The sequence below is a fragment of the Mus musculus genome, chromosome 1, assembly GCF_000001635.26.
Source record: "Mus musculus strain C57BL/6J chromosome 1, GRCm38.p6 C57BL/6J".
NCBI lineage: Eukaryota > Metazoa > Chordata > Mammalia > Rodentia > Muridae > Mus > Mus musculus.
In genome coordinates this window covers 38861611-38932721 of record NC_000067.6, presented here as the reverse complement: position 1 = coordinate 38932721, position 71111 = coordinate 38861611, and the positions used below count along the sequence as shown (strand labels likewise).

Here is a 71111-nt window from a genome sequence, read left to right as displayed (position 1 = left end):
CTTAGGATAGGGTTAAAAATCACATAAGTTGAAAATGTATTTAGCATATCCAACCTACTAGATATCCTGGCTTGGCAGCTGCACACCCTTTCCCATTGGGATCATGAGGCTGACAGGGAGTCGTGTCTACCAGTGCCCAGCATGCTGGCAGCTCAGGAAAGCATTAAAGCTCAAACTCAGTAGTTTCTATTGGGCATGGATTGCTTTCATGTGATCATAAACAAACAAAAAGGCACAAGTTTGGTATTGTCTGTAAGATAAAGTTTTCAGATTGTTTTGTCCCTTTGTGTGTGTGTGTGTGTGTGTGTGAGAGAGAGAGGGGGGGGGTAGAGAGGGGAAGGGGAGAGGGAGGGGGAGGGGAGAGGGGGAGAGGGAGAGGGAGAGGGAGAGGGAGACTGTGTCCATGGGTAGACATGTGTGGGGACACAGATGTCATGCACCTGTGTGGAAATCAAAGGACAACTTGCAGGTTCTGTCCTTCATCTATGTGGGTCCCAAGGATGGAACTCGGGTTATCAGGCTTGGCAGCAAGCATCTTTTACCTCCAAGTCATCTCGCTGACTTAAAACTTCGTTTGTGTAAACTTTGTTTGGTCCTGTCTCCTCTTAAGGTCATCCTCGCCTGACTAACACTTCAAAGAATATAAGGGTTGTGAGTGTGTCTCAGTGGTGTGGTGTTTGCCCAGCATGCATAGAACCCCGAGATGAAAAAAGAAAAAGAAAGAAAGAAAGGGAGGAAGGAAGGAAGAAAAAAAGAGAAGAGAAGAGAAGAGAAGAGAAGAGAAGAGAAGAGAAGAGAAGAGAAGAGAAAAGAAAAGATAGAGGTATGGACACACATAAATCTTATGTTAGAAAATGGTAGTGAGCAAGCCTGAAGAGCTGAATTCATCAACCATGTTTTTTTTAAAAGGCAGTGTGTAGGGGCATAAGTCTTCAGTCCCTGAACTCCTAGAGTGATTTGGGAGATGAAGACCAAAACATCCTTCAGAACTTTATGAGCCTGCCCATCTGGAACACTCAGCAAAGCTGAAAGCAATGAGAGTCCCAGTCAGATAGGCTGAAAGGCAAACTGACTAGAAATTATCCTTTGACTTCTAAACACATAGGGTCTGTCTGAGGAGACCAGAAGAGGGCTTTAGAGCCCTTGGAGTTGGATTTACATTTAGTTTTCAGCTGCCCTACATGGGTGCTGGGAACTCAGCTTGAGTTTTTTAGAGAAGCAGTGTGACCTCTGAATAACTGCGCTTGAGCAAAACTTAAAACTAGTAGATTACAAAGGAAAAGTTGTGTATTTTATCTGGGTTACATAATTAATGTGAGCAGGCAGGAGATAAATAAGTATTAGGAATTCAAAACGGCTCTAAAAATCGCATGGGGGGGGATGGATTTCACATCACAGACAAAATCGTAAATTAATTGACTATTAACATGTACACATATGCGGCTCTTTAAAAATTTAAGTAGGTTCTGCATGCATTAATGGAGTATGTCCTTTATAACATAATTAATAAAGGCAAGTTATTTAAAAAACCGCATTCCACATGCTCTGATATCAACTTCTGATTACAAACCTAAGCAAGCCATCTAAATATACAGGTCAGCAATTTGGCCTGGCCTCCAGGGGGAGGTCCTTAAAGCATGGGCTGAGATTCAAGGGTGCGGACTTTACAGCAGGGGCTGGGACTCCAAGGAGCGTCCTTACAGGATGAGCTGGGCTCCAGGGGGCGGTTCTTATGCTTATCTGGAACACATGGAGTCAAGATTGAGCGTGGGCTGGTATCGCTCGACTCATTCCTTTATTTGCATTCACAACTGAGCATACGGAGGACCGGGGATCCTTTTCTGTGTATTCTCTCACTCTTCAGGTGACTAACCCAGGGAAGATCTCATGTTTAGTTTGGAGCTTTAAGGCAGTGAGAGTTGAAGCCACCAGGTCTCTTGAGTCTTGAGTTTGAAGCCGACACAGTTGTACAACACTAGTTGTTCTGATTTCTATCCTGTCTCTATGACAAAATGCTCGACCAAAACAACTGAAAGGAAGAAAGATTCACGTTAAACTGGTTTCCTTCGTAAATGTCTGTAATATTAAAACTCAGCAGGCTTTCAAGGAATGGCTTTATTCTGCAGGATGTAAAATTTTTAACTCGAAAATCAATAATAAGTTTCTGTGTTCAAAGTACAACTTGCTAAGTCCCCTAAAGTAACTTGCTAAGGAAATTGCTAAATTACCTTTGGTCCAAAGTAAAGTAATTAAGACAGGAAAAAGAAAAATAATTTTGCCTAGTTGGGACAGACACCTATGAAGAAGTATTAACAAATCAACCAAAGAAAAGCGAGTTTAAGTTTTGTGACATGGCATTATGATTTTAAGGAAGGTGTCACTTCTAAAAAATTTTTATTGGAACAGCTTAGTTTGTGTCCAAACAAAATCCATGTGACAAAAGTAATAAAGGGTGGGTTTGGATTAGCGTCTTTACTAAAGGGCTCATGGTTCATGGAAAACCGTCTCTTGCCCTGACATCCATGTAAAGACACAGGGCTCTCCACCTTTGGAAGCATAAAGGTGCCATCTTGGATGCAGAGACCTGGCCTTACTAGGCAATGTGAGAGAAAGTATTTCCCTTCTTTATTAATTGCCTTGTCCCTGGTATTTTGTTATAGCTCCACAGACGCACTAATACATTATACACTATTCCCTCTGTAAAAGGGAGGTACGTGGGAAAGTGAGTGAATCTCAGACAGGTAGTTTAGATTCCAACAAGGCTGGTTATGATGAGGGCTTGACTACGGGGGTGGGGGTGGGGCCCAAGGAATGTAATACGAGTTGCTTTACACATGGATATTTTCTTTATAAATGTGAGTCTCTTTACACAGATATAACTTCTGTTTTAAGAGCATCTGTTGCAATTGCTGCTTCCAAGAATAATTAGCTCAAAGTATTCTCTACGCAAAAGAAGCTTATTTTAGAACAGCATATTGTAATCTCCTGCAGTCATATGTTTTGGGGTGGCAAATTCCCACCTATCTGAAGAGCAGGCATCCTCAGAGAGATTCATTTCAGAATTTGTGGGGCAAATCCCACCGGTTGGTGGAAGAAGCAGCCAGCCTTCCCATTGGCTGACACTGTCTCCGCCCACCTGAATGAGCTCTCTCTCTCTCTCTCTCTCTCTCTCTCTCTCTCTCTCTCTCTCTCTCTTTTCCCTTCCCACTTGGTGCAGCCTGTATCGTCTTCTAACCTCCTCATCTGCTTTTGTTTGGGGATTTTTCTGGCAGGTTATTTCATATGTATTGGCTGTCATATTTTAAAATGCAAATAAGCATCAGATGATTATACTGCTTTGTGTCTGTAACCACAATTAACAAAACAGTAACTATGGTTAGTAACAACCTCTCATCTTACTGCCCCGCCCCCGAATAATTTCTATGATACTCTGTGGGGGTCCTGCTTTACAGTCAGCCATGTCTCAAGCCAGGTGATGCTCCAGCTTTGCTGAGCTCCTAGTTCCCTGAGGCTAGAATACACTTTCTCTTCACATTTCACCGCCTACTTCCCATGACGCAGAAACAAAGGGAACTTAAAATATCCCCAAGTCAAAGTGATTTTTATTCATTGTTTATCATATTCTAAGTTAATCAGGCTGTATGAAACATTCTGTATTCAGGTAACATTGGAAAGAGACTGAAATATTCAAATATTTTTAATACATGGACATTTAATATCATTTAAATAAAAAACCTCTAGGATTTAGGGGTCATGTTTTTGTCCCTAAAAATAGAAAATATGCAGACCCAAACCCTCATTTGGTCTATATAATATTCTGAAACTTTATACTTGGGAATTGGCATACTATGGATGAAGAAGAAAAAAAAAAAAAAAAAAAGGAAGATGTTCCCCCTGTAAGCTCAACACATCTGGTCCACAGGTTAATTTCTACCCAAATCTCAAAACAAGCAGGTCAGTGTAGTTCTATCTTTGTTTACCCACTTTAAAATTATTTTTTACTAACAACTGTGAAAGGTCTCAATATGTATTCGTTCCTTTGATTGCTCTTTGGGTTCTTTTATTGAAAATAGTGGTTTTTTTCCACACAAATACATTCCAGTTAAGGTTTCTCCTCTCTCCATTCTGTCCGCTCTCTCCTCCCTCCCCTCCACCCCTTTCTGTCTCTTGTTAGAAAACAAACAGGCTTCTAAGAGATAAAAATATAATAAGATAAGATAATAAAAACAAATAAACTGCAACAGGACAAAAGGAAAGGAAGAGAGCCCAAGAAAAGCTCATTTGCACATCCCGTAATCCTCAAAAAACCCACAAAACTGAAAGCCATAATGTATATGCAAAGCCTATAATAGGTTAAAAGAAAAAATAATAAGAAGAAAAGATTTTAAATCTCTAGCATGATATTGTGAGACAAGGAAGCTCCAAAAAGGCCATCTGCTGCTTGGCTGCTGTCTAACCCTAACGGTGGTTTGTTTTGAAAGATCCTCACAGAATGTAAAAGAACACAGAAGCCCTGAAATTGGCAAGATAGATGTCAGTGTTAGCAGAACTAGCTTCACTGATTTAGAAAAATAGAGGTGCACAATGCTCTGGCCACTCCTTGAACCTGTGTGTCTGCCAATGTTCTGACCAGGTGTGTGCCCATTGCTGCACCTTCATTAGACTCTTTCCTTGTGCCCCTCCCATACCCATTTCTTGAGAATAGACATTGTTTAGATCTGGAAATTCCCTAATCTCCCCCTTGTCTTTCCCCCCCTGAGGGCCTATAAAAACTGGGACCCCTTTCCCCTCGAGGTCGACTCCTCTACCCCTGCGTGGGATATGAGTTGTCCCCAGAGCTCTGGCTTTCCCTGAATAAAGCCTCATGTGGTTTGCAACAAGCTCGGTCTATCGTGAGTTCTTGGGTGTCTGCTATTATCCTGAGGCCTGAGTGAGGGGCTCCTTTTGGAGTCTTTCAGTTTCCCCAGTCAGACTACTTTGGAGGAAATTAATTTTTCATTTACAAGTGGTTATCAATTGGAGATAGCTTCCGGGTTAGGGATGTCGACTTATTTCTGCCTAGGGCCCCATCTGATAAATCTGAATGTAGGTCTCTGTTTCTGTTCCCATCTAAGCAGGAGGAAGCGTCTCTGAAGATGGCTGAGCAAGATGATGATCTAGGAGTGTGGCAGAATGTCTCATTTTAATGCTACATTCCTTTCGTAGGACAGTAGTACTGGAATGTTCTGTAGGTCCCTGGGCTATCTAATCTCAGGTTCTCGGTCACCCAAGCGGCATTGTGCATAGGTTACATCTCTCCCCTCCCCACCCTCATTTGATCATCCGCTCCGGTCCCTCATCTCATCCATCCACAACTGCATATTCTATTTCCCTTCCTCAAGACATCTGTCCCTCCCAGCTAGTCCATTACTTTATACACAACCCCTGTGGTTCTATGGATTATACCTTACTTATCTTATAGCTAACAACCACATACAATCAAATACACACATTTGTCTTTCAGGGTCTGAGTTTCAGCCTCAGAATGGGTCTTTTTTTTTTTTTTATTATTCTAGTTTCATCCACTTATCTGCAAATTTCATGATTTCATTTGTTTAACAAAAGAGTAATATTCCATTGTATAGATGTACATTTTGTTTATTCCTCATCTGTTGCCAGACAGCTAGGTTTTCAATTTTCAGTTATTATGACTGGAATGAACAGCAGTGAACACAGTTGAGCAAGTGTCCTTGTGGTAGGACATTCTAGGTGTATGAATTCTTGAGTATATACCCAAGACTGGTAAAGCTAGACCTTAGTGTAGATAAAATCCCATCTTCTTGAGGAACCACCACACTGATATCTACAGTGGCTGTACAAGTCTGAACTCCCACTAGCAATGCATGAGTGTTCCCTTATTCCACATCTGCACCAACATTAGCTGGCATTTGTTTTATTGATCTTGGCCATTCTGACAAATGAAGGATTGAATCTCAAAGTAGTTTCGATGTACATTTCCCTGATGACTAAGGATGTTGAACATTTGTGCTTCTCAGTCATTTGACTTTCCTCATTTGAAAATTCTCTGCTTAGATCTGTACCTCATTTTTTAAAATGGGCTATTTGTTTTCCTGATACCCAGGGTTTTTTTTTTAATTCTTTATATATTTTGGATATTAGCTCTCTATCAGATATGGAACTGGTAAAACTATTTTCCCATTCTGTGGGCTGCCACTTTGTCTGAATGCATCCTTTACCATGCAGAAGGTTCTTTCTTTCATGAGGTCCTATTTATTGACAGTTGTTCTCACTGCCTGTGCTAATGGTCTGTTCAGAATGCTGTCTCCTGTGCCAATAAGTTCAAGGCTTCCCCCAATTTCCCTTCTATCAGGTTCAGTGTATCTGGTCTTATTTTGAGGTTCTTGATCCATTTGGATGTAAGTTTTGTGCAGCGTGCTAAATATGGATTATTTTGGACTCTTGTACATGCAGAAATCCAGATTGACCACCAAGATACTTTTTTTTCCAGTGTATATTTCTGGTTTCTTAATTTAAGAAATCAGATGTCCATAGGTGTTTGAATTTATGCCTTGATCTTCAATTTGATCCCACTGATTAATGTGTCTGTTTTTATGCCAATACCATGTGGTTGTTATTACAGTAGCTCTGTACAATTTGAGGTCAGGGATGGTGATCTCTGAAGTAGTTCTTGATTATTCAGGATTAATTTAGTAGTCCTGAATTTAGTTTGTTTGTTTGCTTGCTTCCATATGACGCTGAAAATTGTCCTTTGAAGATTTGTAAATAATTGTATTAAAATTTTGATGGGAGGTTGCATTGAATCTGTACATTGCTTTTGCTAGGATGGCCATCTTTACTATGTTAATCCCATGAAAATGGGAGATCTTTCAATGTTCTGATTTCTTCTTCACTTTATTTCTTCAGTGTCCAGAAATTCTTATCATACAAATGTTTCACTTGCTTAGTAAGAGTTAAGCCAAGATATTTTTACATTTTTTGAAGCTATTGTAAAGGTGTTATTTCCTTGGTTTCTTTCTTAGTCCATCCATTTGTTATTTGCATATAGGAAGCTACTGATTTTGTGAGTTACTTTTGCATCCAGTTACTTGACTGAAGTTGTTTTCAATTTCAACGTAGGAGTTTCCCAGTGGAATTTTTAAGATCACTTAACTGTACTGTCACCATCTGTAAGTAAAGACGCTTTGACTTCTTTCCTTCCAATTTGTATCCCCTTGATCTCCTTTGGTTGTCTTATTTCTCTAGCTAGCACTTCAAGTTCTATATTGACTGGTTTTGGAGAAGAGTGGGCAACTGTCTTAGTTATGGTGAAGAGACATCGTGACCACAGAAACTCTTATCAAAGAAAAACACTTAATTAGGGCTGGCTTACAGGTTTAGGGGTTTAGTCCATTAGCATAATGGGGGAACAGCAGCACAGGCAGATATGGTGCAGATGTGGTGCTAGAGCGAGAAGGAGCTGAGTCTTCTACATCCTGATCCACAGGAGGCAGGAGACTGAGCCACACTGGGCATAGCTTGAGTGTAGGAGACCTCAAAGCCCACCTCCACAGTGACACACTTCCTCCAACAAGGCCACACCTCCTCATAGTGCCATTCCCTGTGGGCCAGGCATTCGAATACATGAGTTTAGGGAGGTCATTTCTATTCAAACCACCACAGCAGTCTTGTCTGGTTCCAGATTTAGTGAGGTTGCTTTGAGTTTCTCTTGAGTCTATGTTTGCAATGGGATTTTTGCAAACTGTTCTTATCATGTTGATAAGATGGCCCTTATATCTCCTATCTCTCAGGGACTTTATCACGAATGGGTGTTGGATTTTGTCAAAGGCCTTTTATGAGATGTTCACGTGGGTTTTGTCTTTCAGTTTGTTTATATGGTGGATTGCATTTGTTGATTCACATATATTGAACCATCCCTACATTTCTGGGATGAGGACTACTTGATTACTGTGTACCCCCCCCCATCCCCACACACGCACCAAGTCACTGCAGGACTGGTGCATCCTTTCCCACTGAGGCCAGACAAGGCAGCCCAATTAGAGAACAGGACCCACAGGCAGGCAACAGATACAGGGACAGCCCCCACTCCAGTTGTTAGAGGACCCTCATGAAGCCCAAGCTGTTCATCTGCTACATATATCCAACCTATGCTCACTCTTTGGTTGGTGGATTAGTCTGGGAGCCCCCAAGAGTTCAGGTTAGTTGACTCTCTTGGTGTTCCTGTGGAGTTTCTACCCTCTCCAGGCCTCTCAATCTTTTCCCCAACTCTTCCATAAGACTCCCTGAGCTCCATCAAATGTTTGGCTATGGGTTTCTGCATCTCTTTCCATTGGCCCCATTGGAGCCTCTCAGAGGATAGTTATGGTAGGCTCCTGTCTGTAAGCATAACAGAATATCATTAACAGGGACTGGTTCTTGCTCATTGGATGGGTCATTGGTTGGCCATTCCCTCCATCTGTGCTCTATCTCTGTCCCTGCAAATCTTGTAGGGAGGATACACTTTAGGTCAAACATTTTGTAAGTGGGTTGCTATCCTTATCCCTCCACTAGGAGCCCTGCCTGGCTATAGAAGTGGCCACTTTAGGATCTATATTGCCAACTGCTAACAGTCTCAGCTAGAGTCACCCCATAGATATCCTGGGACCTCCCACTGTGCCAGGTCTCTGGCTTGTCCTAGAGACTGTCCCCTACCTCTGATTTCTGTTCTCTCTCTCCCTCTCTCCCTCTCTCCCTATACCTGATGTCTTCCCTTCCCAACACCTGCCCCTCTCTATCTCTTCTCCCTCTCACCCTATTCCCTCCCTTCATCCACCTCTGATATCTATTTTATTTCTCCGAGAAAGATTCAACCATTCTCCCTTGGGACTTCCTTATTGTTTGGCTTCTTTGGGTCTGTGGATTATAATGTGATTATCCTGTAATTTATGGCTAATATCCACTTGTAAGTGAGTGCATACTTTGCATGTCCTTTTGAATCTGCATTACCTCACTCAGGATGGCATTTTTTAGTTCCATCCATTTGCCTGCAAAATTCATAGTGTCCTTGTTTTTACTAGCTGAGTGGTATTCCCTTGTGCAAATGAACCACATTTTCTTTATCCATTCTTCAGTTGAAGGTCATCTAGGTTGTCTCTACATTCTGGCTATTAGGAAGAAAGCTGCTATGAACACAGAGGAGCAAGTGTCCCTGTGACATAGTGGGGTACCTTTTGGGAATATAACTGAGTGATACAGCTGGGTCTTAAGGTAGCGGGGTATCTTTTGGAGATATAGCTGGGTGATATAGCTAGGTCTTGAGGGAGAACTATTTCCAATTTTCTGAGAAAAGGCCGAATTGATTTCAGAGTGGTTGTGCAAGTTTCTCCTCCCTCCACAGTATAGAAACATCCCTTACTCTGCATCCTTCTCAGTATGTTCTGTCCCTTCAGTTTTTGCTCTTAGCCATTCTGTTGGATGTAAGGTGCAATCTCCTTTTCCTTTTGATTTACATTTCCCTGATGAAGGACATTGAACATTTAAGTCCTCTGTTGATCCTTCTGTCGAGTTCTATACCCCATTTTCTATTGAGTTGTTGGTGTTTAAGTTCTTGAATTCTTTGTATCTTTTGGATATTAGCCCTCTGTTAGATGTAGGTGAAGATCTTTTTGCAACCTGTAGGTTGTCATTTTGTCCTATTAACAGTGTCTTTTGACTTAATCTTTTCAGCTTCAAGAGGTCCCATTTACTAAGTGTTGATCATGGTGCCTGAGCCATTGGTATTCTGTTCAGGAAGTTGTCTCCTGTACCGATGAGTTCAAGGCTATTTGTCACTCTCTGTTCTATTAGATTGAGTGTATCTGGTTTTATGTTGAGGTCTTTGATTCATTTGGACTTGAGTTTTGGGCAGGGTGATAAATATGGACCATTTGCATTTTTATACATGCAGTATCCAGTTAAACAAGCACCATTTGCTGAAGATGCTCTCCCTTTTCCAATGTAAGGTTTTGGCTTCTTTGTCAAAAAAAAATCAACTATCTGTAGGTATGGGGTTATTTCTGGGTCTTAGATTAGATTCCACTAGTCAACCTGTCTGTTTCTGTACCAATACCATCCAGTTTTTATTACTATTGCTCTGTAGTACAACTTGAAGTCAAGGACAGTGATACGTCCAGAAGTTATTTTATTGTTCAAGATTGTTTTAGTTATGATCCTTCTAGTGCCTTCTGTAGGATTTGATTTGGAGAGAGATGCTGCTTAAATTAGCTTTATTTTGGAATGACTTTCTCCATCTATTGTGATTAAAAGGTGTGTATAGTAGCCTGAGCTGGCATATGTTGTCTTAGAGTTTGTAGAACACCTCCTCAGGCCCCTCTGGCTTTTAGAGTCCCCATTCAGAAGTCAGGTTTTAGTCTAATGTCTGCCTTTAAAGGTTACTTGATCTTCCCCCCTACCCCTGAAGATTTTAATACTCTTTTTGATCTGTATGTTTAACATTTTGATTATGTGATGAGGGAACTTTCTTTTCTGGTCCAGTCTATTTGGTGTTCTGCATGCTTCTTGTATCTTCCTAGGCATCTCCTTCTTTAGGAAGGTTAGTGAAATTTTCTTCTCTGGTTTTGTTGAAAGTATTTTCTGTGTCTTTGACCTGTGTTTCATCTCCTTCCTCTATTCCTATTATTCTTATTTAGTCTTTTCATTGTATCCCAGATTTTCTGAATAGTTCATGCCTGGAGTTTTTTAGCTTTAACATTTTCTTAGGCTGATGTATCCATTCCTTCTACAGTTATTTTCAATGCTTGAGCTTCTCCCTTCTACCTCTTGTATTCTGTTGGTGAGGCTTGCCTCTGAGTTTCTAAATTTTTCATTTCTTGGTTTACCTCAGCTCCGGTTATCTTTATTGATTCTCTTTCCACTTTCAGGTTTTGAGCTGTTTCATTTGTTTCCTTCCATGTCTGTTTTATAGATTTCTATAAGGGGTTTACTTGTTTCCTCTTTGAGGACCTCCAGCCTATCCAAAAAGGCTATTTCAGGGCCCTTGTTTGTGCTTCAGTGGTATTATATTTTTCAAGGTCTATATCAGTAGGGTTTCTGGGATCTAATGGGGACATATTGCCCCATGTTTAAGCTAGTGTCTATGCATCTGAATCTGGAAAGGTTGTAACTCCAGGTGCTGATATTCTGTCTTGTCTTTGTTGGGTGAGTTTTTTGTTCCTTAGTTTCTGTTGTCTTCTGCAAAGTCAACACTACATGAATGAGGGCAATTTTCTTGCCAAGGCACAACCAAACGCTGCTACAATCAACTGTATGCTTGTGGCTGAGACTGAAGAAACATCGGTAGCTGTTGCCATGGGAGAACTTTTAGAACACCAACCTCCATCCAGGGTTTCTGAGTTTGAATTGTTAAACCTTGGAACTCTTGGTAGGTGGTCTCACTCTTAAGGTACATTTCCCGTTGTCAAGTGCAAGGTCTGAAGATTCTCCTTAAAGTTGCTGATGTCTTAACAATCATGATCGTAATGTCTCCCTAACTTAGCCAAAGTCAAGTTCCCTTCCTCAGCAAACCATACACGTTTGTTATCTTTCTGGTCCGTGTTTGTACTCCCTTTCCTCTCTCCCACCTTACCACAAGCACTCACATGCATATACACATACATACATACATACATACATACATACATACATGCTTGCACACACCCACATGTATGTGCATGCATATGCACACATGCACACATGCATGCTCACACAATGTATACACACATACACACATATGCATGCTCATATACATACACATACACGTGCACTTTTACATGAGCACATGCATGCACACACATATACATGTGCACACTCAGACACATGTATGTATACACACACACACACACAGTAATTATGGGTAAATGAAGTAGTAGTTATATACCACAGCCTAAAAATACTCTGTCTTGGAATTTCTTCCACCAAACAAATAAACCCATCACTTTTGAACTTGGCTTCATCCCAGTTTTCAGGACACAAATGGGTGCAGTTAGATGCTTTGATAGAATATAACATGAACAACCTCTGGTTCAATTCTTTGTTTCTCTATGAAGCCAGTGAGCACAAGCTCTTGCTGTCAGGATTTTTTATAGGCATTCTGGTCTCCAGAGCTCCCTCCTGAATGACTCAGTAAGCCCTGCTTACAGCATCAGTACCTCACTAGTTTATAGGTCAAAACTTCTCATTCTTCCCAAAAGCCAATTTCAAAGGCCTTAGACCCTCCAGGCCAGGAAGTCACACAATGGGCACACTTCTCAGTGCCAATTATCTATTAGTTACCTTCCTCATCATTGTGACTAGACCTATCAAAAATCAATGTAAGGAAGAAGGGTATATTTTGGTCCATGGTTTGAAGGTCTACAGTACATAGTGGATGAAAAGGAAGGGCAGTCAGTGGTGGCTTTCCCATTTTGTACCCTTTATTCAATGTTGGCCTCTGAACTTGGGGTGATGCCACCCATATTTACAGCAGGTCTTCATCTTTAGTCAGTTTTCTTTTGAAGCATCCTCACAGACACACCCAACATCACATCGGTTCCTAAGCATTTCTCTTATTTTCTTTTATTTTATTTATTTATTATTACTTATTTATTTTGTATATTATTGTTATTTATTTATTTATGCACATTAGTGTTTTACCACTATGCATGTATGTGCACCCTGAGTGTGTATTGCCTATGGAGTCCAGAAGAGGGCATCAGATCCCCTGAAACTGAAGCTACAGATAGTTGTGGCCCACTATATGGGTGCTGAGAACCAATCCTGGGTTCTCTTCAAGAGCAGCCACTATTCTTAACAGCTGTGCCATCTCTCGGGATCCACTAGACATCTCTTAATCTCATTCTTAACAGCTGGGCCATCTAGACATTTCTTAATAATCTCATCAGGTTGAAAATCAAAACCCTTCATCCTAGCAGCCATCACAAAACATATAAAGCTGGACTTACAAAGCGAAGCAGTTGATCTAGGCAGATTTCTGGAGTTGCAAGGGCATGGCGCTGGCATCCGTTCAGCTCCGGCAAGAACCTCACAATGAATGTCATGCAAGGTGGAAGCATCAGGAGGAAGAGATCAGAGAGCAAAGACAGCCCAATGTTTGTCTGCTTGTCCCAACACCTCCTGGGGAACTAACGGAGCCTTTCCAATAGCAGTACCTGTATGGATCACGAAGCCTCAATTATTTTTCTTATCGTTGTTAATTTTCTGTTTTATTTTGTTGAGAGAGAGTCTCTCTACATAGCCCTGGCTGTCCTGGAGTTAACTATGTAGACCAGGTTGGCCTTGAACTCACAGAGATCTTGTCTGCCTCCCGAGTCCTGGGATTAAAGATATACACCAGCACTGCCTGCCTAAGCCTCAGGTCTGAAGGGTTCTACCACCGTCCAGTGTTAACAGCACCATAGCGGGCAAACGTGGACACGTCAGAGCGCATGTGCAAACCCATAGTCCCTCGTCTAGAAAAAGCAATCGGGCGCCTCTGAATGCCCAATATTTTATACGATTTCAGGGTTTCCGGTGCATTTTTCTTTCAGCAGTTCTTTCTATGAACAATCTCCTGTGCTGGGACAAGGGTTCTCTGAATGTAGCCTCCAGAAATCCTGCTGGTGAGACTTCTAGGCATGACTGAAAATGGTAGGTTCTCATGCCTCACCCTAGCTCTTGGATCAGTGCCTTGGTGCCGAGAGTAGCGAGCTGCTTTGTAAGCAGCATTGTCGGGGATTCTGCTGTAAGCCAGGCTTTAGAAACCTTGTCTATAGGTTTTAGACCCAGGGTTAATAATTCCAGTCCGAGCAGAGCCAGGCAATTTCTCTTGTTTGCTCAACAGCTCATTTCCTACTCCCTTTGGAGACCTGCCTTCTGTGGTGTTATCATGATCCTAGTCTCACTCTCAATTTAGGAATGTTCAGGGCTCAAATTGGCCTTTTTATTCTGGTTCTTGGAAAATCCTCACAACGTCTTATGGCAAAAGAAGTTAAATAGCGGAACAGTCCTCCGAAGCAGAGGGAAATAACGTGGGCGATCTCTGCTGTAACCTGGCCCCAGCTCCTGTCACCTGTAAGAGCTGAGCAGTTGCCACGCCACTTTAAATGTCCTCATACATCCCCACCTGGAGGATGAGACGTTTCAGGAAGGTGTTTACGACTCACGTTTGTCTTTTCTAGAAGCAGTCTGCAAATAACACCCTTGAGCACCAGTCTGTTCCGCTTCCTACACTTTCCGTCTGATGATGGACTGTGACAGTGCTCGCCGCGCGCTCACTCTTAGATCTCGCAGGTCAGGGCTGTTTGTTTGTTTGTTTGTTTGTTGTTTGTTTTCATGTCAGAGCTATACTGTACAGCCATTTAGCCTACACTCTAAGAGTATCTTCCTGGATTCCATGTTTTTGTTACCCATCCTGAAAAGGATATGCTCCCAGAATGCACTGAGGCATTCATAATACTCACTATGGAGGAAGCAGTCACTTCTCAGAATATAAAATCGAATCAGCTCATTTATTCCACTATTTTTCATATTAGTAATTTTCTTTATACATTGCTTGCACACCAGCTCATAAACTGACTTCATTTCTTATTGGCTGGAGCTATATCATTCTTGTGATATACCAGCTATACATTACCCAGCTAGAATGCCAGTCACTACCATATTTGTCAGAAACTGAAACCCCAAGTTTTAAGCCCATTTCATACCATTAATCATTTGAAGCATGTGTTTGAAAAGACTCAACTGTCTTCTGAATCTTTAAAGAATAGAGTGTGTGGTCGAATGGAAAGTAGAGATTGTGTTTTAACATCTAGCTTAAGCATTTGGGTAATTATTATTGGGTATCCAAAAATCCATCAACCAAGTGAAAAAATCTGAGGTTGCCTGTGTTTCTGGATGATTGTATTCAAGTTATCGTGTTCATGGGAAGCCCTAAGCCTGTATGGTTTTTTGATGCAGGAAGGTGGGTCCCTAACAGGCAAAAAAGGAAATTTAGGGCAACAGGGCTTGGGCCCAAGGACTGACAGAGTGGCAAGTTGCCTAGGACTTGGAATAAGTACTGAATAAACCAGCAGCCCAGAAAAGCCACTGGGTCTCGGACACACACTCTACATAATGAATGAATGAATGAATGAATGAATGAATAAGGAAATAAGACAATTTGCTTCACATATGCAAAACTGGTTCAAAAGTTGGAGATTATTCAGACAAGGCAACCCACCACACACACAGGCTAAAGGAGAACATCTATAAATTTGAGCAATCAGTATATTAAAATGTTTAACCAAACTGAATACTAATTGTGACAAAACGATTTTTATAAAAACCTCAGAATAATAGGAAAAATGGGAACTTCTCCAACATACAAACAAGCTTCTACAGCGGACTCACAGCCAACCCTCCACCAAATAATGAGAGTCAGAACAGCTTTCCTCTGGGGCCCTGGAGCACCCAAGGATACCTGTTCTTTACTGCTCTTATTTGACACAGTGTTGTAGGTTTTACCTGAGCAGAAGGGCCACAGTCAGAAATAAAAGACAAACATACAGGTTGAAGATGGAAAAACCAAACTGTTTCCACGTTCAGAGGGCATTCTTGCTTGTCTAGAAAACTTCTTTAAAGTTTACTTGAAGTTTAACTTTGTATGAATGTGTGAGTGCCTGCATGTATGCGTGTGCACCGTCCGTGCTTGGCCTCATGGAGGCCAGCAGAGAGCATCACATCCACTGGAACTGGAATTAAAGGAGGTTGTGAGCTGGGACCCAATGCAGGCCCAAGAACCACAGAAAATCTTAGCAGGCAGAACACCCATAGAATTAACAACTACATTAAACAACTACTACTTATTTCGTTATTTAATTGAATTTCTATATGCCTTCACCTTTATATTATTTCTAAACCATCATAATAATAAATAAAAACAGAGGAATCTCAAAAATAAAAATAGTTGGTGGTTTATAACAAGGCAAATGTACCCAAGATATAAAGAACATTACTAGCCACCCTATAAGACCTTCCCAAGCCCTATTTAAATAACAGTCTAAATAACCCTAACTCTATTGAAACCCTAACCTAACCTAACCCTAACCTTAAGCTAATTCTAAGCTAACCCTAACCCTAGCCTAACCCTAACCTAACCTAACCTAACCCTAACCTAACCTAACCTAACCTAACCCTAACCTAAACCTTTCATGAGATACTGATAGCCTGACTCTTAACTGTGCCACTGGGGTTTGTCCATAGCTTTCTCACAATATTCCTAGTTGAAGATTACAGTCCCAGTTCTCCATATTTAAGAAAGGAAGTTTAGATGTCACTAAGTTAAAACAAACAAACAAACAAACAAACAACAACAATAAAACCAACCTCTAGTTCCAAATTAAAATGGAAAGAATCAGGATCTACTTATGAGGGTTGGTGAGATGACTCACTGGGTAAAAGGGTTGCCACTCCAACCTGGTGACCTCTGTTTCATCCGTGAAATTTGTGTAAAATGCTGGATGCAGTGACACACATCAGAAACTACAGAACACCATGATGAGAGGGGAGTAAAAGTGGGAGAATGGCCAGAAAATTTTAGGCCAGCTACACACATGGAGAACACAGTGGAAGAGAAACCACGCCTCAAAATTGGGCGAGAACTGATTCCCAAAAGTTGTTCTGTGACAATCACATGTAGGATGAGCACATCAATAGTCAATCACACCCATGCTCACTCACGCCCGTGCTCACTCATACCCGTGCTCACTCACACCCATGCTCACTCACACCCATGCTCATTCACACACACCATGCATGTACACAATAGTAATAAATATGCATTAAAACTAAACATCAATGCCCGTCTGTACGTCTAGTTCGTTGGCTGTCTATAAGTCTAAAGCAAACTCGTATAATTCAACTGTCGCTTATTAAAGAGGGAAGCACATCTTGGAGCTACGACTCCAGTTACAAGGTGGGAAATGAAGAGAAACACGTTGCAATGTCAGACAGTGAAGGTGTTCTTAAACACTGCAAAGACTCAGAACCATCTTGGGGAAACGTCAGCAGACCTAAGAGAAGACAAGGATAAGTTCCCACCATCCATGCAGAACTGGTTTTTGTAGATGTGAAAGAGGCAAGAATGGGGGATTCAAAGAGGCTTGTACCAATGTCCCAGGAAGCCGCTGAGGCCAGGAAGTGCATAACAGGGTTGAATTCCCTGAGAGAATCCTAAGCAGGCTAGCAGACTGTGTGTGATGCTGGAAAGGTGGATGGAGACCCTGGAATATGGAAGATACCAAGAACCTGGGAGGTTTTGCTGAGGAAAGTGGCAGGAACTGAGCCAGACCACGAGAGATCTCTTGTGCTTGGGGAGAGAGAGAGAGAGAGAGAGAGAGAGAGAGAGAGAGAGAGAGAGAGAGAGAGAGAGAGAGAGAGAGAACAGAACTGGAAAGGTGGGTCCCAGAGGATGCCACCAAGAGCTGCAAATGCCCTGTGTAGCTAAAGCATTTGCTGTTGGCTCTGCTAGGGTTGGGTCTTGCCTTGGTCCAGTCTTTCATTGTTATCTTCCTGTTCCTTCCATATGGAATATTAATATAACCACTCTGTGCTATTGTATATTATAAGTAGGTAACTTCTTACAGGGGGTCACAGTTAAGAGGTTACTTTGAGTGTGAGAACAGATTTGGACTCGGACTTCTCAACAGTGTTGGAATGGTTAAGATTAAGAAGATTCTTGAAGATGAACTAAATGCATTCTGCATCATGAGACTTTGAGGACCATGGGAGAAACGTTGTTGTTTAAAAGTGATGTGTTTAGGTGTCAGGTTGACAAGGGTTTAATTGTCATGATTAATCTTCATTCTCAACTTGACTGGACTTAGAATCAATGAAGAGCCACACCTGTGGGGGTGTCCAAAGCCATCCAGAGAGACTTAACAGAGGATAGAGGATATGATGCTTATAGAGTGACAACACCTAGTGGTCTGGGGACACAGGCGAAACATAAGGAAGCCTGATGCGCTGGGATCCATCTCTCTCTGCTGCCGACCCTCCTAGACGTGAGCAAGTAAACACGTTACTGTTGCCACAGCTGAGAGCCATCAGCACCATGAGGGGCAGTGCCCTGCACTGTGAGCCAGAGTCAATCACCGCTCCTTAAAGTTACTTCCTGCCAGGTGTTGGATCACAGCAATGAGAAAATTCAGTGTACCAGTTTTCTCTCTAACCATATAAAGAAGAGGTAGTATTAATATTATAAAATCTCCAACTGCCCTATTGGGTCTTGTGAGGATTACATGATAGTATCTCTAATCTTTTGGACTTTTCTCAATACCCATTCTATCCGTGAGTAAAGACGATTTGACTTATTTGCCACTGACACCCCAATCGTGTATTCATTCAACAAGTGTGCTGTTAGCTATAAAACTTTTCCTTTTGTATTAGCTTTGGTATTAGGGAGATTTTTGTTGATAGTCTTCATTAGATTATTGAAATTCTCTTTTATGCCAGGCTAGCTAGAATTGTTACCAAGAGTGGGTTCTGACTATTGATGTTGTAGCACTATACAGAGCTGTCTTCCAAGAGTGAACATTGAATTGCAGTAAATGTCTTTTCTTTATTTACTTGAGGTGATCATATTATTCTGATTTTTACTCTTTCAATGTAAATTATGATTTAAAAAAAGAAACATTAAGCCTGTGTTGTTTCCTCCAAGGTGGTTTCCGTTTCTTCATGTTGCATTATTATTTCTATGCACTGCAGGGCTAAGTTTGCTATTTTTTTGCTAAGATTTTCCCTTGTTTTTGAGAAATTCTGATCTATAATTGCTTCTCATGTAATGTAAGGCACACACTGCTATAAATAAAGTACATTTTTGGTGGAAAGGTTTGGTAAATAGGATTAATTGCCATCCAATGAGCTTTATTGGATGGAGATTAAAACATGATGTTCCTGACAGCCATGATGGGGCCCTGAAGAGAGAGGCAGAACTTTTCCCTGCACATAAGAGCTTCTGTAGGAGAGACAGCAGTTGGGACATCATATGTCAGCATGCTAAAGGGAGATGTCCTTCGATTCTAGAAAATAAAGAAGGTTTTGTTCTTCTGGTTTTCTGGACCAGAAACAGGATTAAAAGGTCATTGATGGGGCTGGTGAGATGGCTCAGTGGGTAAGAGCACCCGCCTGCTCTTCCGAAGGTCCAGAGTTCAAATCCCAGCAACCACATGGTGGCTCACAACCATCCGTAATGAGATCTGACTCCCTCTTCTGGTGTGTCTGAAGACAGCTACAGTGTACTTACATATAATAAATAAATCTTAAAAAAAAAAAAAAAAAGGTCATTGATCTCATGTGATCTTGTCTCCATGCTAGGGGGTAGGTAAGTGTGAAGTCACAACACATGGCTGTATTGAGCCTGGGTGTGGGGAATGGCTAGGCTTAAAGCCATGAGGGAAGGGAGTCTAGAGGGCTACAGCACACTTTTCTCATCAGGAGAGCTGCAGCCCTGGGCATGGCCTGAACTCTGGGAGCTAGAGCACCTGCAACCTGGTATGCTTTGGTTTGAGAAAATGTGAGACAGCTCTGTTCTCCCCCTACCTCTCTGCCCACGTTCATCAGACCTGCTGAGCCTAAACCATACAGGTAAGCTTCCCTTCCCCCACCCATCTTCTCTGCTCACTGGGTCCTCTAGAGCAAGCCTATCTACCCAGAGCAGTCTGCTATTCCAGGGGCCTCTATTCTCCCACACCTCTCTGCCCACCTTCATTGATCTGTGGCTCCTGAACCATATAGACCTGCAGATCGGGAACGATACAGCCCAAAGATGCCCATCACAGGCCTGCCACACCAGGTGCATCGAGGTTAACGCCCCCTCCCAATACCTACTACAACAGGAACATCCAAGGACCAAAGTCACCCAGATGGCTAAAGGTCCTGGAAATCAACAAAAGCCAGGGAATGTGCCACCTTCAGAGCACAGCTATGCTACCCTACTACAGCAAGCCCTGGATATCCTAGCACAGCCGAAGCACAAGAAAATGACCTTAAATCCAATCTTATGAAGATGATAGAGGCCTTTAAAGAGGAGAGGAAAAAAATGTGATACATCTCTTCCTCCATGTAATGGAGGAACAACATTGGTTCTAAAGATGCTCAGATACACACCACAGGAAATGCACACTGGATTGTGACCCAATGTGCACAGGTGCCTGGGTCTGCATGTGTGCACAGTAAGAGCTTCTTTTCCTAGAAAAGAAGCATTATTTCCTAGTCAGGGCTATTCTTTTCAGTGATGGCAGCAAAGCATTACATTGAATTCTTCACCCAGTGTTGGGAGTAGCTTGAAAACCACAGCTTGCATGTCACAGGCATGATACAGGCACTTACTGTTGTTGTTGTTGTTGATCTATAATCTTGAATAATGCCAGGCATGTGGCATCTGATACTATGAATGAGGAATTTTGATGACTGGTGCCTTTAGCTTCATTCGTTCAAATAGAGGGCTCTGTGTAGTGTGGCCTTGAAAGGCACTCTTAACCTTGATTCGTAACGAATGAGGGCATTGTCTAGGCCCACCTTTGCTTCTTAAAATTAATAGTACAATAAATCTGCCAGCCACCAGGAGGAAGAGAAGCTGGGTGTAATTGCAATTGCCACTGCCTGCATGCATGCCCACTCATTCATGTGTGTGTGGCATCTCTCGTTCCAAGGAAATCACTTGGGTGGCACAACGACTGAACTTTACCTTGGGTTTGGACCCTTCTTTTCACTAAAAAAGGAAAGGCTTATGCACAATGCAGAACTGAAATAATGGCTTTGAGATTATCAATCAAAGCAGTGTAAGAGTGGGGAGGGAGGGGGGTAACCAGCCAACCTCATCTGTCACAGGATTTCCAAAATGAGGGCAAGTTATTACAATCCGTATAATTTGAAATAGTCTATTTTAATAAATTGGATTATAGAGTCAAAACCATCCGACAACTTTGGAAAGCATTTTGAGCATCTAGTAATGCGATCTGAAGAAGAGTTTGGGTAAATAAAATGTTTCCGTTCAAATGGGAAATCTGAATGAGATGCCACTACTCCGTTGTGGGTTTCAGAGTCTCTCAAGCAGGCAGGAGCATGCACCCAGGTTCTTAATGGCAGTCGTTTCTAAGATACTCTGTGCTGTTGCCAGAGAATCAGGGAAATCTTTAGACTGGAAACCAAGAGGGCTCAGGCCAAAACTCATAATGTGGCCCTGCCACAAATAATGATGGAACTTTGGGGATCTATGACTGTCTTCACTGAGAATAAAGAGTTTCCTGACAATTATGATATGATCTCTCTGCTTTGACCTCATATTGGCTATACTTAAATTAATATAGCATTATACAGTTGGAGATATCTGATACTGGGAGCGTCCAGGAACTCAGAGCCTTGACTGAATCAACATTCTCAAACATGGTTCTTATTGGACTTAGGTTTGTTGTTTGTTTGTTCTTAATCTTAGAGTGCTACATCTGCTTTATACAGGTAAGGTGGTTTCCTCACGGTTCTGCACAAATAGCATGTCCTTGGATGGAAAGGAAAACAGAGCATGCGTGTGGTGAGCTTCCAGCTCTCCCCTGCATTCTGAGAACAGCCCCGAGATAATGTTCAGCCATACGACCGCAGGGGCTTTCTATTTACAGTCTGTGTGTGCTTCATTATTAACAGGCCTATCTGTGAGGGTTATATTTTTCCAAGCCATAGGAACTCAATATTAGAAAAGAAATGGAACCAATTTTTCAAAGTGTCAACCCAGAAATAGTTTACTATAAGAAATGAACCCACTGTTGCATTTGAACACACACTGTGTACCGTGTGTGTGTCTGTGTGTGTGTGTGTGTGTGTGTGTGTGTGTGTGTATGAGAGAGAGAGAGAGAGAGAGAGAGAGAGAGAGAGAGAGAGAGAGAGAGAGTTTTATCTCTTTTTTCTTCTTTGTTTGGAACAGAGCTTTTCTATGTAGTGAAGGCTAGCCTGGAGCTCACAATCTTCTTGCCAGATTAAAGGTGTGTAATACTGCACCTTGCTCTAGTAATATTTCTATTTTTACTCTTCTTACAAGTTAAGGAACAGAAATGTCAGGTTCTATCCTTCCATGATTGGAAACAAAATGGTAATTATATTTTCAACCCAACTAAGAGAGGTAGTAACTCCCTAACTATGCTACATATACAAAATCTGTGTGTTCATTTCTTGTTGTTTATTTCTTTGGTTTTCTCCTTAGATGAACTTTTAAAAATTGTCCTTGTGTAATAAGCTCCTCTTCTTGCCTAAAATAAACGTATACATTTCACAGTGGCTTCGGTTTGACATTTGGCTTCTGCAGAAGTACAGACAATGTAAAGTCAGATGGGAACACAACCATCATTTAAAATAGCAAGTGTGTGTGTGTGTGTGTGTGTGTGTGTGTGTAAGACACAGAATCAGCGAGAGGGTTATCAGAATTGGCTTAAGCGACTGTGGAGGCTAAGAAGTCCTGCCACTTGCTGAGGAACTACCAAAAATGGTGGTAAGGCTTATTACAGATCCAGAGGGTAAAGAATCATAAGTCCTAATGTCCAACGAGAAGAGAAGACAGATGCCTCATAGTTCAAGAACAAAGAGAACCCACCTTCCTCCATACTCCCACCCCATCCAAGCCCTCAACATAACCGATGGATTTCTCAGCTCTGGTGAGTGTTCTCTCTCTCTCTCTCTCTCTCTCTCTCTCTCTCTCTCTCTCTCTCTCTCTCTCGTTGGTTCAAAAGCTGACCTCTTCCAGAAACTCTACTACAGAAACACACAGGACTGACAGTTTATGAGTTGTCTTGGGATCCCCCTTAGCTCAGACAACTCAACTAATAAATTTAATGATCAAAATGAAATGTTTAAATCATTATACCTACACCTATATTAGCACTCTTATTGAGCTATTAGCTCATATACCACAAAACACACCCGCTCAAAGTGGGAAATATAATGTGTTCACAATCTTGTGAATGACCATCACAGACTGTTTCCATTGTCCCCAAACGATCCCTATGCCTTTTGCTGTTAGCAGAGCAGTTCAGGCTGTTCACTGCTCAAAAGACACTGTTCTGGAGAGGAGAATAGATAGGGAGTAAGGAACACAGACTTATTTAGGGTCATTGAGGATGGAGAGGCATTTCCTCAAAGCTCCCACTTTGTTAATTCAGGGGCATGAAAGGCTTTTATGTGGAGACAAAGAGAGCTGTCCTAGTTGGCTTTCTGTTGCTGTGATAAACACTATAACCAAAGGCAACACAAGGAGGAAAAAGTTGGGGCTGGAGAGATGGCTCAGTGGTTAAGATCACTGACTGCTATTCTAGAGGTACTGAGTTCAATTCTCAGCAACCACATGGTGGCTTACAACCATGTATAATGGGACCTGATGTCCTCTTCTGGTGTGTCTGAAGATAGTTACACTGTACTCATATAAATAAAGTAAATAAATCTTTTTTTTAAAGGAAGAAAAAGTTTATTTCATCTTATACTTTCAGGTCACAGTACATCAGTGGGAAGACAGGACAGAAGAAATCAGTGAGGAAGGCTGCTTACTGACTCCCTGCCAAGCTTCTGATACAGCCAGCTTTCTCATATAGCCCAGGACCGCCTGCCTAGGAATGGTGCCGCCCATGGTGGGTTGCAAACTCCTACATCAATTAGCACTCAAAAAAAAATCCCACAAAAATGTTCACAGGCCAGTCTGATGGAGACAATTCCTCAACTGAGACTCACTCAGATAGAAGAAGTCTAGTGAGAAAATAGGCAGGAGGCCCACCTGCTCGAGTTACGAGTTATGCTTGCCTCTGGGGCCAGAGCCATCTTTGTTACCCAGGGGTTGTTTTCTGATTCTCTTCACTCTGGACAAATGACCATTGTCTCTTGTGCCCCACTCCCACCCCAGTAGCTTTTAGATAGATAAATTCATTATTTTTCTTTTTTATTTTCTTTTTTTTAAATTTTGTAATTATATTTATGCACATTTAACCCAATTTAGTGGCGAGTTCTTTAGCCTTTGCCTTTTCTAGCATGCGAGCCACAGACTTAGGACCCAGGACGCTGCCTCCCCAGTGGCGACGGATCTTGTCATATCTGTCATTATAATTGGTCCCAATAGCTTCCACCGGCTTAGCCAAAGCACCCTTGTCTTCCAAGTTAACCTGTGTGAAGGCAACAGTGGCGCATGCCTTCTTGTGGACCTGGCACCCCAGCCTGGCCTTTCCATTGATGATGCAGTAGGGCACCCCCATCTTTCAACACAGGGCAGGCAGGAAAATCACCAGCTCAATGGGGTCTACGACGTGGGCAATCACCACCAGCTGAGCCTTCTTGTTCTCCACCAAGGTGGTGACTGTATTGACTCCTGCCCGGAGGACAGGTGGTCTCTTAGTTGGGACGTCGCCTTTGCCTGCAGCTTTCTTCTCAGCACGGGCCAGTAGCCTTTGCTTCTTCTCTTGCTTTGTCTCTGACCTGTACTTGTGGGCGAGCTTAAGCGGCTGAGTAGCTATTTGCCTGTTCAGGGCCTGGGTGAACTAGTTACTGGCGGGAGGTACTTTGAGCCGCTTATAGGAGATGGCTTTTTGCCACTACAGCCTGATGTAGCAGGGCTATTTGACAAAGCATGTTAGATCTCTTTTGGGCTGAGTTCTTGGTCCTTTTCTCAAACAAAGGATTGACCACCTTTTTGGCCTTCTGTTTCTTGATGACGGTGGGGGCTGGGGCCACCTTCTTTTCTTTGGTCTTCTTTCCTTTGGGCATCTTGCTCGCCTGGTGGAGAGCCATTATTTTTCTTTTAATCAGATAACAAGAATAGCAAGTTCTTGGCCCATACTTTGATAGTATTCAAAATTCACTAGGTGTTCCCATTTCTGACAAACAAATGATAGATTACTGTGAGAACCTGCGGGGCCTATGTTTTATGTCCTTTCCCCTTTTCTGCCTCAGGTAAAGAACTCAGTCACTTAACAGGATTCATCGTGATTTTAGATTTTCTCTGAGCAAAGGGGGAAAAAAGTACAATTTCCTAAGGATAAATTGTTGAAATAAAGTTAGTCTTAAGCTGGTGATAAAAACGAAATAATCTAGCCTTGATTGCTGTGTCATTAGCAGCTCTTTGCAGTTTCTGACCCTTCCGAAGCTTTTACATCTTGTCTCTGTAGATTTTCTTCCTCTAGACATTTTATGCAGACACATAAAATATGCGGTGCTTTGTCCTTTGTGGTCGTTTTTTTCCAGTTAGCACAGTATTTAGGGTTCACATGTGCTATAGGTTCATATACGTTATACATATATAAGTGACTCATCCCTTTTAGATGCCAAAAGTTATTCCACTCTATGGATATGCTTCTTTTGAAATGCATTCATTGTTCGACGCAATGGACATTTGGATTGTTTCCTTGAGTACTATGGGTAATTTTGTGAGCACTCACCCATTTTTGCACAGACATATTGTTTTCTTCACTTGAGTATTTTGAGTATATACTGAGGATTTGTTTACTTGGTTATGGATAACTCTAATTTTAACACTGTGGAAGCAGAATAAGTTTTCTGAAGCAATTACCATTGTGCACTCTCACCAGTAATACATAAAAGCTCTTTTGTTTTTAGTGTCAATTTGCTAATAGTTTCTTCCAGTGATTTTTATAGTCAGTGGCTGTGAAATGAGAGCTCATTAAGATTTTGATGATTTTTATTTCCCTGCTATTAATGACACTGAGCATCCTCTCATGATTATTGGGTATTTATACAGCTGAACGAATGTTTATGCAGAACTTTTGCTCACATTTAAACAAGGCTATTTGCATTTTTATTATTAAACTTAAGAAATCTGTAGATAATTTAGGTATTAGTCTGTCATGGTTTGGATCTCAAATGTCCCCCAAAGGCCATGTGATAAGGACTTGGTGGTCAGTCTGAGGAGCTGTTGGAGGGGCCAACAGCCATTAGGAGGCAGATGTGCAGCTGGAGCAAGCAGGGACCATGGCTTTGGGGATCTGCCTTATTCTGGTCCTTGACGCTAACTTCCCCTCCCTCTATTACTCTTTCCCTTCTTCTTTCTCTTTTTTATTCTCTCTCTCTCTCTCTCTCTCTCTCTCTCTCTCTCTCTCTCTCTCTCTCTCTCCTCACCCATAAGATAAGATTTTTCACACTTTCTTTGTCATAATGGTTTTTTTTTCACTGACCACAGGTCCAGAAACAACAAATGACCATGGTCTGGCCCTGTGACCTCGGACTGACTCCTGATCATGGACTGACAACTCTGACTGTGGACTAACAGCTCTGATCATAGGCTGAGCCCTGCCTGTGGACAGACCCCCAACTTTATACTGGCCCCCTGACTGTGGACTGACCCCTTGACCATGGACTGACTTCTCTGACGATAGACTGACTCTTCTGACTGTGGACTGACCCCCTTGACCATGGACTGACCTCTTTGACTGTGGACTGACTCCTCTAACCATGGACTGACCCCTCTGAATGTGGGCTGACCCTGCTGAATGTGGGCTGACTCCTCTGAAGTCATTCTTCTTTTATGTGTAGTTTCCCCTGTATTTCATTATAGCTACAGAAAGATATTACATATTTCTTTATCATGTGTCTCTCTGTATAAGATAGGTAGGTAAGTATACAGACAGATAGATGATAAATAAATAGGTAGAAGATAGATAGATAGATAGATAGATAGATAGATAGATAGATAGATAGATAGGCAGACAGGCAGACAGGCAGATAGATGATAGATAAATAGGTAGATGATAGATAGATGATAGGTAAATAGATGGTAGATAAATAGGAAGATGATAGATAGATAGACAGATAGATTTGAATTTTTTCTCTTTGGTTTGTCTCTTGACCTTTTGCTATCATGTAGATATGTACACCCCAGATTTCACATGTTGGAACCTTAAGCTCCAAGTCACATATTAATAAGATTTGGAGTTAGATCCATAGGGAAGTGATTGATAGTCCTCATGAATAGATCAATGATAACCTTGGATCCATTGTGGAAGGATGGGCTCTTGAGAGGTTTTTTTTTGTTTGTTTGTTTGTTTTTTTTTTTCTTTCTTTTCTTTCTGAGACAGGGTTTCTCTGAATATCTCTGGCTGTCCTGAAACTCACTTTGTGGATCTGGCTGGCTTTGAACTCAGAAATCTGCCTGACCCTGCCTAGAGTTTTATTTTGTTGTAAGAGTAAGCTCCCATCCTCTTTACCATGACTGTGAGGCTCTTTGCTGTGTTGTGGCACAGAAAGAAGGTCCTTGCCTGATGCAAATTAGGCAGATGTGGGCACCATGCTTTTAGTATTTCCTTAGGACCTAGAACTATGATGTGAATAAGTGGCTGTTCTTTATGAATAATGTGCAGTTATAGCATCAAAGAGAGATTAAGACATGTCTTCTGGGGGAAAAAATAATACTGTAAACTTTGAATGAAATCTGTGTTATCTTTTGTGGCTTGTGCTTTCAATGCCAATCTTAAAAACCACTGTCCTATCTTAACTAAAATTCCACTATTTCAAATGACTATGCAGCCCAGGCAGGCCTTGAACTTATGACTCCAGCCTCAGTCTCCTAAGTTGCTGGGACTATAGGCCTGTACAGTCATTCACTAGCATGTCATTTTGTCATCGTTTTCCTGGGTGCCTGTGAGGACTGGTGGGTAAGAAGAAGAAATAGAGTCATTCAGGTGAAAGACAGAAGTGAAATCTATTTGCAGAAGCATAACAATTCATGTGGGAAGTGCCAAGATCTTAAGAAAAATGTTTAGAAGTAAGAAATAAATTAAGGCATATTCTAGGAGCTGAACACAAATTTAGTGTGCTCTGGGGTTGGCCTACTGTGTGTGTGTGTGTGTGTGTGTGTGTGTGTGTGTGTGAGAGAGAGAGAGAGAGAGAGAGAGACAGAGACAGAGACAGAGACAGAGAGAAAGAGAGACAGAAACAGAGAGAGACAGATAAGAGAGACAGAGATAGAGACAGACAGCTAGGGACAGAGAGAGATGAGAGAGAGAGAGAGAGAGAGAGAGAGAGAGAGAGAGAGAGAGAGCCACAGAACTCAGTATTAGGTCTCCTGGAGTTGGAGCTCAAGGCACCTAACATGGGTGCTGGGAAAAAACTGGTCTTCTGCAAGTACACATATTCAACCTCTGAGCCATCTCTCCAGCACCTAGTCCTATGTGCTTTTGGTTAAATTAGGCTATTAAGTTAGGGCAGGTGTTCTATTACGGGTATAAGTTTTGATATTGATGTTACCCTTGGCTGAAGAAACAGCAACAAAGAACAGACACGATTGCTTTCCTGTCTCAGCTAAGATAGCAATGCTCCTTCTTCCAAAAGACAAATCAAGAACAGCAGCTGTGTCTGCTGTCTAACGTGTGACATGTATCAGAAGGAGAGAACTGCCAGTCATATGACCTATTCTTCAGTGTGAATCACATGAATGGCCAGGGTCACTTAGGAGCCAGAACATCATCCAGGCACTCCAGACTTACTGTGTGGCCATCTAACTCCCACAAACATCTATTCTTATGCTCCAGGTATCCTGAGGCCAGCACACACTCCCCACTGTGATGCGTTCCATGCAGTCAGCCCAAGGTCAATGAAGCAAATAAGGAGAAGTCTTGAAAGCCAGAAACTAAGATCTTTAAAAGAAACACTCTCTTCCTACAGGTTGATTTATCCTGGGTACTTGTTACAGTAACAAAAAGCTGACTGCTGTCTGTGGACATTGCAACTGAGTCTCCTTGGCATTGCTGGGGCAGGAGAAAAAGGGAAGGGGGAGTAACAATGGCAATCTCAACACTCATACCTAGAGAACCTCTCCACCATACATGTTTAACCCGAAGCGAAGGAAGGAGAGATGATAGGATCTTAATGTCACAGATCTCTTGGAGGAGCTGGCAGGACCCTACTCACATAGGATCATGGCTTTCCACTCCGCATACATCCTCCTGGTCATCTTTGTTTCTCTAGATGCATCTGTTCGTTCATCTCACTATGAGGAAGGACCAAGGTTTGGTTCGAAAGCATGGGAGTGCATATTGGTTGGTAAGGAGTTTGTGTGTCCTCTAGCACCACCACCAAACCAGGTACCCCCAACTTTGAATTTGAAAACATGATCAAAGAGTCCAGTATAGACCTTTTATATTTATTTTTTTATAATGAAGAATTTGAGTTTCTTTTTTTGAATTTCAGTGTCTTTTGGTTTCCGAACATTATGATCTAAAGACCCATTTACAGGCTTAAAAATGTTTAAGGACACCCTAAAGCCCCTGGTAACCTCAGTTGTGGCCACATATGCTTGAGAGTATTAGAAGTCAAAGACGCAAGGCTAAAACAGCTTTTAATCCATTTTAAATGAATATACCCACTATGCTCATTATATAAAAATTCATTTAAAAATAGCTCTATTTTCACTGTATATAATTTTACAAATCTCTTTAGTAGTTAACCTAAGAGAGAACAGATGGGTTTGTACAATTCTTTCTGTATGTTGTCTGTTGCAACACACTATTTTAGGCCAGGAATATGAAGAAAGTTCATCACATAGATAAGTGGAACAAAAGAAGAAATATTTCATTATTTTTAGGGAATTTGGCCTGAGTTTTCCTTAAAATCCACACTTAGCAGGGTTAGTTCCTTAACCATTACTACAACATGGAATCCAAATGCTTATCAATGGGTATATTTGTTTCCTGTAACATTAAATCATTGATGGAGTAATCACTTATAAACTTATAAACCTAACACAACTAATTATCTGATTCCTGAGACACTCACAGGCATCCTCCAATTCAATGTGATCTTGAACTAACCACATGGGGCTAAGGATTCAGTTGCTCAGGTTAAGCGCTTAGTCTCACAAGACTGCCTTTTCTTTGACGTCAGAAACACACTTCCTCTAGTGAGGAAACTTCCCCAAGTTTCCACTACCTCTCAGAATAGCACCACCAGTTTGTCGCCCCACAACTTGAGCCTATCCTGGTCACTTCCTATTCAAGCCATAATACCACAGCCCCACGTTTGGCAGCTTGCTAAGACATCTCCTAGAACGTAGGGAAATGATTTACTAAATATAAGGTTTTATTGTAAGTCAGCAACAGCCAGTAGAGGTGGAGCCTGGGGCAAGCTTGTGTGTGTGTGTGTGTGTGTGTGTGTGTGTGTGTGGTGTGGTGTGTGTGTGTGTGTGTGTGTGTGTGTGTGTGTGGTGTGTGTGTGTGTGTGTGTGTGTGTGTGTGTGTGTGTGTGGTGTGCCAGGTTGTAAGGACAGGACACTGAGCCACTGAGCTTCCAGAACTTCCATGAGTTCTCCAGGCAACTTACTTTTCAGCCCTTAGATTTGCTCTTCTGCCTCTAGACTCGCCTCAGGAACCCAGAGGTTTTCATGGCGGTTCCATAACAGAAGCTCCGTCCGTTCACTCAATCTCCCACCCCTCTCAACCTTCTCACATGATAATGCTCACAGTCCCTGCCTCCTAGTCAGGCAGTCTTTCTGGAAAACAGCTCCACTTGAGCCCAGCTACAGTTGTTTAACTAGAACAAAAGGCACTCCCACTTCCCAGGAGGCCTTAAAGGAGGTAGGATCTTCCCTTAGAAAGCAAAGGCCAAGCAAGCATGCCTTCCTCACATGATACCATTGTTCTATCTATCATCTATCTATCTATCTATCTATCTATCTATCTAGTTATAATACTACCAGTCTCAACAGAAAAAAAAATGGAATCTTACTAAATTCACAGTGGTGGATGAAAATATTCCAGAATATTTTGTGTTTAAATATTGTGTTTAAATTAACACAAGATATTACATTTTATCACTGGCAAGGAATATCACTCATTTTCTTTGAAATGACAAACCCATCTCGTTCATTTAGGAAGCGAAGTGCCCGTTCTACCGCTCAGATTCAGTAGCCATAATTTAGGAATTACTTGGCAAATGGGATGGCGCTAAGATGCCTTTGAGGTGATCACATGATGTCCTGGGCCCAAGAGCCAGCTCCAGAAGAGGTGTTTACACAGACATGCATGGCCTCCAGACAACCTCCACCCTTTGCCTTGAGGTAGGATTCCTGTGTACTTCTCATCTGTACGGCTAGTTTTTGTCAGAGTGACAAAAATCTGGGAAAAGGGTCTCTGTGAAGAATTATTAAGCTCTGTTGGCTTGTTGGTAGGTCTATAGAGGATTGTCTTGATCATGTTAATTGGGGCGCATGGGGGGGGAGTTTTTTTGGGGAGAGAGACTTGCCCATTGGAATGCACACAGTTCTCTGGGTTTGGGTCCTGAACTCTATAAGCATAAAAAAGGGCAATGAGCCCAAGGAAGCACCCCTGACTTCATCCTCTCTCTGCTTCCAGACCACTGAGGCTGAGGAGGATGACCAGCTGACCTCGAGTTTCTCCTGCTGGGATGCATTCCGTCTCTCTGGAATGATAAGTCAACACAAAGCCGTTTTCCTTGTCTTAGTTATGTTTCTATTGCCATGATAAAACATAGTGACCAGACAACTTGTAATATATAAAGCATTTAATTGGGAACCCACAGTGCCATAGAATTAGAGTCCATGACCATCATGTCTGGGGACATGGCAGCAGGTAGGCAGGTAGGCAGTAGCTGAGAGCTGATGTCTGATCCACAAATACACAGAGAGAGAAATAACTGAGAATGATGTGGGCTTTGAAACCCCAAAGCCCACCCTCAGTGACACACCTCCTCCAAGAAAGCCACACCTCCTAATCCTTCCCGAATATTTCTACCCATCGAAACCTCTACACTCTTTTAATTCGTTGCTTTTTTTTTTTTTTTTTTGGTACAATACACTTATTTTCCATACACTGCTGAGGGTTCAACTAGACTTAATTTTATAAAAACACAGTTCAAGGTACAGACTCTCACATATAAATCAAGCAGGAGATAAAATGGCTCCACAAAAGAGAGTCTCAGCAGCTTGAGTCAGGCTCGGAACTGGTGCTGTGCTCTGAGTAGATTTCTTGCCGGTACGTCCTCGGAGCCATGGATTTCCCCAGCACTTAGCAGAACATGTTCAAGGGGTTGTCAAGGTTGTGTTCTCTTAGTGTGCTCTGCTTAGGGAGAAAGATGGTCCTGGTAACAGACAGGTCAGACCACTTGTTTGGGGATGGCCAGGCAGATGTTGGAGTGGTTGCAGGAGTGAGGAACTTCACTGTGGATGTGTGGTGAGGGAAGCCATTGGGGATCTCCAGGGATCTCCCTTCATTGAATCAGCTTCATGGATGGTTCCTGTTCATTTGAAAACAATTGTCTGAATGGCTCCTGCTGTAGCCTGTTGTTCACAGGAATTGGGAAGCGCAACAGGTGGACTTTGCAGAAGTGGGCAGCAGCTGGGTCACCTTTCAGGAGTCCATTCTGCTGGTGCTAGCAGGAGGCCCTAAGTTGCTTTATTATTATTATTATTATTATTATTATTATTATTATTATTATTTTGTCACAGCAAAAGTAATGGCTCTAAAACACCACAGACCACAGGACCTATCACGCTTCCTAGAGGACAGCCTCTCTCCTGTGAGAATATGGTGTGTAGTGGAGAACTGTCTACTGCTCTTGTTTTTAGAAGAATCTGTTAGCTAAACTATAGGACTCTTAACCCACAACAAGACAGTATGGAGATACAACTGTAGCAGGAACTGCAAGGCTGAGTGGACCATGGAGCTGAGTCATCTTATACCCAGCGGTGTCAGACAGAGGCTGTCTTTTAATGTCCTGACTCAAGTCAAACATGAGCTCAGGTCTCACTGGGATCTTTGAATGAGACAGAGCCTGCTTCTTGGTTCAGGCAGGCTTACCTCAAAGAATTAAGGACCTAGAGACTCAACAGCCACCCATGCCACTCAGAGCCAGTGGATCCCATTTAACATTGCAAAGAATGACCAGCAAGGACAGGACAGTAGAGAAAAGCTAGCAAATCTTTATTGAGGCAGACAGAGATGCAGAGAACTCACAAGGAATTTGCCAATGTGGCCTTGGCTGGATCCCCTTTTATACTCAGAAATTAAGCCTGATTGGGCAGAGCTGAGAGGCTCCTGTCTGTCTGAAGTGAATGGATGTGGAAGAGACTGGCTCAGGGTGGGGGGAAGGTAAGAGACAGGTCAAGGCTCAGGAAAAGCCTGATGGTAGGAGGCCAGCTGAGGAAGACCCACCAGAAGTTCTGGGGGAACAGAGGAGGGGTGGCAAGATGAGGGAGGGACTGAGGAGTCAGGAGGTGAGGTGGGCAAGGGCTGGCCAGCCATTGTCAGGACAAAAGTCAGTCATAATCTTCATAAATTGGGCCTTTTAAAAGTCACAGCTTCTGAGTGAAACGTACAGAAACTGGACTTCTGAATCACACAGAAGCTGTCTTCTCGGAGCCTGGCCCAGTACTCCTGGGCAGGAGAACAGCCTTGGAGATAATGGGGTCTACTCCCCATTCACTGTCTGTGTTGTGTTCCTGGGGAGGCTTCCTGTCTGCAGATGACTCCTTCTGACTGAGATAAGTTCACTGAGAAACCAACCCTGCCAGTTTGTAAAAGTTTTTCTCCAGACATTTCTTAACCAGTTCTCTCTCTCTCTCTCTCTCTCTCTCTCTCTCTCTCTCTCTGTGTGTGTGTGTGTGTGTGTGTGTGTGTGTGTGGAGAGAGAGAGAGAGAGAGAGAGAGAGAGAGAGAGAGAGAGACATTCTCTGTGTAGACCTGGTGGAAGTTGCTCTGTAGACCAGGCTGGACTAGAACTCAAGAATTTGCCTACCTCTGCCTCCCTATACTGGGATTAAAGTGAGCCACCATGCCCAGGTAACCAATCAGGGTTGTTAAGAAACTATGAATGGGGCTGGAGAGATGGCACAGCAGTTAAGAGGTGGTACCACCTTTGCAGAGGACCTGAGTTCAGTTCCTAGCACCCACACTGAGTAACTCACAATTCCCTCTTAAGTCTTGCTGGAAGGGATCCCACACTTTTCCTGACTCTGTGGGCCCTATATTCAAGTATACACACCCACACAGAGATGCAAACATAAAAATAATAAAAGTAATTTTAAAAAATCTATGGATAGAGGAAGGTGTGGTACCTAGCATTTACCATGCCCTGCATCCCTGAGGCTGAGAAAGGAGGATTGCCTCACGCTGGAGTCCAACCTGAGCTTCGGAGTGAGTTACAGGTAAGCCTGCACTCCATTGAGGCATGGTCTTTTAAAAAAGAAAAAACAAAATAAAACAGAATAGAAACAAATGCAAATAACTAAGGAAGAATAAAGATTTGTACTATACCAAAGCTCAAGCGATCTGACCTTTCCTCAGGTCAAAAAAAATTTTTTTTTTTAAAGAATGATTGTTGATCTACTTATGTGTTTCATTGTCGTTGACATTGTTGCGTTTTCCTAAGTTTTGGATTTCCTTTGCCTTCTCCAAGGTGTTTTCTGCGCGGTGCGGCTGGGTTGCTGCATCTGTACAATTTCTCCACAGGCCAATGGGGACCAGGAGGCCTGGGATGGTGGGTGCGCGGTGCGTCCTCCTGGCTTCCTGCAACGTGGACGCGCGCGCGCGTGCACAGCGGTGGCGGCGACGACGCGCAGGACCAGGCCCACACTCCCGGGCGGCAGTGGGCGGCGGTCTTGCACCCCGAAGCTCGCACGCGCCCGGCTTCCTCCTTCCGGCGTGGCTGCACCCCTGCACCCTGCAGGAGGGTAGGCGGGTAGCGGTGCGGAGGTCTGGGCAGAGCCCGCCTCCGGGGCTCCGGGGACGCCCACAGGCCCCGCGAGGCCCGAGCAGAGCGCCAGCGGCTGGGAGGAGCGCGAGCGCCGATGTACGAGGGTGAGCTGGGAACTCGGGGGTGGCGGGTCTCAATGAAGTGCTGTCCCCCACCCCTTTGCCGGGTAGACAGAAGGGTGGTGGACTCGGTTTTCCTCAGCGAGCTACCTCGGTGTGTGCTGTGGCGACTTAAAGACGTCCCTGGATGGAGAGATTCCTGGGAAGAGCCTTCATCACTTAATTATGCAACGAGGCGGCGTCCTTGTGCTGGATGCAGTGATGAATGGAATCGATGATACTTGAACCATCCATCGTCTACCTTTGCCACCCTGGGATGGAGACTTGCGTTTGTAAATGTGGGGTGGGGTGGAAAGAGGAGAATGTTTTCCCACTTGGGTCCCAGGAGCGTGCTGGGAAGGAGGACTGGAGGGAGGAACCTGTGCAGCCTTTGCGAAGGAGCGCACGGTTGAGCGCGGCTCCCGGGGCGCTAGGGGAAGGAGTTCTGCCTGCGAGCAGGTCCTGCTTGCTGGCCCATACCTTCACCAAGAGGTCTGTCAGAAGTTGGAGGTCTAGGCATCAATTACTGCACTTTCTGGCTGGAAAGATGAAACAGGTTTTCCAAAAGCTGGTGCTTTTTCGTTCTCCAAGTCTATTCAAGGCAGGAAAGGGCAGGGCAGTGAATACAAAGTAGCTCAGCCAGGCAGGTTCTGGTTAGCCACAAGGAGTTGGGTTTTTGCGCTGGTCTATTGGAACTGCCAGAGCAGGATATGTCTTGAGACATTCTTAAAGTGAGACAGCTCAGCTTCGTTCCCGCTTGCTGATCACTAGCCACGACTTCATCTTTTCTAAGTGACTGGGTTAAAAAGAAAAGACACAAAGAGAGAAATGACTTTCTACCTTCAGTGGTCCCCAGGATAATTAGGACATAGTTTATCTTAAAGCAGAATTGGAGTTTCAAGATGAAAAGAAAAATCTTCACATGTTTGCTCTTGACCCTCAAGAACAGAAGAAATTCCCAAGAAAGCCGCCCCCTCCCGGAAAGGAAAATAGAGTTTTGTTTGTTTGTTTGTTTGTTTTGTTTTTGCAAAGTTGAACAAAGAGCATCAGAAAACACTTGCAAGTATTCTGTGCCACTTGCAGTAATATTTGGGTCCGTTTTGAAGAATTAGGAGAGAGCCAGGAGTACGGTGGGGAGAGAGGACTGACTATATAAGACCCTGAACTTGAGATCTTCTGAACCAGACAGTTTTCTCATCACACAGTCTGGAATTGCTTAAGCTATGTGAGGCGAACTTACCATTAATTTTAATACTGAGGTTTTCCTGTTTTAGAATAAAGGCCATTGTTTGTTTATTGTGCCAACAGCCCTACCTATGATTTCTCTAATGCCACCAGGTTGACGTTTATTCCATTATTCATTTATCAAGTGACGTTTGTCTAGAATCTGCCAGATGCTAAGGCTTGACAGAACCCAGAGTGTATCTGTCATTGGAATAACTCATGGTTCTGTATAAAAAATTATTTACCCAACATTTAGCAAATAAAACAGTGGAATTGGATTATTCATGATAAAATATATTTCATTAATAATTTTAATTTTCTTACTGAATCACAGAGATGGTTCTTAAATAGCTGGCTCTTATGCCACATTTGAAATACATTCTTGCTTATCAAGAAATACAGACGCTACCTGCTTTTTGTGAGGAACCTGTTCTAGAAAATATGCATGAATATTCCAACTGACTGTTTCCCATAGAAACTAAGTTATATTAAGAAAATTGACCTAACTTTGAGGGGTGGTTTTGGTCTTTTGTTTTTGAGATGGGGTTTATGCAGCCCGTTCTGACTGCAAGCTGTGCAGCCGAGGATGGCCTTGAATTCTCACTGTTATTTCAGACCATCCCACACAGTGACAGAGGGACCATAAACCTCAAGAGGAACAAGTCCAGCTTGGCAATGTGACGCCTCCAAACCCAGGCCGCAGATGGTCCGTGATGGAAAATGTGAACCCATCAGGTATTTAAGATCATGGCTTTTCAATATCTGTAGTGCCTCCTGTCTCTCCGATTTAGACATCTCAGGGACATAAGCCCCTGCTGATGGCTGTGTATGCACACACTCAGAAATGGTTCCTGAAATGGCGTGCATTGCAGCTAGTGCTGGCTTCATACCCGATGTACAGTCTCTGGACACTCTCCCTTACTCCAAGCTTCTGCCTCCACCACTCTTGTATCTCTCACTGGACAGAGTTAGGATGTTTTCTTCTGCTAACCAAGGACAAGCGCATCCTTCTAAGGCAGGGTTGGGAGGACGGCAGTGGAGAAGACAGAGGGGAATTCTGAACTACGGTCCAGAAGATCATGCACTGTGAATTTAGAAGCTCAATGGCCTGTGATAGAACTCTCGATGTAGACACATGCATACACTGTTCTGTGCCTTAATAAGTTGTAGTTTGATAAATTTGTTGCTACGTCACAATTCAAAATTGAAAAGTATGGGAGGGCGGGTAATATCCCCTTGTTCTGGCCTCAGGTCTGGTTCTCTCCTCCCCAGGGTCCCTCCAAGCCTAGCAGCTCCTTGGTATTACCAGGTTGTGTGAGGTTTCCTTTGGATCTATCTGGACGTGCTGCCAAAGTTCAGCATTGTAACTGTGGAGTCAGAGGTGTGGTGGAGTAAGGACCCGGCCTCCACCTCTTCCACAACTGCCCGAGGCTTACAAGGGACACTGACCTCCTTGTAGTTTTCAGAATTCTAGAACCTAGACTTCCCATTCACCTCTCCCTCATTTGCTCCATTTCTCCTGTCGCCAGTTTTTTGTTTGTAATCAAAATTAGCTTTCTTATAGCCGAGTATGCATTCAAAGATGCAGGTTCAGTTGTTTTTTTCCCACCCAGGTGTTTAGTTGGATTCGTTATAAACAGGGAGCTGAGATCTGCATGTGGTCTTGGTATGAAAATGTTCAGGGCTGGAGGATTGTTCTTTTCTGGTGTTTGTAATTGGTGCACGCTTTTACCTTATTTATTTTGCACATACCCCGTGCATGCGTGTGTGCTCTCAGGAATCTGTGCCTCTGAGTGTGTGTGTGTGTGTGTGTGTGTGTGTGTGTGTCTTTACAAGTATATATGTGGCAAGACACAGCATGTGGAGGTCAAAGGACAACTTCTGGGAGCCAGTCTTTTCTTCCAACGTGTGACTCCCAAGGATTGAACTCAGGTCTTCAGGCCTGTTGATCACATTTAACCCTGAACCACCTCACTGGTCCAATCTGTGCATTTTTAAAGGCTGACATCAAAGAATTGGGAGTCACACAGCACTAAGGCAAAGAAGCTGCATTGAACGGGAGCTGCAGTGCATGGCAGGCCTGCCCCTTACTGAGTGAAGAGCTGGTGGTATGTACCAGAAGTCCTCAGAGCCCTGGTAGGATGTGAAAAGGAGCCGCGGATCAATTGGGGTGATAAAAATGTATTCAAGCTTAGAGGGAGATGCTGGGGTTAGGGGGCAAGCAACAGTCTGCTGAATAGTAACTTTATGTCCTTTAAACTAGTACTGAAAAACAAAGACAAAACACCCAGGTCATTCCTCACTCAATTAACTGCAACATAATTTCTTCCTACCTTTGAGAACTTACATTCAGACTAGTGAACCAGGGTACAAAGCACCACCAACAGAACTGAGAAATCTCATCTCTGCCGGAGAGCTGAACCCTATAGAACTAACAGGAGTCCAGGATCTGGCTTTGTGCTCTGTTATCAGGGTGCTGCCTGAACTAGTCCGTTGTGAGAATGGCCGTGCCCTGTCAGTCCTGTGGACTGCTTGCCCCCTGCATACACGTGTCTATCTCTTTGCTCACCCTTGAATGCTATAGCCAGCAGCAGCTCCCAGTTACCTAGATATGGCCCAGAGATGGTGTCCCAGGCAAGTGGGCATGCCCAGTGTTGAGAGTGGTGGCAGGCATGTTCTCCACTAAATCTGTCTCTCTGAAATGAATGACCACTACTTTTAACACCACTCTATCCCCCCTCCTCCCCCAGGCCCTAGCTTTCCCGCCCTGACCCTTCCCAGTTACTGATCTGCACAGATCTCTCACCTAGCACATGAGCCTCTCTTATTAGCATTCAGTACTAGAGCAGAGAACATGTGTTGTCGCTGTGTTCCAGGGGGCTCTGACGGCAGTTGGTGTATTCCTGAATGAGTGACTGGCTAAAGCCTGTATAAACAGAGTTGACTGGGCCTGTGTGCCACAGGACCTTTTTAAAGAGCGTTTTCTAAACCAGCTAGGCATGTGATGGATGGGATCCGTCTGGGAGAGGCTTTGTGCTTCAACAACAGGGGAACATGGATAGCTGAGACAAACAGATCTACAGGCATCCCTTTTTTAAAATGCAGGAGAGACTGGTGATGACAGACGTTCTTATGTGTGCTGGCTCTCCTTTGTTTGAGAGAGAAGAGAGGTGCAGGCTTTTCATGGGCTCTGTTGTTCTTTTCTCCCTAGCTCTCTTCCTCTGTACAGTCACCAGTTGTGTGTGTGGGTTTTCAGAGCCCACCCCTTGGCTCGTTGGCATCTTGTGTACCACTTAATGACTGGAAGGAGGAAGGCTCTGAAGATGGATATGCCAGCTCCCAGGGGGCTGGGGCTCTGTGTGCAGGTGCACGCTGTGCCCAGAGCAGTGTGAGACATGCTCAACTCTGCCACCACCATTAGCTAGCTGCAAGTGGCATAGTGGGGCTGTATTGGCTCCTCGAACAACGGGGAGTTAATTACAGCAAATGCCAGGCCTTTTAAAGGCTATTTATCACCTAGTTACAGGGAAGCACTAGCCTTTCGTGGAACCCTGAAGGAAAGCTGCATGCCAGGTCCCAGTCCCCTTGCAGCTGGACCTTCACAGCTTGGGATGGTGGCAAGCCCGCGGGAGAAGATCTGTATTTAGGGATACAGTTCAGACAATAGGGCATACTTAGAGAAGCGAGGCTGAAGGAATTGGGGGTACTTTTTTGTTTAGAAAATAGGGCACATTGTCATAGGGTTTCTTTCCCCATGGGCATTAAATCTTAACTCTACAGTGTCTACTTGGGGCAGTGATGGAAGATGGTCTTAGATTCTAATTAAACTGTTTTTCAGCCATTGATCAAGAACACACTTAATTCAGAGCATCTGTGGACTGCTGTGGCTCTGTGAGATTTTACAACCAGTCCTGAAAATGGAGGGAGAGTAGCCATTCCTCTGGAATACACCAAGAATTCGAATTTTAACGAGTTCCCCAGGGGATTCACATGGACACTGGAGTTTGAGGAAAGCCTGAGGTAGGGGGTGGCTAGACCAGCAATTCCCTGTCTCAGCTGCTCATGAGAGTCTTGTGCAGAGCTTGGAAACCTGCTTTGGCGTCACCTCCATTGACTTGCCCATACCTGGGGCATTGCTGTTGGTCAGGATTGCTGTAACAATTCTAACATAGAGCCAAGACTGACAGCCAATGGCCTCAACTAATGAGCCAGACTGTAATCAACAGTGATCACTGTAATCAGCAAAGAAATCACACCATGGTGAGCTAGGCACGCTTTTCTCCAGGGCCCATGAAAACCTTACATACTTTTTTTTTTTTAAGATTTATTTATTATTATATCTAAGTACACTGTAGCTATCTTCAGACACACCAGAAGAGGGAGTCAGATCTCATTACGGATGGTTGTGAGCCACCATGTGGTTGCTGGGATTTGAACTCAGGACCTTCGGAAGAGCAGTCGGGTGCTCTTAACCACTGAGCCATCTCTCCAGCCCAGCTTACATACTTTATACTGTATGCCTTTTCACTAGTCCACTCACTGGTGTGATGGGTGGGGCATGCTTGCGTGTATGCACAAATATAGTGAGCCCAGGGGTGAACCTTAAGTATCGTTCCTTGGTTTTTACTTTATTTAATTTTACTTTTGTGTATATGTACCATTGGTATTCAGTTCCCTGGGGCAGTCAGAAGAGGATGTCGGATCCCCCGAAACTTGAGCTAGAAGCAGTTGTAAGCCATTAGATGTGCATACCGGGAACTGAACTGGGGTCCCCTGCAAGAGCAGCAACTACTGAGCCATCTCTCCATCCCCTACCTTGTTTTGGTTTTGGCTTTGGTTAAGACTGGCTCTCTCTCTCTCACTGACCTGGAGTCCACTGCTGAGGTTAGGATGGCTAGCCAGTATGCTCAGAGACCTTGCTGACCCTGTCTCCCCAGCTCTGGGATTGCAAGCCTGCGTCTCCGTGCTCAGCCCTACTATGTGTGTTCTGGAGATTAGACTCTGGTCCCCATGCAACCAGCACTTGGCTGCCTGAGCGTCTCGCAGCACCTCACTCTGGTGTTTAGAGATAGAGGTGTAGACCACACACTTGGCCAGGTTGGTTTATACTGATTAGAACGTCCCCTCCTCTACAAATGGAAATGGACCATTGTCAAATGAACATTTGCTCTGTATATCTTTGGGCTTTAAAACAAAATTTAAGATCAGACCTCCACCACCCCCCTTTTCTGTATGTTTCTCTTCCATGTCAGGAAAAACAAAACAAAACAAACAACAACATCATTAACGGGGATCCTGTAAGAACTCTTAGGGCTAGTGTTTGTTGAGTCTCTTTTTCTCTGCCTCAACTGTGTCTTGAGCCACGTGAGCATTCCTTCTCAAGTTAGTCAAAAGCATGTTCCCTGGCATGGAACCTGTCCTTTACCCTCCTCTGCTGAGGGCCTTCTGACCAGGTCACAACCTCCTGCACTTTCTTATAGTACTACCTCTTGCCTGCATCATCAGGTACCATCTTTCCACTTCCTGTGGGTCTTTTAGACTTGAGATTCTATAAGGACATGTGAGACTGTTGTATCTCTAACCCCATTTTATCGGATGAAAGAACATATGCTTTCATGGCGAATTGGAAAGTGATCTCTTTTTTAATTACTTTGTCCATTAAGCTTGCATACACAAGCATATGTTCATGCCAAAAAGATAAAGTAAAACACAGCTGTCACTTCAAAAGGAATAGGAAAGAGTTGTTCTGAGGAGCGGGAGATGGCTCAGCAGTTAAGAGCACTGGCTGCTCCTCCAGAGGACCCAGGTTCAATTCCCAGCAACCACATGGTCACTCACAACCGTCTGTGACTCCACTTCCGGGGTATCTGACACCCTCACATGCACACAGGTAAAACCCATGTACGTAAAAATAAATCACTAAAGAAAGTTGTAAGAAAAAAAGAATTGTTCTAGGGATGAATATGAATGACCATAGCCTGGAGACAGTGATTCAAATATCATTCTAACTAGTAACAGTTTCATCAAGTTTTATAGAGGGAAAAAAAAAAACACATCAAGACCATTTTCACATACAGCAACATCATCTATGGCAAAGTAGGGCAGTCTCTGCTATAAGTCTCTGTCTGATGCTAGCCTCCCAGGTGGTGGTAGCTAGGGGTCTGACTGTACAGTCACAAGGATGCATGTGAGTGCTTAGCATGCTGAAGACAGTCCAGGGGCATTTGCCTGGATCCCTGAGACAGTCCAGCTCTCCGTAGACACCAGAGCGTATTGTTTTAAAACGAGTCATTGTTTCTGTGTACATCTGCGTCTCTGTGCATGTATGTGCATGTGCAGGTGCCCACAGAGACCAGACCTTGGCATTGGATCCCCTGAAGTTGGAGTGACAGGTGACTGGGAGCTGCCCAACGTGGGTGCTGGGAATTGAACTCGGGTCTTTCAGAAGAGCAACCAGTGCTCTCCCAGCGGCTGAGCTGTCTCTCCAGCCCCTCATTGAAGTTTTAAATCAGAACAGTTAACATTGGTGTGGCTTTTCTTTTTTTTTTCTTTTTCTGGAAACTTTCCAGCCACCTCACTTCTAAGGGTCCTGTGTTATAAAGAGGAGCAATGTAGGAACGGAGAGGAATGAGAGCTTTGAGAGAGGACCAGGCTGTAGTCACACTGGCTGGCTCACATTGTATGCATCTGGGAGCCAAGGTCCGGTTTGTGTTTTAACTGTCTTTTCTTGACTCACAGCATTTCCCCCTTGTGTCTCTGTTAACTATTCTGTTTTCTCACTATAGGCCATGAGGTGGGAAGCTAAATGGTATGTGACTCCTCCTCCCTGGTCTCACCTGCTGTTGTGTGCCTCTCTGATGAGCCCTGTAGGCAATGCATTCTCCCTCACAAACCTGGTTCAACTGCCTCCCAGGTCTATCCTGTCAGAGGAAAAACCCACCTGCCTCATCTGAGGTTTTGTGTCTGATAAAATTAATCCCAGCACTTGGCAGAGGCAGGTGGATTTCTGAGATCAAGGCCAGCCTAATCTACAGAGTGAGTTCCAAGGACAGCCAGAGCTACACAGAGAAACTCTGTCTTGAAAAACCCAAAAAAAATAAAAAAATAATAATAAAAAAAATTAAAGTAACTCAGGCACGTGGAGGGAGGGACTCCAACCGTGCTTACAGCAAGTGCCCTGTTCCCTTGAAAGGACACCCAAATACTTTCAACAAAACCATGGTGTAATGTTTGGGATGGGTGTTTTTTATATTATTCTCTGCAATTTATGCTTAATTGCTCATTTTCAAAGCAAATAAGAACTAAGGAAGTAAAGTATGCATTTGCTAAACGTCCCAGTGCACATTGACTGCCGGCTCATCGTTTTTTTTCCTGGTTAGAAAAGTACTTACTTCCTTTTCCCCAACACTACCATGGTAAGAAAACCATGGTCAGTACTAGTGAAGTAGAAAGAATTAACCAGCAGCTAGAAGCATTAGGTATGTCCGCATAGGTGGCGTTCTTTGACATTTATTCTCTTTTTTCCCCCTGTGAGGTTATGTGCTACTAAAAAAAATCCCTTTAAAACACAAACATGTCTAAAGTAAAAATAGCTCTCCCTCCACTGTCTCAGGGTATTATTCTGTGTGTTATGAGCGTGCATACCACATGGCCACATTCTTTCACATAGCATGCATGTATGCATATTGTTTTTATTAACAAATAGGATCAACTCCAGTCCTGTTTTCTACATGCTGCTGGTATTTACCCACACTGGCTCTATCCAATCGGCTTGCCGTGTAGCGTAGCATTTTCTTTAAGATTTGGAGTTTTTGGATTCCTGCATGATTTCATAACTCCCCCATCAGCATTTAAAATTTTTATTTTATTTTTATTTATGTGTATGTTTGGGTCTGTGTGGGTATGCACACATGCATGCAGGTATTGACAAGAGGCCAGAAGAGGGCATTAGTAGGATCTCCTGGAGTTAGGGTTACAGGCAATTGTGAGCTTCCAGATATTAGTACTGGGAACCGAACTCAGCTCTTCAGCAAGGCAGCAAAAGCTCTTGACTGCCGAGCTCTCTCCAAATTAGAAGCGTGTTGTGAATTTATGACGATTCAAGCACTGCACATACTGTGCCTTAGAAAATATAATCTGATTTCAAGTAATGCTGAAGTTCTTTTTTTTTTTTTTTTTTTTTTCCATTAATGCTGAAGTTCTAAGGACTGTGGATGTCCCAGTGTCAGTTATTGGCATCACACCGGCAGCCTCTCGTGTAGACACTGTTCCAGTTGCTGGTGTGTTAATTGGTTGGCCTGGGCTTGAACACATGACGAAGAAGGGGTGGCAGGCAGTGCTTAGCAAAAGACAGGGGCTGCCAAGTGAGAGAGACCAACGTTGGGACATCAGTGGGATGGTGATGGAGGCAGACCTTGAACATCAATTGTAAAAAGCCCATAGCAAGACATGAAGTCATAGACCAGCAGCAGTCTAGCCTGGGCATCTGCTCTTGAGACACTGGTAAGAACTTGGTGCTGATGTTCAAAGGACCAGTTTGAAGAGGGGTGAGCATTTGTGCACATAGATTTCCAAGTCTTCATGCCCCTGAGGAGCCCCCTTGTGTCTTAAGGAGGACAGTAAGTGAGCTGTGAGGTGGACGGACAGGAGGGACCTAGGAGCCCTGTAAATACTTCTCTTCCTCTTCCTAGCCTGCCCAGTAGCTGGGCAGGGAAGGGAAGAGACTGTCTTAAAGTCAGCTCCGAGGATGTTCTACACACATTGCGCTGGAAATTAAACTCTGTGGAAGAAAAAAAAAAAAGCACATTGGACGTGTCTGAGTCTTGTGACAGGTCTGGGGATAACCGCAGCAGGTTCTTTTGTGGGTGCCCCAAGACGTTGGCACATGTACAGGTGGCAATGTTGTTATAGGGATGATTGCTGCCCAGACAGCCATTCATAACCTGTCTGTAGTCACCCAGCCAGGTGGGGGTGGGGACGGGGGAGGGGCGGGGCGGGGCTGGGCGGGGAGCTGACTTAAGAAAGCTTCAGGGCAGGCATGGCTGGGCTTTCCAGCCTCCTGCTGCAACACCTTGTGTGTGTGTGTGTGTGTGTGTGTGTGTGTGTGTGTGAGTGTGTGTGTGTGTGTGTGTGTGTGTGTGTGTGTGTGAGCGAGGGCCCAGTGGAAGTACAAATGAAACCTCTTCAGAAGGCCAGTTCCCACTGTGATTAGATTCTTTAACTATAACCCACACACACACACACACACACACACACACACCCAGAGCCTGATGCCGGGCACGAGGGTGCTTAAAGACAAGAACGCCCAAGAGGTACACGAGGAATGAACAGAGCAAGAGACAGAGTGGGCAGTGCCTGGGTGTCCCCTGTGACCTTGGCAGAGTGAGCAAATCTGTGGGGGGGGGGGAGGGGCAGCCCAGTCCATCATCTGCGTCCCCTTGCTCACAGTCCATGGCTCAGGAGAGTGGGCCATTCAGCACAAAGGCCTCTTTGATCTGCACCTAGCTCACTAAGACTCGCCCTGGCCTCCCCCCAGCCCCCTTACACTACTATCCTTATCTCCAGCCACCACACTAGAAGAACATAGAGTAATCTGGAAAAGGTAACAAAGGGGGTGTCAACTGGTTTGCTAGGGTCTGCACTAGGGAGTGGGTGCTTGACCTGGGTCAGCAGATCATTCTTCAATGCCAGGGTCCTAAGTGGGAGGACCAGGAGATGAGAAAGAAGATAGGGACCTGGGTCAGGTTCTTTCACAAGCCATGTCTTATGCCAGACAAGCTTATTAAGAAGCATAGAGTGCCCTCTGTCCCCCCAGAGCTCCCAAGGACTAAACCACCAACCAAAGAGTACACATGGAGGGACCCATGGCTCCAGCTGCATATGTAGCAGAGGATGGCCTTATCTGACATCATTGGGAGGGGAGGCCCTTGGTCACGTGAAGGCTTGATGCCCCAGCGTAGGGGAATGCTAGGGTAGTGAGCAGGGGAATGGGGGTGGGGATTCAATGGGGGGTTTGTGCAGGAGAAACCAGGAAGGGGGTAACATTTGAAATGTAAATAAATAAAATAACCAAGAAGGAGAAGGAAGAAGAAGAAGAAGAAGAGGAAGAGGAAGAGGAAGAGGAAGAGGAAGAGGAGGAGGAAGAGGGGGAGGAGGAAGGGGAGGAGGAGGAGGAGGAGGAAGAGGAGGGTCTTACTATAACCATATTTTAAAAAATGGGACAGAGTCAGCAGGAAGCTAGTCAGTGCTTCACAAGGACACAGGATACGTCAGGGATGTCAGAGACTGAGCACACAGCAATTTGGGGACTGATAACCAAAGCCCCTAAGGGTAGAAAGAGGCAGGGTCTCAAGATCCAAAGTCCCAGCTTCCTCAAAACCTTGGCTCCAGGCCATTTCTGGCTCCACCATGCTTCTGGTTTAGAGTAGAAACTGTGGTCTTTCTCCATACATCAGGGCCTCAGAGAAAGCCTTGGGCGGGTCCAGACCTCAACACATGTCCTTTGTTGGCAGTTTCATTTCCTGTAGACTCTGGTTAGATGAAGGCACCATGCATGGGGTACAGAGGCTGATCAGGAGAGCTAGCAGCCCGAGAGCCAGCCTGATGTCAGGCAGAGGCTGGGCTTAGAGGAAAGTCTAGGATTCCACTTTGCACTGAGCCACCCCAGTGAGGAGGGGAGAGAGAAGGACTTTCAGGAGACTGGGGCAGCTGTTGAGGGATTCAGCTTGTATTCTAAGAGATGAACTGCAGACACTCAGTTAAATCTACATTCCAGAAGAGGCAAATAGCTTCTCTCTCTCTCTCTCTCTCTCTCTCTCTCTCTCTCTCTCTCTCTCTCTCTCTCGGTATTGCCCTTGCAACATTTAAGCCATGTCTAAAATTTATATATTGTTTCCTAGAAACTTAATACGGCGTGTTACATTTCTATGTGTTTACTCTGGCAACCTTGCCTGGGGCTGTGCTAGAAGCACTAGGCCCAATATGCAAGCACAGAAAAAAATAGAGATTGTGTTTGTTTGAGTAGATCCTGTAAATGCATTTTTATGTGAAATTTAAACTTAGCCGGACTCCTCTATTTCTGTATAATTTGGTACCCATGCTTGGAGCTCCCAGAAGACAGGCTGGGCATCACTCATGGGTGTCTGAGTGTGCCTACAAGACACCCTAGAAAGGTACAGGTGCCCAGTGTGGGATGCAGCAAGCCCCCTGGCATAGCAGTATTCAAACGGTGTCAGAGAACCACTCACAGGTGCTGTGGACGGAACTGGGCTGCAGATGCCCGGTCCCAGCAAAGCTCTTGAATACAGCATCAGGAAAGAAGGAGGGTTATTATTTTCTGGGTCTTGGCTGAGCTGTGACTAGGAAGGGATGGGAAGCTACCGCTAAAATCACCCACTGTTAGCAGCAGCAGGCTGGAGACCAGTTCTCTTGTCTATACTGATGGCCTACCACAGTCAGCTGGTGGAAAACAGCCCAGTTTGGCCTCGTAACATGGCCTCATCTTGCTCCAAGAAGTGCCACTCGACTGAAACATGGTTGTTTGTCTCTCTCATGCTGAGGATTAACTGTGACTCCCTGGTCCCTTGTGTGTCCTTGCAGCACAGAGTGAGGACCAACAGATGCACTGGACCTCACTCCCAGGTGATAATACGAAGCACCCACCCCGACTGGTCCTTGAAGGCAAAGGACCTTTTGGCTATAGAAACAAGGTGTTACTTTTCTTAGATTCCCTGTGTGTGGTTACACCTGGTCCACCAGCCAGTGTTTTACTCACAGTGTCTCCTGCTTGCTTCAGCGTGCTGTCTACACTGCAGGAATTGCCGTCTACCCCTTGGCAGGCCTGCTGGCCCAATTCTTCCAGGTCTTTCCATGAGCTTCTTGTGACTTTGACCTGGGAGACAGGACTCAGGAGGCAGATCTATCGCAGCAAAGTCTCAGGGATTCCGGGATGAAATTGTTCCTTGTTATTCCCCATCCACTGGGTGTTGGAAGTTGATTTAATCGTAAGGGGGGGCCCTTCAGTAGTATTCATTAAGTGCGAAATGTTAAATTAACTGTCAAGTTCAAATATCCACTGTAGCAAAGTAGAAGTATTTACATTGACATTGGGTCTTTTAATTGAAATCGCCTGTGTCGCCGTACCGCTTCTTAGTGCTGGAAATGGCAGAGGTGTCTCCCTTGTGTCTTCCAGGAAGGATCATCGAATGGCCCCTGTCTGACAACATGCACCATCAGTGGCTCCTGCTGGCTGCATGCTTTTGGGTGATTTTCATGTTCATGGTGGCCAGCAAGTTCATCACGTTGACCTTTAAGGATCCGGATGGTAGGTATGCTTCGTGGCAGAGTAGATTTATGGCTAATGGAGTCCTTCCCCATCACTGCTCCCAGGCACCACGCATAGAGGGTAGCTGTCCTGACCAAAGTGGCTTCCAAAGTCATGTGATAGCAACCAAGGGGAGGTGGGAAGGAAAATGGCTAGGGCGAGTTCCTCCTGACGAGGTGATTTCTTCATGCCTGATGCCACTGGGTCACCTGTGAGATAAAGACGCTTCCTTCCTGGGGTGCCTCTGAACACCTGGTAGCAAGGAGTGCCACGGGCTCAGTCAGCCCCATGTCCTGAGACACACATCTGCGGTTGCTCAGCTTGCGGGTGTGTCAGCTGTTTCACACTATGGGACTGATGCTTATCTTAAGCATAACGGAAGGAGAGTTGTTTAAATGTGAACGGTGAAGCTCTGCTGTGAGATTTCGTCTCCCCTATTAGACTAAGACTTTCAGAGGAGGTGGATGAAGAGTGCTAGATTTGGTCTCGGCCAGCTGATTCTCCTGTGTGTTCTTGGCATTCCTTAGCCTGGATGCACGCCTTACTCTGACATCACCAGCTGATTCTTTACTCCTCCCTCTGGGACCATCATCAGGAGCTGAGGAGAGGAGGGGACACTTTGTGGGGACGGCTCATTAGTGGTGTAGATTGGCCAGAGAAGCAGTTCCTAGGGGATTGGAGCACAGAGCCTTGTGCATCCTTCCGTGGTTCACAGCTCATTAGAGGCTTGTCTCTACCAGCAGTGTTTCCCACTTCTAGTGGCTGTAGTAGTCTGTAACACAGTAACATAGTAGTTTGAGCAGTTGGCTTTATACCCTCAAGAACTCCTGATGTGTTCCTAGCTATTCTCAGGGTACCCCAAACTCCCCCTCTCCATCTCCTGTCTCCCTCTTCCTGTGGTGAAGCAAAACTGTTAAGCAGTTATGTAGGGGGAGTAGGGAAACTTAATGTTAGCCCAGTCTGTGGTCCTCAGCGTGGTTTGCACTAAGGGATGATTACACTCAACATAGGGCACCACCTGGCTGCCATTACAAATCCCACCATCTTCTTGAAGTCCTTGGGAGACTGCTGATGGGGTCTGCACAGCCTGGTGAAGGGGTGATATACTTACTATATTGGATGTCCAGGGCCATCACTGAGGAGAACCAGCGGCTCCATCAGAAGAGTGACTTTGGTGTCTTGGAGCATCAATCTCATTGTCACTGTCAGGAGACTTCAGCAGTTTTAGCACAGTCAATATTGGTGACCTCTTACAAGGACAGGCGTCACCTGCCAGGCCCTGTAATCCTCTGCTGAGGACAGATGAAATTCATATTTCTGAGTTGGGCACCAGTCCCAAATGTGGAACAGCTGAAAAGCAGAGAGAACACGCCACTGGGAATAGCACGTGACTTCTGAACCCTGACCTTATCTCTTAGTGGGGGAGGCCTGGAAGGGTTGGTCATGTGACCAAATTGTTTGTAGTTTTGTTTGCTTTAAAAAAACAAACAAACAGGGCAGTGTGTGTTATCTACATCAGTGAGAGATTTGCCAGTCTTAGTTGAATAATTTAAGCCCGGTTACACACACCTTCTGCCCTAGCTACTCTGGAAGCTTATGCTGGGATCGATTGAGCCTCTGAGACCAGATAGACCACACACGTGAGGCTCAGTGTCAAAAAAGAAAACACACAACAACAAAGGGAAAATAAGAATTAAAAATACACACTTGCCTTTTAATATTCACTGATAGGAGCTTTTAAGGAATACCTTCCCAGCGGTCTCTGGTTAAGGCAGTGTCACTGTGCTGGACATGGCTGTGACGTGGCCTGATCTACGCTGACTGCTCTCAGGAATGGCAAAAACCTTAAGAGACATTAAAGGTAAAAAGCCAAGAAGAAAACTGTCGACCTTTACTTAGAGGTCAGAGGACAAGTTGTAGGAGGTGGTTCTCTTCTTCTGCAGTTTGAGTCTCAGGTTGGGTTCAGCTCGTCAGGCCTGGCAGCAGGCATCTTTACCCACCACGCCACTCTGCTGGCCTGGCCTTGAACATTTTTTTTTTAGAATTAATATTTTTTTATTAGGTATTTTCCTCATTTACATTTCCAATGCTATCCAAAAAGTCCCCAATACACTCCCCCCCCCACTCCCCTACCCACCCACTCCCACTTTTTGGCACTGGCGTTCCCCTGTACTGGGGCATATAAAGTTTGCAAGTCCAATGAGCCTCTCTTTCCAGTGATGGCCGACTAGGCCATCTTTTGATACATATGCAGCTAGAGTCAAGAGCTCTGGGGTACTAGTTAGTTCATATTGTTGTTCCACCTATAGGATTGCAGACCCCTTTAGCTCCTTGGGAACTTTCTCTAGCTCCTCCATTGGGGGCCCTGTGATCCATCCAATAGCTGACTGTGATCATCCACTTCTTTGTTTGCTAGGCCCCGGCGTAGTCTCACAAGAGACAGCTATATCTGGGTCCTTTCAGCAAAATCTTGCTAGTGTATGCAATGGTGTCAACGTTTGGAAGCTGATTATGGGATGGATCCCTGGATATGGCAGTCTTTAGATGGTCCATCCTTTCGTCACAGCTCCAAACTTTATCTCTGTAACTCCTTCCATGGGTGTTTTGTTCCCATTTCTAAGAAGGGGCACAGTGTCCACACTTTGGTCTTCGTTCTTGGCCTTGAACATTTTAACCGAGATAAACCTCTTTAACTCAGCTCATCAAACAGCTCTGCCTTCTTAAGGTTAATGATAGGAGGCAGTTCCTCTACACACTGACATGTGGGGTAGCCAGATAGACTGCTCCTGGGTGACCTCAGAGCCAGGTCGTGTCAGCTCTGTTTACCTAACATGCAGTTCAGGGGAGGATGCTGTCACCCCAAAGCGTGCTATAAAGAAAGATGTCACAAGGACATTTTGCTCTCACATGGCTTAAATTATGAGTTCCCTGTCATGACTCAGACCAGCAGTCAGAGAACCTGTCATTGTCCTTAAAGTATCAGTCAGACCACAAAAAAAAAAAAAAAAAAGAAAAGAAAAGAAAAAGGCCCTCCCTTAGCTTCATTCTTGATTCTGAGTGAACTTGTGCATAAAATATCTTGCCAGTCTGAGTGATTAGGACAGGATGAAGAATCTGAAGTTTTGCACACCCAAGACTCCACAAAGTACCCTGGGCTGGGGGCACTGCAGGCTTCTCGCTCCTTCCATCTATAATCCCTCTGGGGACCCTGTCAGAGGAGACCTTTCAGCCTGAGGCAGGCTGAGAAACATCAGAGGTGTCTAAATTCATGGCTATGTTCTCTCATGCTGACATTTATTTTATATGCATCCAAACTGTTTTGGCTTTGAACCAAGGGCCCCTGCAGGTATCTCTGCAGGAGGCAACATAGCCCAGGGGTCTTCAGAGTGAAGCTCCATTTCTTTAAAAAAAAAAAAAAAACTCTTTTTTTAAAATTATATATTTTCTTCATTTACATTTCAAATGCTATCCTGAAAGTCCCCTATACCCCCCCTGCCCTGCTCCCCAACCCACCCACTCCTGCTTCCTGGCCCTGGCATTCCCCTCTACTGGGGCATATAATCTTTCCAAGACCAAGGGCCTCTCATCCCATTGATGGCTTACAAGGCCATCCTCTGCTACAAATGCAACTAGAGACACAAGCTCTGGGGGTACTGGTTAGTTTATATTGTTGTTCCTCCTATAGGGTTGCAGACTCCTTTAGCTCCTTGGGTACTTTCTCTAGCTCCTCTATTAGGGGCCCTGTGTTCCATCCAATGGATGACTGTGAGCATCCACTTATGTATTTGCCAGGCATTGGCATAGACTCACATGAGAGAGCTATGTCAGGGTTCTGTCAGCAAAATCGTTCTGGCATATGCAATAGTGTCTGGGTTTGGTGGTTGTTTATGGGATGGATCCCTGGATGGGGTAGTCTCTGGAAGGTTCTTACTTCCGTCTCAGCTCCAAACTTTGTCTCTGTAACTCCTTCCATGGGTATTTTGTTCCCCAAACCTAAGAAGGAATGAAGTATTCACACTTTGGTTTTCCTTCTTGAGTTTCATGTGTTTTGTTAATCGTATCTTGGGTATTCTAAGTTTCTGGGCTAATATCCACTTATCAGTGAGTGCATATCATGTGTGTTCTTTTGTGATTAGGTTACTTCACTCAGGATGATGCCCTCCAGGTCCGTCCATTTGCCTAAGAATTTCATAAATTCATTCTTTTTAATAGCTGAGTAGTACTCCGTTGTGTATGTACCACATTTTCTGTATCCATTCCTCTGTTGAGGGACATCTGGGTTCTTTTCACCTTCTAGCTGTTATAAATAAGGCTGCTATGAACATAGTGGAGCATGTGTTTTTATTACAAGCTGGAACATCTTCTGGATACATGCCCAGGAGAGGAATTGCTGGATCTTCCGGTAGTACTGTGTCCAATTTTCTAAGGAACCACCAGATTTCTGATTTTCAGAGTGGTTGTACAAGCTTGCAATCCCACCAGCAATGGAGGAGTGTTCCTCTTTCTCCACATCCTCGATAGCATCTGCTGTCACCTGAATTTTTGATCTTAGCCATTCTGACTGTTGTGAAGTTGAATCTCGGGGTTTTGATTTGCGTTTCCCTGATGATTAAGGATATTGAACATTTTTTCAGGTGCTTCTCAGCCATTCGGTATTCCTCAGTTGAGAATTCTTTGTTTAGCTCTGTACCCCATTTTTAATGGGGTTATTTGATTTTTCTGGAGTCAACCTTCTTGAGTTCTTTGTATATATTGGATATTAGTCCCCTATTGGATTTAGGATTTGTAAAGATCCTTTCCCAATCTGTTGGTGGCCTTTTTGTCTTATTGACAGTGTCTTTTGCCTTACAGAAGCTTTGCAATTTTATGAGGTCCCATTATATTAAGGAAAAGTAATTGTTGTTATTTTTGTTGTTAGAGTTGGGATTCTGTTCTTGGGGCTGTCTTCTTTTAGGTTTGTTGAAGGATTACTTTCTTGCTTTTTCTGGGGTATAATTTCCCTCCTTGTGTTGGAGTTTTCCCCTTATTATCCTTTGCACGGCTGAATTCGTGGAGAGATATTGTGTGAATTTGTTTTTGTCATGGAATACTTTGGTTTCTTCATCAATGGTAGTTGAGAGTTTTGCTGGGTATAGTAGCCTGGGCTGGTATTTGTGTTCTCTTAGGGTCTGTATAACTTCTGTCTAGGCTCTTCTGGCTTTCATAGTCTCTGCTGAGAAGTCTGGTGTAATTCTGATAGACATGCCTTTATATGTTACTTGACCTTTTCCCCTTACTGCTTTTAATATTCTATCTTTATTTAGTGCATTTGTCGTTCAGATTATTATGTGTCGGGAGGAATTTCTTTTCTGGTCCAGTCTATTTGGAGTTCTCTAGGCTTCTTGTATGTTCATGGGCATCTCTTTCTTTAAGTTAGGGAAGTTTTCTTCTATAATTTTGTTGAAGATATTTACTGGCCCTTTACGTTGAAAATCTTCGTTCTCATCTACTCCTATTATCCATAGGTTTGGTCTTCTCATTGTGTCCTAGATTTCCTGGATGTTTTGAGTTAGGATCTTTTTGGATTTTGCATTTTCTTTGATTGTTGTGCCCATGTTCTCTATGGAATCTTCTGCACCTGAGATTCTCTCTTCCATCTCTTGTATTCTGTTGCTGATGCTCGCATCTATGGTTCCTGATTTCTTTCCTAGGATTTCTATCTCCAGAGTTGACACCCTTTGTGATTTCTTTATTGTCTCTACTTCCATTTTTAGATCTTGCATGGTTTTGTTCAATTCCATCACCTGTTTGGTTGTGTTTTCTTGTAATTCTTTAAGGGATTTTTTTGTTTCCTCTTTAAGTACCTCTACCTGGTTAGCAGTGTTATCCTTTATTTCTTTAAGTGAGTTATTAATGCCCTTTTTAAAATCCTCTACCAGCATCACGAGATATGATTTTAAACTGCTTTTCGGGTGTGTGGGGGTACCCAGGACTCGCTGTGGTCAGAGTACTGGATTCCGATGATGTTGAGTGGTCTTGGTTTCTGTTAGTAAGATTCTTACATTGCCTTTCACCATCTGGTAATCTGTGGTGTTAGATGTTCTAGCTGTCTCTGGCTGGAGCTTGTTCCTCCTGTGATTCTGTTAGCCTCTGTCAGCACTCCTGGGAGTCCAACTCTCTCCTGAGTCCCAGTGGTCAGAGCACTCTCTGCAGGCAAGCTCTCCTCTGGCAGGGAAGGTGCCCAGAGGTGTGGAGCTCAGCTCTGCCTCCTGGCTAAAGATGAAGTCCCAAAAGGGACCCTGTCCAAGAAGCTCTATTGAAGCTCCATTTCTTATTGGATGATCCTTGGTCTTAGTGTTTTGGAAGCAGGGTAACACTGATACCCTTGGGCCATTCTTTCTTGCTGGCTCTGTTCTCTTGGAGCTGAATCCCTGGTGTGGAATCCTGGACACATTGCGTATATGTTTTCTTCATGTCTGCCAGTCTGTCACAATATTCTTAGCCACCTGAGTTCATCTGTCCTGACCTGCTGCTGATCCGTGGTTGCTGCTTTTGCTGCTCAGCAAGAAAGCCACACTGATACATTTGTGCAGTGAGCTGTCCTTAGCAAATTTCTTTTTCTATTGAACAAGAATCTGGTGTTAATAACCAGATTGTATCAAAGAAAATAAATCCAACCCAGTGATGTCATGATTTGCCAAGATTTAAAATACTAAACACCCCTGAGCGGGTCTTGGATATTGGAAACATCACTTTCTTCATCTGTTGGACTTTCTTTTTCAGCCTGTCCTTGGGCTGATCGAAGCCCCTCAGGTTGCTTCTAAGTGGCCAAAGGGCAGAACACTTGACTTTGGATATCCCCACACTCTGCCTGTAGCATGGGCTTGTGGCTGAGCTGCTAGGCCAGGGTGCAGCATCATTAAATTGCAATGTCAGGCAGTGAGAGAAGGTTGTGACCACTTTTAGAAAGGCAAAGCAAAGCGGTCCTCCGTTCACTATTGTTGGTACAAACCCATAAACAGCCACAGCCATCGTTGTGATTGTTAGCAGACATAATCTTAACTGTGAAGATGCCCAGCCATGCCTCAGGATCTTCAGAGGCTGGAGACTTGCTTCTGAGGGGCTGAGTGGTGGGAGGGGCTGACATCTGATTACAGCAGGGATGCTGGCAGCTGCTAAAGAGAACTCCCCACCAGCTAAGCTGCAGAAACTAGGCCATGCTGTGTTTGCCCTTTTGTCTGTAGTCAGTTAGGGTTGGGTTAGCTGGGAAGAGAATCCATGGAGCTTAAAATTGTGAAAATGTTCTCTCCAGGGTAGTGACTTCCCAGTGCCCTAAGCATGGGAAATAGGTTGCCTTCTAGAAGTCACTGGCAAGTCAGTTATTCAGCATGCAGAACACATTTCTCTATGCACAGAACAAGGAAACACAGGTTCCACAAATCCATTTAGCATGGCAACGCCCAAAGGTGACAGATGGAGTCAGTGGAGATTGGACCAGTCAGTGTAGGCGTCAGGGCTCCTACAGTGCAGCCAGGAGCCATGGATGGGGGGCTGCATGCCTTCTTCCACCAAGCATAATGCACTTTACCCTTTGGCAGGCTCAGAACAGCGTGTGCTTTTAGCTCTAAGCAGGTTTGTACTTCCACTCAAATGTAGACAGAGAGAAAGATGGCTGTGGGGTTTCTGAGGCTGTGCAGCAGGGACTGTAGGAAAGCCCAGTAACTGAGCAGAGTAACTCACTGTGCAGGCAAGAACCAAACCAGAGAGAGCTGTTCAGTAACCTGACTGGCTGAGCCGGGAAGGTACTGCAGTTAAAGGTACTAGCCACTCTTCCAGAGGACCCAGGTTCAATTCCCAACACCCAGACCTCAACTCACAACTGTCTGTCACACCAGTTCTTCTGACCTTGTGGGTACCAGACACAGATGTACACAGATACATGTGTAGACAGATACATCCATACACACAAAGTAAGATCAAATAAAGATTAAAATAATAAAATAAATTTCACAGACTAGCTAGACTGGGGTGGCCTGGGGCTAGAGTAAAACAGGCAACATGTAAGTATCAGACTCCATCTGAACCAAGAGGAGAAGTTTTTATTAAATGAAATATACTTCTATATATTTTTAAGGTTTATTTACTTATATGAAAACACTGTAGCTGTCATCAGACACACCAGAAGAGTGTATCGGATCCCATTACAGATGGTTGTGAGTTGAGATGTAGTTGCTGGGAATTGAACTCAAGATCTCTGTAAGAGCAGTCAGTGCTCTTAACCTCTAAGCCATCTCTCCAGCCCCACTTATATATATTTTAATGTGCTCTTATTGTATATTTGTGCTTCTGTGAGAGTTGGAAATTTTTTTAAGTCTATGTTTGTTTTCAGAAAGTGATAGATTATGTCCAGATTGTATCTGAGTAGTTCTTAGAAAATCTGTTCAAGATTTGCTTGACTGGGTGGCTTGAAATCTGCCCTGTCTTAGTTGGGGTTTTACTGCTGTGAAAGGACACCATGACCAAGGCAAGTCTTATAAAGGACCTCATTTAGTTGGGGCTGGCTTACTGGTTCAGAGATTCAGTCCATTATCATCAAGGCAGGAACATGGCAGCATCCAGGCAGGCATGGTGCAGGAGGAGCTGAGAGTTCGACATCTTCATCTGAGGCTGCTAGCAGAATATTGACTTTCAGACAGCTGGGATGAGGGTCTTATAGCCTACACCCACAATGACACACCTACTCCAATAGGGCCACACCTTCTATTAGTGCCACTCCCTGGGCCAAGCATATACAAACCATCATGTGCCCCTTAGCCTGACTTACATGACTTCTGCTGTGAACACAGAAATTCTAACCTGACTCCTGGAGTTTTGTTTTTGTTCTTTAGTTTGTAAGTTAATTTTTCTGTCTAGAGATCACTGAGAAGTGACATGCAGTTGTAAGAAATACCTCAGAGGGGCTGGAGAGCTGGCTCAGTGTGTCCTCTACAAGAGGTCCGAGATTTGATTCCCACCACCCAGGCTGGCAACTCACAAGCATCTGTAACTCCAGTTCCAGGACACTGGATGCCCTCTTCTGATCCTCAGGCACCAGGAACACATATGGTACACAGACATGCATTTAAGCAGAATAACCATACCTATAATTTTTTTTAAAAAGAAAAGAAATATCAAAGGTCAGGGAGCTCTGTGTTCTGTTGACCCTTTGGCCCACATGGTGACTGATCATAGACCTGACTGCATTGTCACAGTTGGAATGTGGCACAGGCACAGAACATCTCTTGGTGACTGTCGTCTTTTGGTGCTGGTTTAGATTTGTTTGAAATCTAAACCCAAGTTTCATTACCTAGCCCAGGTTGACTACAAACTGCATTCCTCCTGCCTCAGCCTCTGAAGTGCAGGGATTGTATTGGCATTTGCTACCGTGCCTGTGCTTTCTCCTGTATCCACACCCCCTCCTCAGCCTCAGCTCCTGTGCCTCTATACAACTGTGTCATCTCAGAAACACCGTGTAGTGTGGGACCTGTTTGACTTTTCTCACTCACAATTCCGTTGAGCATGAGCACAGCATGGTTGATTTCTATTTCTCAGTTGTATCTCGCTGTAAAATGGAGCTGTTTGTTACCTGCCCACCTCTTGAAGGGTACATGGGCTGTTTCCAGTTTGAGGTTACTCTATGTGAAGCTGCTGTGAACATTTGTATATGGATTTTTGTTTCAACATAAATAAATGTTCATTTCTCTGGATTAAATGCTGGGAACACAATTGCAGGGTTTTGTTACCATATTTATTGCTTTTTTTTTCTTTTAAGAAAATTACCAGACCCTTTTCCATAGTGGCTTCATCATACTGCAACATTGTATACATGTGCAGGTTTCTCCACATACCAGCCTTTGGTGCTGTTCTTTCTCCCACATTCTGATGGGTCTCTGCTACTGTCTTCCTGTGATTTTGATTTGTTTGCTTGTGGCCAGTGATGGTGATCATCTTCAGGAAGCTGTCTCCCCATGTCTCACTCCTGTGCACATCACCTTGTTTAGTTTTTAAGTGTCTCATCTGTTAACTTCTTTGTGTCTTTTAGATACAAGTTCTCTGTGAGTATGAGGCTTGTAAATGCTCTCTCCAGGTCTGCAGCATATCTTTTCCTCCTCTTCAGATAGGCCTTTGCAAAGCCCAGGTTCTCACACAGAGTGACCTTCAAGTTGGGTTGCCTTTGCCAGAAGCCAGTGGGGCGTGGCTGGGAGGGTGCAGCGTCTCCTGTGGTGGCATTCTGTCCCACTGATTTCTGTGCCCTGCCCTCTGTGAGAATGTATGTTAATCTGTTCTCCAGGGTATAGTGCCAAACAGGAGTTTGTGTTCCTGACGACCATGCCGGAAGCAGAGAAGCTAAGAGGAGAGAAGCATTTTCCTGAAGTCCCGAAGGTGAGCACAAGGTTTGTCCCTCTGACAGGGATACTGCTTTCCTTCAGGAACACTGCACAGGGGCCGTCATGTGGGAGTGGCTGCTCCCAGTGGCTCTTGCAGGTTCCCACCTATGTCATCGCAGCTTCGTTTATGGGACAGGCTGAGAATCCCAAATCTGAACACCTGATATATGATAGTGCACATCCGGAAATTGAACACCAACATGGTGCCACAGTGGACATTCCTACACTGCAAAGCTTTGTCGTGTGCATCAAACTTTAAAATATTCTATGTGGCTAGGGCTATCACTCAATGCTACTGCCTAACGTGGACAAGGTCCAGGGTTCAATTCCCAGTAATCCCCCAAAATTGTATACAATTACCACAGTGTGTATATTAAACACAAATGAATTTCAGGTTTGAACTTGAGCCCCTAAAATATCTCATTTTGCAGATGGAAATATTCCAAAGTCCAAAACCTGTTCTAAATTCCCTGCGTTTCTGCCCCCAAGTATTTTGGATAAGGGACAGCAAGGGTTATTCAAGTTGGAGTTCCTTTGTTTTCTGTTTCTGTTCATTGTTTTAGCTTGGGTTTGGTGAGGTGGCTATGCTACATCCCTCACCGTGGGTTCTCTGTAGGCGTCGGTTGTGCAGAATCCCTTCCTGACAGACGAAGTCATGACTTCACTGGGGGATGGAGAGTATTGAATAGGGTCAGGAAGAAACTGGGAATGTGGAAAGATTTCTGACCGTGTGGAATTCTGGGATCAGAGAGAACATGGGACCAGACTCCAGACTCTACGGAGGAGAAAGCTGAATCCAGGGCAAGGGAGAGGCCCCCAGATGATCTGCACAGCAGATAGCAGGGCCAGCTCGACTCTCTGCTTCCATGGAGTCCTCGATGCTGCTGCAGGGCCATTACACATAACTCTCCTTGTTCTCTGTCCAGGGAGAGGGGTAAGCTTACGAAGGTCCTTCTCCTTGCCAGTCCTCATGCTGAGTCCGGAAAGTGCAGCTCATCACAATTTGGCTGGAAAGGATGAAGTATCCACCGCTAGTGATGTTTGCCAGTTCTGGACTAGACTGGGGCAAAGGGCAGGTGCCGCCTGGTTCACCGAATGAAAATGGCAAATTAGAACCCAGTCAGAACAGAAGCATCCCAGTCAGAGGTACAGGCACCATCATGGTTTCTTAGCAAGACATTCACGTAGGAAAGGCCAGGTCTGCAAAACTCTGTTGTGACAACTCAAGGGGGCAGAGCCTTCATGGAAAATATTTAAGTACATGAATAGAGAATACCACAAGGGCAGGTGAGCTATTCGCAAAGCAGTTCCAGGTGAGGGTCCCCACTGAAAAGAGGCCACATCAGGGAAAATAGATCTTACCCTGTAGTGGTCCCTTACAAATTCAAAATGCCTCTTAGATAACACATACACACACAGAGAGAGAGAGAGAGAGAAAGAGAGAGAGAGAGAGAGAGCACACATCACGGTCAGTAAGGGTTTCTGAACAGTAATCTATACGGTTACTGGCAGAGCTCCTCTTACCCATCCATTCCCCTCAGCTCTTCCTCTTCAGCCCCCCTGCTTCCCCACACATACCATGACTGTGCTCATGTGCACACACACACATGCACACGCTCTCCATGCCTCACATTTGACCCAGCTAAGGCTTTCTTGAGTGTCCCCATTGGACCTTGCTGCCACTCACCCAGTCAAGACTCAGCAGCTATGGAGCGAATGGTCCTGCTGGCCTTCAGAGTCATGGAAGATGGAGGAGGGCTTGGGTCCAGGACTGCTCATTTCAGGGATGTTCTCTTCATTGTGAAGTAGTTCCGTATGTGGCCTCTTCACTCAGAACCCCAGTGTACCCATCCTTTCAGTTGATCGGATCAGTCTTCTAGAATAACCACAGGAATCGGGTGGACATCTGTTCTCCTGGGCGCCTGTCCCTGCCTGTCTTTTAAACTCAGCAGGGCTGTGCAGGGAGGGTGTGGAAGAGGCATACGAAGTGGCAGGAGATGGTGTTTGTCACTGTAGAGATGGGAAGAAGTCAAGAGAAGGGGGCTTCAGGGTCTCCTGCTGCTTTATAACCACAATCCCTCTGCCTCCTCCATCCCTCTCATTTACAGCCAACTGGGAAGATGCTTTCGGACAGCCGTCCTGATCAGCCCCCGGTTTATCTGGAGCGGCTGGAGCTCATTAGAAACACCTGCAAGGAGGAGGCTCTGCGGAACCTCTCACACACCGAGGTCTCGAAGTTCGTCCTGGATCGAATATTTGTCTGTGACAAGCACAAGATTCTTTTCTGTCAGACTCCCAAGGTGGGCAACACCCAGTGGAAGAAAGTGCTGATCGTCCTAAATGGTATGTGTGGCGTGGGGGGCGGGGGGACCTCTGTGATGGGAGAGGGGTTGAGGCTGGCACTGAAGGATGGGGTGGCTTCTTCTGAAAAGACCCACAACCTTTCTGAAGGTTCTCTGTGTTGTTTTCCACACTCCAGTTAGGCTGTAAAAATTGGAGGGGTTAACTTATTGGTTCTGTCTTTACAGTGCTGGGCACAAAACCCAGGGCCGTATGCTTGCGAGGCAGGCTATCTACCATTGAGCTGTGGTCCCATTGGTGGCTCTAACTAAGATGTTTCGGTCAGAACCAAGGGCAGGATTTCCTGGGTTTTCACAGACATGGCTGGCCATCCTCATTCAGCTTGTCCACTCCCATCAGTCTTTCCTCTTTTCCATGGTACATGCTAAGTCTGTCTTGGGTACTGCCAGGCTCCCATATTCCTGAAATACCCTAATTTCAAAGAACCCATAGCCAGAGCCTAGGAGGAGACTCTTGCCTCCTGGACCTCGGGCAGCTTCACTTGTAGACCGAGACTTTCTCTGCTGGCTGGAAAGAGAGAAACTACACCTTGTGTTCTGCCTTAGACATAAAGCATTCAGTTAGCTTGTTTCGGACAAATCTGATGTTTACTGGGGAAATGAATTAAATTGTGGAAACATGAGTTCATACACTGTAGTTCTGATTACCCACTGCTCTGCTTAGACACCAGGTTTGTTTCAATTCCAATTAGTCTAAACTGGCCTAAAATTATCATAGGGTGTCTGTTAAAACTTAGCTCCAACTGACTGAGTTCCAGCAAGCAGAAGTCACACCCTGGGTACCGTGGGACAGGTTCCTGGGGTTCAGCATTGTGCCCACAGCTCCCACACCCACTCCTGGCATTACTGGCCAGTGCCAGCTGCCTTTTGCACTTTGTAAAGGTCAGTCTCAGGGCAAAAAGGATAAGGCCTTGCCTCCTGGATACATCCACGGTATGAAGTTAATGTGTCCCAGGAATAATATGCCAGCATGTTGGATTTCTGAATGGGAGATCAAGAGTATAAGGTAAATTGGAAACAAAGAATACACAGAGAGGCTCACATAGGGGCCATGGCAGTGGGAAGCATCATAACTCACTCACAAGGGTGGGAGGAAATAGAAGAAGGCTACATGAAATATGTGTGTCAACACAACCTGCTGGTGTAGCTTCCCTGACAGTTCTGGGACTCACAAGCACAGCGCAAACTTCCTGTGTATGTCAGAATCACCTGTTTTAATCAGTTACAGTACATTTTCAGTTATAATTTTTTTTTAAATTGAAAACAAAGAACTCCCTCCTGCCCCCTTGACATTGACACCCACAACATGGTCAGTGAGAAGAAAAATTAAACTTATTTTAAGAAAGCCTTTATCATCCATCTCACTGCGTTGTCTAGTAGGAAAAGTCAGCTTGTTGGTTTGTATAACCATGTGAAGTCATGCAATGCTACTTCCTAAAACAGAGAAGAAAAAAACCTAAAGCTAAATGTGTAGGCATGGGCTGGCCAGGCCATGTAAAGCAGGGAGGTCTTCGTGGCCATCCTCAGCTGACCTCCCAGTATGCTTGGACGGTGAGTGGAGTGGACCCAGGCACAAGTCCAAACCACCGGCTCTTCCATTCTCTCCTTGTGTAAACTGACGGCATGTCTGCTCCTCGGGAAGGTTAAGGGGGAGGTTTTATGATGGATGTGAGAGAGAACAGCCACAGGCATCTGGGAGGATCCAGAGCAGAGAGAGAAAGCCAGCAGACTGGACCTGGCTGTGGAAGAGGCAGGGGAAGAGAGAGGTAGTGGTGGAAGAGGCCGGGTGGGGGGGGGGGGCAAAGAGAAGACAAAGCGAGAGCATGTTGAAGAAATGACAGGATTATAAGGAGCATGAGGAGCTGTGGGGGAGGGGTAGAGGAGCAGAGACTGAGCTGGGAGCACTTTAGGTCAGGAGGAGGCAAGAAGAGCCAGGATCCTAGCATTAGACCCTGAGATATACAACAGGTTCTTGTGACACTGTGGGAGCCCCGGGGGCATCTTGTGCTTTGCTATGCTAAGAGATCTTCCTGAAGCGCATCACAAATAACTATTTGTTCCCTTGGCCAGTGAAGAGAGCAATGGCTCCTTTCGGAATGGGGAACCGGCTTTACAAGTTCTCAAGGAGCGCTGGCTTTTATTTTTCCAACCGCCAGAATTTGGGGGAATTGAGTCTCCTCAGGGTCTGACACCCCTCATCATGGTCAAATGTGCCAACTACATAGGGCTCTGGAACAGGGCATAAGTGGTTGGAAGAAGACGAATGAATGAGGGGAGGCTGTGCCTCTCGTATGGGTGGCTCGAGAGAGCTTTTTCCTTATGGGGACAGCACTGGGTCAGGATAAGGCCAGATGCTATAGCTCACAGAAGCTAAGGAAACCCTTCAGGCTCCTATCACCCTTTGTCTCCATTGAGAAAAGAAAAGTCTCCGCCTCCCCTATCCTCTACAGAAACCTGGCCCCACTTCTCAGCCATGTCCTCCCTGCTTCTGGTGCCAGCTAGGTGTTTCCATCAAGTGTTGCATGTAGCCTTTGCTGGATTGTGCTACCAGCCCCTACCCGCTTCCCTTGAATCCATGGATTAAAGACACACAGGCAGTTGTTCTGTTTCAACTGGCCTTTTGACACAATTACTGGACGCTACTTTTCTCCCACCTGGAGAAGTGTGCCCTTTATCAATATTCTTATCTCCACACCTCTCTACCTGCCCTAAACTTTAGTTGCTCAGTTACATCAAGTCTCAGCTAAACATCCCCGGCCCCTGCCTGTATGGCCACTCCACCGGAGATCTCCCTCAAAAGCATGGCACACTGCCTCTCCTCTCCTTGTGGTCTCTCTCTCTCTCTCTCTCTCTCTCTCTCTCTCTCTCTCTCTCTCTCTCTCCCTCTCTCTCTCTCCCCTTGCCTCCAGAAGTCCCACCTATCCCTCCCGTCCAGCAATTGGCCCATGGCTTCTTTACTGACAGACCAAGAACCAACTGGGGAGCAGGACCTTAGCATCAGAACTGCAGAACCTTTGTCATTTGCCGTGTGGGTTGCCATGAGGTTTGTGAGACACTGATGCTCTGGAAGTCCTGTGCTGTAAGAGCACAGTCTGCCATGGAGATGAGGGGCATAGCTGGATACGTACGTGCTCCATGCCATGTCCCTCCAGCATCTCCTGCCATCTCAGAGATCAGATAGAAAGAGCAATACCAGCTTTAGGAAGATTTAGCCTCCTAGGTACATCAACAGGGCCGTGGGGGTCAATATTCTTTTTGTTTCCTTCCCTTTCCCAACAGAAACTTCTTTCCTTCAGTCAGCTGCTGGATAGAAGAACGGCTCTCCATTATGTTACTGCCTCCAGCAGGACAGCTGGAGTTCAGGAGTGTACACATGGACATTGGTTGTGGGCTTCTCCTGTGTGCTATGGAGCTTGTGGGGCCTGGGATGACACTGATGGCACCTGTAAGGGTCAGACTGAAGTAACCCATGCACCCTTTCCTCTTGTTCCCCCCAGGAGCATTTTCTTCCATTGAAGAGATTCCTGAAAATGTAGTCCATGACCATGAGAAAAATGGCCTTCCACGCCTCTCTTCCTTCAGCAAAATAGGAATTCAGAAGCGGTAAGGGCAACTTCTTCAGAGGGGAAGGGGAAGGGTGATTTTTCAGCAAAACCCCAGGCTCAGTCCATACTTGCTGTGTGGTCCACAGGGCTCCAGATTCAGTCTGTACTTACTGTGTGGTCCACAGGGCTCCAGGCTCAGTCTGCACTTGCTGTGTGATCCACAGGGCCCCAGGTTCAGTCTGCACTTGCTGTGTGGTCCACAGGGCTCCAGGCTCAGTCTGTACTTGCTGTGTGGTCCACAGGGCTCCAGGCTCAGTCTGTACTTGCTGTGTGATTCACAGGGCTCCAGGCTCAGTCTGTACTTGCTGTGTGATTCACAGGGCCCCAGGTTCAGTCTGCACTTGCTGTGTGGTCCACAGGGCTCCAGGCTCAGTCTGCACTTGCTGTGTGGTCCACAGGGCTCCAGGCTCAGTCTTTCCTTGCTATGTGATCCACAGGGCTCCAGGCTCAGTTTGTGCTTGCTGTGTGATGCACAGGGCCCCAGGCTCAGTCTGCACTTGCTGTGTGATCCACAGGGCCCCAGGCTCAGTCTGTCCTTGCTGTGTGATCCACAGGGCTCCAGGATCAGTCTGTCCTTGCTGTGTGATCCACAGGTCTCCAGGCTCAGTCTGCACTTGCTGTGTGGTCCACAGGGCTCCAGGCTCAGTTTGTGCTTGCTGTGTGATGCACAGGGCCGTGGGGACCATGGGGCCCACTGTTTTGTGTTGGCATGCAGCAGCCAACAGTGTTCTTAGTGTCCTGTTCACTGCATATCTCAGCCTCCTGAGAACTTCAGAATCCCTTTCCCAACTCGTCACAAAGGCCATTAAAGTGTGCATCCGATTATTGCCAGAAGTGGGTAGCACTTTGTGTTTCAGTTTTGTTAAGTTCTTATGGATTCCTTACTAAATAGGATCATTTCTCCATTATATATATATATATATATATATATATATATATATATATATATAAAAGTGCTGTACACTTTGCCAGGGTACCATGCCCACGTCTGCATGTACTTCCCACTGGGGTAGTAGTGTGTTCAGGTCCATCACAGAAGACAAGCCCCTTAGACAATGGCAGTATAGTCAGCAGCGGATGAGAGGCAAAGTTCTCCCTTTTAGCTGTAAGGTGGCTTTACAGAGCCAGACTGAAGGGGTCAGAATACAAGAACTGCCCCTCAGTGTCAGGTCCAGCCTGGGCTTGGCCCTCCTTGCTTCTCAGCCCTTTGTTCTTTGTTGCTTCTGGCCTTGGGTAACTCAGTCTTCACAACTCTACAAACTTAGGCCAGAAATTGTCCTAGGTGTGGCCTGGGCTCTAAGGGAATCTTCATGGGGCTTGGTGAGACTGCATAAATTAAGACAGGCAGCTCATGGACAACAAAGAGCTTCTGGCTTTCAGGTAAGTGCGCCATGGGGGTAGCGTTGCCACAGACACTGCTATCTCTGTTGCCCCTGCCACACCACCACAGGCCCTTAGAGCCCGTGCCCCTACTGTGCTGCTGCTTGCCTGGGGCATCTTCCTATGGGAACTGTGTGGCCTGGATCCAACTCTTCCCTTTCATTTTTATAACCCCTGAGAGTTTGGGCTGGAATCTTTAAAGCTATGCCCATAAAATAAGCCTCCAGCCTCATTAAATACGGACTCACACTTCCAGCCCTAAAGATTTCCTGCCCAGGAACCAAACTCGTAAAAGGTTTTGAAGTTTCCAATCAGCCAAGTAAAACAAACCTTTGATTCAACAGTTTCACATCAACCTCAGAGGCTTCCTGGTTTGCTAAGCCTCTGTTTCCTCACCTGTAGAATGGGTTGGTAGCAAAGTTCAGTGCATCGTACTCAGAGTGCACTGTGCACTTGAGACATACTCCGCAGGGCCTAGCCTGGTGTGACTCTCTCTCCTACCCTCTTATCTATTACCTCTTGGAGCATTTGCCTCATCTCTGACCTTATTTTTTCTTCCTCAGATTGAAAACATACTTCAAGTTTTTTATTGTGAGAGATCCCTTTGAAAGACTGATTTCTGCCTTTAAGGATAAGTTTGTTCACAATCCTCGATTCGAGCCTTGGTACAGGCATGAGATAGCCCCAGGCATTATTAGAAAGTACCGGAAGAACCGGACAGAGACCCGGGGGATCCAGTTTGAAGATTTTGTGCGCTACCTGGGTGATCCAAACCGCAGGTGGTTAGACCTTCAGTTTGGGGACCATATCATCCACTGGGTGACCTACGTTGAACTCTGTGCGCCCTGTGAGATCAAGTACAGTGTGGTCGGACACCATGAGACCCTGGAGGCAGATGCCCCGTACATCCTGAAAGAAGCTGGCATAGACCATCTGGTGTCATACCCCACCATCCCTCCGGGCATCACCATGTACAACAGAACCAAGGTAGAACAGTACTTCCTGGGCATCAGCAAACGAGACATCCGGCGTCTCTATGCCCGCTTTGAAGGGGACTTCAAGCTCTTTGGGTATCAGAAACCAGATTTCTTGCTAAATTAATGTGTCAGACCCTTGAATATTGCCAGATCAGGGGTTGGCTAGGTGAGATGTGAGCACAGAAACGGTACTTCCTCTATCGTGTCCCATGGTTCCGTTCACGGATGATGTTGGGCTCTGATTACCTGCTCAGGTGACAGATGCTCTGATGACCCCCTCCCCAGCCTGTGTCACCCCCATAAAAGGTTAGGAAAGACTGGATATTTGCAGACAGATGGACGGACCAGGAGGACGTGTTAGGAGCCTGCTTCCTTCAGCTGTCATGTCATCGGCACCGTGCCAGCTAGCCAGTGTTAGGGTAGTGTCACCCGTGACCTGTGGATTGTACAGACCCAGCACTTTCAAGAGAGATGGGATGCTGAGTGGCTGCAAAGGTTACTGGGACCCATGCAGTGTCGAATCTAAGCCAGAATGATACCTCTTTCTTTCACCTTGACACAGCAGTAGCCATAGATACAGATCATACTCTCCTTGAGCTTGAGGCCCTGTGACATTTGGTGGTCATAATCACAAAACAGTTTGAGAAGTCTGACCTTTCAGGACCCAGGCTAGCCCATTCTTTGGGACCTCTGACCCTACAAGCACCTGCTTCATTCTTCTCTTCTGGAAAGTGAGGGTGTTATAGGAACATCACCTTTGAGGACTTAGAACTTGGCACAGGGAAAGAGGAGGAACCAGCCGGTCCTGGGAACTCAGGCTGCTGTGAAATCGGGTACTGTTGTCTTTGACCCCTGCTTTTGTCTTCGACTATCCCATCAGTGTGAGCAGCAGGGGCATTTCCACCTGTCTCCTGAATGAACCTCCCTGTCCTGAGAGGGGAGTGAAGAAAACAAAGCATTTCCAGCGGATAGAGACATGCACTTGCTGACGTGTCAGGACAACACACAGGCGTGCCATGCCTGTTTTGCCGAGTCCAGTGCTGTTTACAGACTGCCAAGTCCGTTCATGTCGCAAGATGGGATCCTGTGGCCCTGAGCCTAATAGTGCCACCATCCTCGACTGAAAGACCACAAGTTGGATAATCAGATTCATCAGCAATAAAATCCTGGGTGAGGCCACCTCTGGTGATGTCATACAGGTAACAAGTCACCAATCATGGCACTGAGGCCAGCCCCAGCAAGAAGAAAGCCACAGCCGCAGTCTCGGCTGCCAACCAGCAGCAAAGGGCTATTAAAGATGATGGGGCAGTTTCTCCCAGTGAGTCCCTGGCCCAGGGTTGCGAGGAATCGTGCTAGCTTCTCCTCAAGGCTACAGCCCTAGTCTCAAAAAGCCTTTCCCGAACTTGTAAATGTGAAAGTAAAATAAGATTTAAAATGTGTGCCAAATCTGACCCATGATCCCCAGGGGAGGGGGCTCCAGGACCCCTGGTAACTCTTGAGGCCAGGGATCGGGCTACAGACTGGAAGGAGGCTCAGCCCTTCCTTGTGAACTGATAAACTGTAAACGTGATGTTGGGTTATTTGTTAGTGAAGTTTTAGCAAAGCCTACTTAAAAATCCCTCCCGGCCTGAATTTGCTGATCAGAAATCTCTTTCCTGTTTTTTTGACAGGCAACAGTGTCAATAATGTGTGTGTGTGAGGTTAAGGTCTTCAAGTCAATCTTGATTAAAGCAGCATTTTCTCTCAGAAACAAAAGTGTATCTGGGTTTGATTGTTTGTTTGTTTGTTCCTGGCATTCTGGTCATTTTCCTAACACACTTTGCCAAACAAGTAAATATTTCTACCACTTACATCTGGAACAGGCCACCTCCACACATGGCTCCTAATTCCAGACAACCAGTATCCCCAGAGTGGTTCAACCTGACACCCCTCTCCCAAGGACTTTGAAGATCCTTCTTGTCTTCAGGACCATATTCCTCTTCCCCTTCGTTCAAGGAGGCCATCCTTTCCCTGTGCCCTTGGACCACTGCTATATTCAGACTTTGATCTCTCTTCTTCCCTCACTGCTCAGAAGCAGCTCAGAGGGAGCGTTGCACCCCCAAGCCTGACCTCAGACCTCACATCAGCCCCTCACACCTGATCTGACATGGGGTCTCATGGCTGAGAAACCATCTTTTTTTCAGGAAGGCAGCAGCATGCTCACCTCCTAGACTCACTGGGGTAGTAGAGTCACCTTCACAGCTCTGCAGGATGGACCTGACCCCTTCAGCTTAAAGCTTTGGAAAGTGCACAAAAGACTGTGCAAGACATTGGTCGTCCGGTGTTGGCAGCCTCAGCTGGTTCCCTTGTAGCTGCAGGAAGAGAAGCAGCTCTGATCTGTGGGCCCCTGGTTTTCTCAATGCACACTGGCTATTTGCAGCAGCCTGCTTTCTTCCCTCCTGCCTGGTTTTGTCTGTTTTCTTTAAGGCTGGCAGGCAGTTTCATCCCTATTCCTGACTTCTGTATTAGTTCTCTAGAGGAACAGAACTGGTGGGATATCATTCTCTTTCTGTGTGTATGGATAGAATGTATACACACATGTATCTATCTCTTATCTATATATCTATATAGGTGTCTTAGGGTTTCTATTTCTGCACAAAACATCATGACCAAGAAGCAGTTGGGGAGGAAAGGGTTTATTCAGCTTACACTTCCACATTGCTGTTGATCACCAAAGGAAGTCAGGACTGGAACTCAAGCAGGTCAGGAAGCAGGAGCTGATGCAGAGGCCATGGAGGGATGTTACTTACTGGCTTGCTTCCCTTCACTTGCTCAGCTTGCTTTCTTATAGAACCCAAGACTACCATCCCAGGGATGGCACCACCCACAATGGGCCTTTCCCCCTTGATCACTAATTGAGAAAATGCCTTACAGTTGGATCTCATGGAGGCATTTCCTCAAGGGAGGCTCCTTTCTCTGTGACAACTCCAGCTTGTGTTAAGTTGACACAAAACTAGCCAGTACATATGGATTTACTAGCATGGCTTACAAACTATGGCCCAGCTATTTCTGCAGTAGTTATCTACCAGTGCAAAGTCCAGTAGTTGTACTGTGCATGAGACCAGATACCTGAGCTGATCTAGTTTTTGGAAGAATCATGAAAAAGTAGGCTCTAATGCCACAAAGGAATGGTCTTGCCAGAAAGAGCGAGCAGGCAGAGAGAGCGAGCGCCCCCCAGTGTCCAGCAGAATGTTGCCAGCAGAAGGTGTGACCCAGATTAAACGTGGAACTTCTTACTTCAAAAGGTTCAGATTAAATTAAGAAAAACCCTTCAGTGGTGTGCCCAGCTGCTTGGGGTTTAGTTCATTCAGATGTAGTCAAGGCAGCAACCAAGCAGAGCTGTAGAGATGCAAAGCTGGATGCAGAGATGCAGAGCTGTAGAGAGGAGCAATGTTAGGACCTCAGCTCACACCCACACTCATGTCATGGTTGAGGAGCCACACCATTATGTTCTGTCTCAATGTATCCTCCCATTTCTTGCCATCTTGATCTGAAACCTTCATATGCTGGCACCTTTTGCTTAGTAACTAAACCTCGAACTCTTTTCTCTGTGTTCACAATTACCCATGCAGGTGGATCTCAGACTGTAATGGTTACTTCCTGAGAAAGTCATTGTAAGCTGAAAATACCCTGAGTCAAAAAACTGAGTACCTTAGCCCACGGGCATGGTAGCTTAGCAACACAGCACCCAGTGGGGCATCCATTCTTACTTCTGTCATTGGCCAGCCGGCAGCTCCTGCTGCTGTTTGGCGCTCCATGTTGCCAATCTGAGGTAAAGGATCAATATCCAAAGTACAATTTCCACTGAATGGATATTGATTTCTCACCATCAGAAAGCCAAAAAGTCAAAATATCCTAGGCCAAAAAAAAAAAAAAAGTCCTAAGTTAGAAGCTGTCTGTATAGAAAGTCGTGAGAAACCACACCACTCCTCTAGCACTCTGCCCAGAAATTTTAGCAAAATATTTGATCTG

The 71111-nt window shown here is 44.9% G+C and overlaps 2 protein-coding genes and 1 pseudogene across 5 annotated transcripts; 1 reads left to right on the top strand and 2 right to left on the bottom strand.

The window, feature by feature from the left end:
- Nucleotides 23977-24796, bottom strand: Gm6621 (predicted gene 6621; annotated as a pseudogene).
- Gm51581 (predicted gene, 51581) lies at nt 33772-36112 on the bottom strand. Its single transcript, XM_030243909.1, has 3 exons — nt 36067-36112; nt 35089-35320; nt 33772-35005 (listed from the first exon to the last, which is right to left on the bottom strand). Exons 1-3 carry the CDS (start codon nt 36110-36112, stop codon nt 34372-34374), a joined length of 912 nt encoding a protein of 303 aa, XP_030099769.1. The 3' UTR covers nt 33772-34371.
- Chst10 (carbohydrate sulfotransferase 10) lies at nt 34545-68855 on the top strand. Of its 4 annotated transcripts, none has more exons than NM_001368780.1 (8): nt 34562-34832; nt 36666-36785; nt 38051-38158; nt 48241-48372; nt 58682-58773; nt 60887-61121; nt 64636-64741; nt 66687-68850. In NM_001368780.1, the coding sequence occupies exons 4-8, from the start codon at nt 48273-48275 to the stop codon at nt 67222-67224; spliced, it is 1071 nt and encodes a 356-aa protein (NP_001355709.1). In that variant the 5' UTR covers nt 34562-34832; nt 36666-36785; nt 38051-38158; nt 48241-48272; the 3' UTR covers nt 67225-68850. The 4 variants fall into 4 exon arrangements, with proteins under 4 accessions (XP_006496427.1, NP_001355709.1, NP_660124.2 ...); XM_030243883.1 differs by having other exon boundaries at nt 34735-34824; XM_006496364.4 differs by lacking the exon at nt 38051-38158 and having other exon boundaries at nt 34545-34824; nt 66687-68855.
- The last annotated feature ends 2256 nt before the right edge of the window (nt 68856-71111 follow it).

Excerpts from the sequence above, each read along its gene's own strand:
- Gm51581 (XM_030243909.1), bottom strand. The coding sequence starts at position 36,112 with ATGGCCTTTATTCTAAAACAGGAAAACCTCAGTATTAAAATTAATG. Across the intron at positions 35,321-36,066 it reads CCTCAGTATTAAAATTAATG|ACCTCTTGGTGAAGGTATGG; the intron begins GTAAGTTCGCCT and ends AACTTCTGACAG. Across the intron at positions 35,006-35,088 it reads TCCATCCCAGGGTGGCAAAG|TGATGAAGGCTCTTCCCAGG; the intron begins GTAGACGATGGA and ends TGCATAATTAAG.
- Chst10 (XM_006496364.4), top strand. The coding sequence starts at position 36,764 with ATGGAAAATGTGAACCCATCAG. Across the intron at positions 48,373-58,681 it reads GACCTTTAAGGATCCGGATG|GGTATAGTGCCAAACAGGAG; the intron begins GTAGGTATGCTT and ends TCTGTTCTCCAG. Across the intron at positions 61,122-64,635 it reads AGTGCTGATCGTCCTAAATG|GAGCATTTTCTTCCATTGAA; the intron begins GTATGTGTGGCG and ends TGTTCCCCCCAG.